The sequence below is a fragment of the Oncorhynchus kisutch genome, linkage group LG13, assembly GCF_002021735.2.
Source record: "Oncorhynchus kisutch isolate 150728-3 linkage group LG13, Okis_V2, whole genome shotgun sequence".
In the NCBI taxonomy this organism is placed as follows: Eukaryota; Metazoa; Chordata; class Actinopteri; order Salmoniformes; family Salmonidae; genus Oncorhynchus; species Oncorhynchus kisutch.
Window position 1 is genome coordinate 73341620 of NC_034186.2, and position 69457 is coordinate 73411076.

General features: G+C 44.6%; 6 protein-coding genes and 1 pseudogene across 16 annotated transcripts in view; 3 read left to right on the forward strand and 4 right to left on the reverse strand.

Annotated features, from left to right (window-relative positions):
• Positions 1–4490: 4490 nt before the first annotated feature.
• On the reverse strand, positions 4491–13274 carry LOC109868789 (serine/threonine-protein kinase SBK2). The gene is made up of 4 exons (XM_031787243.1): positions 12890–13274; positions 8682–8826; positions 6717–6919; positions 4491–5706 (listed from the first exon to the last, which is right to left on the reverse strand). The coding sequence occupies exons 1-4, from the start codon at positions 12893–12895 to the stop codon at positions 4906–4908; spliced, it is 1155 nt and encodes a 384-aa protein (XP_031643103.1). The 5' UTR covers positions 12896–13274; the 3' UTR covers positions 4491–4905.
• A 7870-nt stretch (positions 13275–21144) lies between these two features.
• LOC109868226 (epsin-1) lies at positions 21145–37808 on the forward strand. 5 transcript variants are annotated; one of them, XM_020457659.2, is made up of 13 exons: positions 21145–21613; positions 23256–23371; positions 27675–27777; positions 29802–29960; positions 31201–31329; positions 31685–31805; positions 32066–32226; positions 32500–32571; positions 33670–33753; positions 34374–34668; positions 35211–35369; positions 35592–35825; positions 35923–37808. In XM_020457659.2, the coding sequence occupies exons 3-13, from the start codon at positions 27709–27711 to the stop codon at positions 36378–36380; spliced, it is 1941 nt and encodes a 646-aa protein (XP_020313248.2). In that variant the 5' UTR covers positions 21145–21613; positions 23256–23371; positions 27675–27708; the 3' UTR covers positions 36381–37808. The 5 variants fall into 5 exon arrangements, with proteins under 5 accessions (XP_020313248.2, XP_020313252.2, XP_020313250.2 ...); XM_020457661.2 differs by having other exon boundaries at positions 21152–21221; XM_020457662.2 differs by lacking the exon at positions 21145–21613 and adding an exon at positions 21966–22116.
• foxj2 (forkhead box J2) lies at positions 37392–42279 on the reverse strand. Of its 6 annotated transcripts, none has more exons than XM_031787256.1 (9): positions 42007–42279; positions 41381–41783; positions 41196–41270; positions 40849–40944; positions 39858–40428; positions 39609–39749; positions 39357–39458; positions 39095–39220; positions 37392–38402 (listed from the first exon to the last, which is right to left on the reverse strand). In XM_031787256.1, exons 2-9 carry the CDS (start codon positions 41702–41704, stop codon positions 38299–38301), a joined length of 1539 nt encoding a protein of 512 aa, XP_031643116.1. In that variant the 5' UTR covers positions 41705–41783; positions 42007–42279; the 3' UTR covers positions 37392–38298. The 6 variants fall into 6 exon arrangements, with proteins under 6 accessions (XP_031643116.1, XP_031643111.1, XP_031643114.1 ...); XM_031787251.1 differs by having other exon boundaries at positions 38870–39220; positions 40534–40944; XM_031787254.1 differs by having other exon boundaries at positions 38870–39220; positions 41381–41786.
• Positions 42280–42959: 680 nt separating this feature from the next.
• Positions 42960–46283, reverse strand: LOC109868240 (isochorismatase domain-containing protein 2-like; annotated as a pseudogene).
• A 135-nt stretch (positions 46284–46418) lies between these two features.
• atg12 (ATG12 autophagy related 12 homolog (S. cerevisiae)) lies at positions 46419–49663 on the forward strand. 2 transcript variants are annotated; one of them, XM_031787267.1, is made up of 5 exons: positions 46419–46581; positions 47481–47617; positions 48378–48428; positions 48631–48693; positions 49455–49663. In XM_031787267.1, the coding sequence occupies exons 1-5, from the start codon at positions 46479–46481 to the stop codon at positions 49512–49514; spliced, it is 414 nt and encodes a 137-aa protein (XP_031643127.1). In that variant the 5' UTR covers positions 46419–46478; the 3' UTR covers positions 49515–49663. The 2 variants fall into 2 exon arrangements, with proteins under 2 accessions (XP_031643127.1, XP_020313272.1); XM_020457683.2 differs by lacking the exon at positions 48378–48428 and having other exon boundaries at positions 46423–46581.
• Positions 49664–51767: 2104 nt separating this feature from the next.
• On the forward strand, positions 51768–59044 carry si:ch211-149k23.9 (germ cell-specific gene 1-like protein). The gene is made up of 7 exons (XM_031838108.1): positions 51768–53264; positions 55226–55263; positions 55923–56133; positions 56218–56265; positions 57420–57572; positions 57983–58094; positions 58200–59044. Exons 1-7 carry the CDS (start codon positions 53069–53071, stop codon positions 58576–58578), a joined length of 1137 nt encoding a protein of 378 aa, XP_031693968.1. The 5' UTR covers positions 51768–53068; the 3' UTR covers positions 58579–59044.
• Positions 59045–64446: 5402 nt separating this feature from the next.
• Positions 64447–69457, reverse strand: part of LOC109868784 (recoverin-like) — a 10554-nt gene continuing 5543 nt past the window's right edge. The window contains exons 3-4 of the mRNA XM_031787266.1: positions 66827–66938; positions 64447–65295 (exon numbers count right to left, since the gene is read on the reverse strand). Of these exons, the coding sequence (XP_031643126.1) occupies positions 65207–65295; positions 66827–66938 (201 nt within the window). The 3' untranslated portion in view covers positions 64447–65206. The remainder of the gene's footprint in view (positions 65296–66826; positions 66939–69457) is intronic.

Consider the following 69457-nt stretch of genomic DNA (forward strand, 5'->3'; position numbering starts at 1 on the left):
TCCCGAATTATGCACAGTGGACACTGGGGTTGTCTCCAGACCCCCCATCAGTGACACAACTTCCACGCCACACCCAGGAACGTGCCTTGGAAAGGGTCAGAGCACACCCTCTGCTTTCCAGGCTCTGGAGAGAGCTCGGTCATAATCAATTCAGTGGTCATAATCAATTCAGTGTCAGACTTACGCCACGTTCAAAACAACTGGGAACTCTGAAAAATACTAGTTCAAATCATGACGTCAGTGATCTTCAGGTCGGAAAGTCGCAGCTCTAGAAAGAGGACCTAGTTCCTAAGGTGGAATTCCGAGTTGGATGACTATTCAAATAGATTTTCCCCAGTCGGAGCAGTGGTGTGCCTGGAGAAGTGGGTATACTCTAATAGTGAAACAAAAACATCTAAACGGCTGCCAGGCGAAGGAAAGGCGCCCTGTGTGAAACATTATATGAGAAACAGTGACATGCACTCTGAATGACCTAAAGTCAGTCAGGCCAACCCAAGCTGTACCGTGCAGAAGGCTATTAGTAGGTCTACTATTGAAACAGATGAACCGAGTCAGAAATTCACAGGTTTCAGAAGTCACACTTTTTTTTTCTCCCGAAAAATTGGATGTTCTAAGTCCATAACAGTGCTGAAACTATCCGCCGCCATTGTTGCAACCCCTATTACCAGCCTGTTCAACCTCTCTTTCATATCGTCTGAGATCCCCGAGGATTGGAAAGCTACCGCAGTCATCCCCCTCTTCAAAGGGGGAGACACCTTGGACCCAAACTGTTATAGACCTATATCCATCCTGCCCTGCCTATCTAAGGTCTTCGAAAGCCAAGTTAACAAACAGGTCACTGACCATCTCGAATCCCACCGTACCTTCTCCGCTGTGCAATCTGGTTTCCGAGCCGGTCACGGGTGCACCTCAGCCACACTCAAGGTACTAAACGATATCATAACCGCCATCGATAAAAGACAGTACTGTGCAGCCGTCTTCATCGACCTAGCCAAGGCTTTCGACTCTGTCAATCACCATATTCTTATCGGCAGACTCAGTAGCCTCGGTTTTTCAGATGACTGCCTTGCCTGGTTCACTAATTACTTCGCAGACAGAGTTCAGTGTGTCAAATCGGAGGGCATGCTGTCCGGTCCTCTGGCAGTCTCTATGGGGGTGCCACAGGGTTCAATTCTCGGGCCGACTCTTTTCTCTGTATATATCAATGATGTTGCTCTTGCTGCGGGCGATTCCCTGATCCACCTCTACGCAGACGACACCATTCTATATACTTTCGGCCCGTCATTGGACACTGTGCTATCTAACCTCCAAACGAGCTTCAATGCCATACAGCACTCCTTCCGTGGCCTCCAACTGCTCTTAAACGCTAGTAAAACCAAATGCATGCTTTTCAACCGATCGCTGCCTGCACCCGCATGCCCGACTAGCATCACCACCCTGGATGGTTCCGACCTTGAATATGTGGACATCTATAAGTACCTAGGTGTCTGGCTAGACTGCAAACTCTCCTTCCAGAGTCATATCAAACATCTTCAATCGAAAATCAAATCAAGAGTCGGCTTTCTATTCCGCAACAAAGCCTCCTTCACTCACGCCGCCAAGCTTACCCTAGTAAAACTGACTATCCTACCGATCCTCGACTTCGGCGATGTCATCTACAAAATGGCTTCCAACACTCTACTCAGCAAACTGGATGCAGTCTATCACAGTGCCATCCGTTTTGTCACTGACAAATAGCCCACCCATTTTCACCTACCTCATTCCCATACTGTTTTTATTTATTTACTTTTCTGCTCTTTTGCACACCAATATCTCTACCTGTACATGACCATCTGATCATTTATCACTCCAGTGTTAATCTTCAAAATTGTAATTATTCGCCTACCTCCTCATGCCTTTTGCACACATTGTATATAGACTGCCCCTTTTTTTCTACTGTGTTATTGACTTGTTAATTGTTTACTCCATGTGTAACTCTGTGTTGTCTGTTCACACTGCTATGCTTTATCTTGGCCAGGTCGCAGTTGCAAATGAGAACTTGTTCTCAACTAGCCTACCTGGTTAAATAAAGGTGTTCTCAACTAGCCTACCTGGTTAAATAAAGGTGTTCTCAACTAGCCTACCTGGTTAAATAAAGGTGTTCTCAACTAGCCTACCTGGTTAAATAAAGGTGTTCTCAACTAGCCTACCTGGTTAAATAAAGGTGTTCTCAACTAGCCTACCTGGTTAAATAAAGGTGTTCTCAACTAGCCTACCTGGTTAAATAAAGGTGAAATAAAAAATAAAATAAAAAACATATCAGGAGACCTCTTTTGAGGTCTGGGAAAAATCTCAGAAATGTTGATTTTTAGAGTAGTTACCCTTTAATTCAAGTGTCAGCCACCTAGCATTATTGTTTGTGGTGTTTCTGTAGCACATGAGATGGACATGAGATGTAAGACGTAGAGTCGCAAGCTAGCGCTCTTTGAAAGGAGGGAGTAGTGTAAGTGGCTTTATAAGCGCGGAAATCGACTCTGCCGCACGAGCATGCTTTTGGGCACAGTCGATAGCCCGAAGGTTATCGAAGGTCGAGGGTTCGAGACCTGCACCCTGCTGTTTCATTACAATACGATGTATACATCCACTGCACTACTTTCATTAGTATCAGTGGGGATCAGCGCCGCATTCAAAACTGGGAACTCTGGGGGGGAAAAACTCAAACTGGGAAATAATTTTGAACGGTCATCCAAGTCGGAATTTCAACTCGGGAACTCGGGCCTCTTTCTGGAGCTCCGACTTTCCGACCTGAAGATCACTGACGTCATTCCCAGTTGTTTTGAACTGGGAAATGTCAGGATGAAAACCTCACACCATCATAAGGAAGACACCCCTCAGAGCGCCACCCATAGGAACAGCAGAGAACCAGAAAGGTCCGTTAGACCATCAACTTGACCCCGCTCTTATACATCAAAATCAAATACATCACGTTATTCACATCCTACCACAGAGATGAGAAACTTTTTCCCCCGCTTTTTTATGGCAACTCAAAGGAGTCATGCCTCTCTCGATACCTCCTGCTGTACCAGTACCTCCTGTATACAGCCTCTCTCGCTACCTCCTGCTGTACCTGTACCTCCTGTATACAGCCTCTCTCGATACCTCCTGCTGTACCAGTACCTCCTGTATACAGCCTCTCTCGATACCTCCTGCTGTACCAGTACCTCCTGTATACAGCCTCTCTCGATACCTCCTGCTGTACCAGTACCTCCTGTATACAGCCTCTCTCGATACCTCCTGCTGTACCAGTACCTCCTGTATACAGCCTCTCTCGATACCTCCTGCTGTATCAGTACCTCCTGTATACAGCCTCTCTCGATACCTCCTGCTGTACCAGTACCTCCTGTATACAGCCTCTCTCGATACCTCCTGCTGTACCAGTACCTCCTGTATACAGCCTCTCTCGATACCTCCTGCTGTACCTGTACCTCCTGTATACAGCCTCTCTCGATACCTCCTGCTGTACCTGTACCTCCTGTATACAGCCTCTCTCGATACCTCCTGCTGTACCAGTACCTCCTGTATACAGCCTCTCTCGATACCTCCTGCTGTACCTGTACCTCCTGTATACAGCCTCTCTCGATACCTCCTGCTGTACCAGTACCTCCTGTATACAGCCTCTCTCGATACCTCCTGCTGTACCAGTACCTCCTGTATACAGCCTCTCTCGATACCTCCTGCTGTACCAGTACCTCCTGTATACAGCCTCTCTCGATACCTCCTGCTGTACCAGTACCTCCTGTATACAGCCTCTCTCGATACCTCCTGCTGTACCAGTACCTCCTGTATACAGCCTCTCTCGATACCTCCTGCTGTACCAGTACCTCCTGTATACAGCCTCTCTCGATACCTCCTGCTGTACCAGTACCTCCTGTATACAGCCTCTCTCGATACCTCCTGCTGTACCAGTACCTCCTGTATACAGCCTCTCTCGATACCTCCTGCTGTACCAGTACCTCCTGTATACAGCCTCTCTAATGCTGCTTTTTAATTATTTGTTATTTGTATTTTTTTCATTATCAATTTTTTTACTTAACACTTAATTTTCTTAAGGGCTTGTAAAGTAAGCATTTCACTGTAAGGTCTACACCTGTTGTATTAGACACATAAAATAGGATTTGATTTAACCGCCCCAACAGCTTAACATAGCCCTATACACACACCGCGGCGCATTCTGTCTATTGTGCTGACACAACGCAGCTGAGATATATATTTTTTTTGTGTCAACCTGTCACTCAGTCATTGTAATTATTTAGCTATTTTTATATAGTGACATAAAATTAAAACTGAGGGGGCTAAAGTTTGAACTGAGGGGACAGAGCACCCAGGTACACTTGTGGATAACCTAGTTTTGCTGATTTTTCACAAAATCCCTTGGTTTGTATATTGGAAATTTATTTTAAAAGAATACAAGAAAAAGTGTATTAGACAAACATAGAGAAGCAAGACATGTATATAAATACAAACTGGTTTATTCAGATATTTTTACAACTTAAAGTGTCATAGAGTGATCATTATAATACTGCCTGTGTGTTGAAGGAGAACGAATTCATGTATTCTCTTAAGAGGCTAGCTGCCCCTAAGCACACATGCACACTCACGATCATGTTCAAGCACGCACATACACAGGCAGGAATGGCACATGCACGCTCACACACACATATAATATTAAGTTGCATTACACTGTAGAGAACTATTACAAGGTCAAACATACAACAATATCAAAATACAGTTGTCTCAATTCTATCAATACAGAGTAAGAAATGTTCAGCAAAATATTCAGAATATCAACCTCTATAAAGCAAATATTGTCTTTGAAAATGTACAGTACATCTTAAAAATTCTCGAACCTGTCTAGTATGAAACATTTTATCTCTCCCCTCTTCCCTCCCTCTCCCTCCCTTCCTCCACCGTTCCTGCCTCTCTTATTTTCCTGGCCTCCTTCTCTACCTCTTCTGCTTTCCTCTTCTCCTCTCTCTCCGTCTCCATCAACCAGGGCCCACCCAGGTAGCTGAGGATCTCATCAGGGCCTCCTCGAAGCCTGGGCTGTGGGTTAAGCAGCTCCCTGAAAAGAGACATCACCAGTGGGCTGAAGCCTTCAAACTGTGGGGCCATAGGGTTCAACTTCTGATTCTTCTCCAGGCTCAGGATATTGTCCTTTTCACTTTTACCTTCGCACCAAATTTCTTCCTTTTCCCCTCTCAGCCCCTCGCTCCTTTCCTCCCTCTCCGTCTCGCGGTCGTACCACTCCTTGTACCTCCGGTAGGCGGGGTCATCGTGGGTTGTCTCTTCCCAGGGAAAGCATCCCGTCAGCAGGCAGTAGACCAGCACGCCCAGGGCCCAGCTGTCTATAGTGGTCTCCACTGTGATCCAAATGTTCTCCTCCTCCTCTCCATCCTCCTCTCTCTGCTCCCTCACTTTCTCAGACTCTTTGGCCTGCTCCACCTCAGGCGTGCAGAAGGGCGAGTCGTACCAGACGGCGCGGACGGTGCAGCCAGTGGGGCGGGCCAGGCCGAAGTCACCCAGTTTGACCCAGCGACAGGCACGGTCACACAGGAAGATGTTCTCTGGTTTGATGTCCCGGTGGACGAAGCCCATGGAGTGGAGGTATGAGACGGCACCACTCAGCTGAGACATCACACTCTGGACACACTCTTCATCTACACCCACCTGGAGACAGAGAGAGAAACAACAATATACTGTATATCATTGTTTCATAAATGGTATGGCCTGGATTCCTTTTGGGTCCTAGTTTAACGTAGGAGGCTGCTAGGTTTAGTTTAGTAGTTATGTCACACAAAAAGCTTTATGTTTGGGAACCACTGGAACCACTGTTCTATCATGTTGTCCTCGTCCCACCCATAGATGCTAAAAGGATCGGAGACAGCAAACACCTCGTAATTTTTCACATTTACAAGTTAGACATTTAGCAGACGCTCTTCTCCAGCGCAACTTACAATTAGTGCATTCATCTGAAGATATCTAGGTCAGACAACAACACATCACAATTCTATCAAGGAAATTATCCCTCAACAAAGCATTTACCAGCAAAGTCAGTGCTAGGGTGAAAAGAGGTGAGGGGGAGGGGGCACCGTGAGAGTTATTTAAGATACTCTTCAAAGAGGTAGGGTTTCAGACATTTACATTCATGACTATAGTATAAAAGTTGTTCCACCATTGGGATACCAGGACAGAGAAGAGCTTTGACAGGACCTGCCCTCCTGTAGGGGTGGGAGGCCCAAGAGACCAGAGGTGGCAGAACGAAGTGCTCAGGTTGGGATGTAGGGTTTGAACATAGCCTGAAGGTAAGGAGGTGCAGTTCCTCTTGCTGCTCTGTCGGCAAGCACCAGGGTCTTGAAGATGATGCAAGCTTATCATCCACTGTAGGTTAATGGCATAGACCGACACAAACAAAGAGTCACTAGAGGGGACGAGGTGGAGGCCACTGGAGAGATTCCATTGAAGTCTTTATCATGTACTCACTGACAGAGGAAGAGGGCAACTGGGACCAGGGCAATATGGAACAGTAGAGGTGGTGGCAGACAGAGGTCAGACCTCAGAGGAATTACAATACTGGGTCTGTGTTGTGCACTTAGCTTTAGTGCTTTGACATGGAAATGAAACACCTCTCATGTATGACTGACTCAGAGTTTGTAAACAGATGTATGATTCTAACTGACCTCTGACACGATGACACTGTAGAGGTCTCCGTAGAGACCAGCCTGCTGGGCGAAGACGTAGTAGCAGGGGGTGGAGAAGAAGATACCCAGGGCCCGGGTGAGAGAGGGATGAGTGCAATAAGAAAGGGAGAGGTTGTATTCACGCAGGAAAGAGAAGAGGGATGTGGACTGGCGAGGGAAGAACTTCAGAGCCATGGGAGTGCCTGATGGAGAGGAGGAGAGGCCCAAGAAATTATTTAGACATTAAAATCAAATCAAATACTGCACTAAAACATCAATAGATCAATTATAGAGTAAATCATGTTGTCATCACTGGGACCACATTGATAACATAAAAACATCCTGGCAGATTCCATATAGCCCCGGGGATGTCTAATTACATTACTTCCCTATTCCCTGGGGTTTAAATAGAGGAAATCCAATGACTGTTTATGAATGGATAAAACCATCGATCACGTGACAAAGTTATTTATTTACACAAAGATTCACCACGAAGATTGAAAATTTTCCATTCACAATCATGGGGATCCCATTTTTTGCTAACAATGCCTGCAGTAACGCAGTAGGCCTTGAACTTTCTGGGTTTTGGAGTAACTGATTAAAAAAAACTAACTAAGAAATGACATTGCCTGCAAGAATATTGTAATCAGATTACAGATATTTTGAAAAACTAGATGATTACTTCTTGGATTAATTTTCAATTCAGGAAGGATGCTTGCGAAAAAATACATTATGACACCTTTCTGTTTTGTCAATGACATTCAATTCAGCATTTAAAAAGGCATACGTTTAAGTTAGTGTTCCATCTAAGTGAGTCTGACCACAAGTCAGAGATCTCTATGATGACACACCAAATACGATTGATGGATAGTTCAGATTACTGAGTTTGGGTAATCCAAAAGTTACTGATTACAATTTTGGACAGGTAACTAGTAACTGTTACGTATGACATTTAGAAAGTAACCCATCCAACCCTGCGTGGCTTCAATGAGAAGGGGCAGTCATTCTCCCCTGAGGAAACCCCACAGCAACTCTATCCCCAAGAATGTAGTAAAGCACTTCATAGCAGCAACACTCATGCTAACAGTTAAGTTGACACTATTTAAAGACACCTCTACCCTCACGTTGGACATATAACCACTCACTGTTCACGTGTTTTATCCTCTGAACTGTAACCCCAGACCCCTTCAGACCCATATTTCACGAGAACAAAACAAATTTTATTAGTCACATGCGCTGAATACAACAGGTATAGAGACCTTATAGAGACCTTACAGTGAAATGATTACTTACAAGCCCCTAACCAACAGTGCAGTTTTTTAAAAATATGATAAGAATAAGAGATACAATTAACAAGTAATTAAAGAGCAGCAGTAAAAAATAACAATATATACAGGGGGGTGCCGGTACAGAGTCAATGTGGGGGGGCACCGGTTAGTTGAAGTAGAATGCAAATTGTATTTTATAGTCTGGGTGGCCAAATAGTCTGGGTGGCCATTTGATTAGATGTTCAGCAGTCTTATGGCTTGGGGGTAGAAGCTGTTTAGAAGCCGCTTGGACCTAGACTTGGTGCTCCGGTACCGCTTGCCGTGCGGTAGCAGAGAGATCAGTTTATGACTAGGGAGGCTGGAGTCTTTGACCATTTTTTGCCTTTATAACAAGCATTTATAGGTGTGTCGTGGACACTAACAAGTTTCACGTTTTATTGGCTGTCTGTACTGGATACACATGGTTTATACCGTCCAGCTAAATGCTTACTGCCAGGTTCATTCTCGACAATTCAACAACAATAAGAAATTATAAAAGATAAGAATACGAACATAAAGTAAATGGCTCAGTAGAATAGAATAAATGTTTCAGCATAAGTATAATATCGGAAGGCATCATTTATAACGCCTGCCCACCCCATAACTCTCCAGGACCAGGGTCAGCGACCACCACAGTGACCTCTGGTGCTTTACTGACCTCTCTTCTTGTGGACGGCCAGCATGACCTTGCCGTAGGATCCCTCTCCCAGCAGCTTGACCATCTGGAAGTGGTTGGAGGTCTCCAGAGTGGACATGGACTGGGCTGAGAGGAAACATAGCTCGTCCAGTTCCTGAGCTGCAGCCTGACAGAGAAAACAAGGAAACATGGTCAAATAGGGGGAACATTTTTCTAAGGAGTTGATGTTTCATTTCCAATATCTTGTTACTCTAGCAGGAATTGACTAGGTTTATAAGCTACCGCGCTGCATGGTGAATAACCAACCAACACTGAAAATGGTCAACGGGGAGTGGGAATAAACACTAAGCACTTTATGACATATGCAATATAAATACATTTTAATTTATCAATTGAATGATTGATTGATTGATCAACTTGCTGATACATGTATGCTTGGGTGGACATGGTTCAGTGTCACCATAAGATGTACTGTTACAGGATGTCAGGCGACCTCAGGGATTACCATCAAATGTACTGTTACAGGATGTCAGGCGACCTCAGGGATTACCATAAAATGTACTGTTACAGGATGTCAGGCGACCTCAGGGATTACCATAAAATGTACTGTTACAGGATGTCAGGCAACCTCAGGGATTACCATAAAATGTACTGTTACAGGATGTCAGGCGACCTCAGGGATTACTATAAAATGTACTGTTACAGGATGTCAGGCAACCTCAGGGATTACCATAACATGTACTGTTACAGGATGTCAGGTGACCTCAGGGATTACCATAAAATGTACTGTTACAGGATGTCAGGCGACCTCAGGGATTACCATAAAATGTGAGAGAATGATGAGATGAGAGATTGGATGAATGTCACATTGGAGCAGCCAGAACATGCTGTAGGTACATACCTACTGTCCCCTCAGTCCCCTGTGTCTATCATATCATCAGTATGACCCCATATATACATCTGCTGACCTCATTAAAACAGGATCCCACTCCGCCTAAAGTAACACGCCAGCAAATGAGTCAGGGATGTAAAGACTGTTTGTGTAACACAGTGGATGAAGCTATAATAACACCAAGATATATTTATATGTTTGTGTCACGTTCGTCGTAAGAATTATCAGACCAAGGTGCAGCGTGATCTGGTTTCCACATGTTTATTAACTGAAAATGCACAAAAACAATAAAGAATGAACGAAACGTGAAGACAATGGTGTGCTCACAGGCAACTACACATAAACAATATCCCACAAAACACAAATCGCTGCCTAAATATGATCCCCAATCAGAGACAACGATAAACAGCTGCCTCTGATTGGGAACCATACCAGGCCAACATAGAAACAAACAACCTAGATTACCCACCCTAGTCACACCTCGACCTAACCAAAATAGAGAATAAAAAGTCTCTCTATGGGCAGGGCGTGACAGCTCGACCTTGCACATATATTTGTTGCATAATAGAGGATCAAAATGTCAAATAGGGGGTGCTTACAAGTGTACAGTGTCAAATAGGGGGTGCTTACAAGTGTACAGGGTCAAATAGGGGGTGCTTACAAGTGTACAGGGTCAAATAGGGGGTGCTTACAAGTGTACAGGGTCAAATAGGGGGTGCTTACAAGTGTACAGGGTCAAATAGGGGGTGCTTACAAGTGTACAGGGTCAAATAGGGGGGTGCTTACAAGTGTACAGGGTCAAATAGGGGGTGCTTACAAGTGTACAGGGTCAAATAGGGGGTGCTTACAAGTGTACAGGGTCAAATAGGGGGTGCTTACAAGTGTACAGGGTCAAATAGGGGGTGCTTACAAGTGTACAGGGTGAAATGGGGGGTGCTTACAAGTGTACAGGGTGAAATGGGGGGTGCTTACAAGTGTACAGGGTGAAATGGGGGGTGCTTACAAGTGTACAGGGTGAAATGGGGGGTGCTTACAAGTGTACAGGGTGAAATAGGGGGTGCTTACAAGTGTACAGGGTCAAATGGGGGGTGCTTACAAGTGTACAGGGTGAAATGGGGGGTGCTTACAAGTGTACAGGGTGAAATGGGGGGTGCTTACAAGTGTACAGGGTGAAATAGGGGGTGCTTACAAGTGTACAGGGTGAAATGGGGGGTGCTTACAAGTGTACAGGGTGAAATGGGGGGTGCTTACAAGTGTACAGGGTGAAATGGGGGGTGCTTACAAGTGTACAGGGTGAAATAGGGGGTGCTTACAAGTGTACAGGGTGAAATGGGGGGTGCTTACAAGTGTACAGGGTGAAATGGAAATGTGTTATTTGCATATCTCACTCCCCCCCAGAGAGTGGGATTACAGCCAGGCATCAGCCGTTATTGACGGTGACCCTGGAGTAATTGTTTCGACAGATTTTCCACCTAGTCGGATCGGGGATTTGAACTAGCAACCTTTCGTTTACGGCCCACAGCTCTAACTTCTGTAATTACTTGAGTTGGGAGTAACATACTTTTGGATGTAACTGACAAAAGACTTGATTTGCATTCGCAAAGGTCAGGAGCTTGCATTACAGAGTGAAATAAAGACAATACGGTCTTAGGAACAAACGTAAAAAATGGCAGTTACATGTTTTAACTTTCAGCTGCAGAATCTTCCATCTGATGAAACGCTCAGTTAATCTATCGGCGAGTTGGCTTTGAGTAATTGGAGTTTTATTTTAGTGGACTATCTGAACTATCTGTGTCTTGTCACACAACAACGCCAAACATTTGATATGAAGCCAAGAATACGCCAGCAGGGTCCAACCAGTCTGAATATGCTGCTGCTGGGCACGCTGGAGAAAATATAAAATACATTTCTAACATAAATGACAAACTCTATTTCTTGAATTGCACTTTTGGTTAATGGCTTGTAAGTAAGCATTTCACGGTAAGGTCTGTACTGGTACCCCTGTATATAGTCTCGCTATTGTTATTTTACTGCTGCTCTTTAATTAATTACTTGTTACTTTTATTTCTTATTCTTATCCATATTTTTTTAAACTGCATTGTTGGTTAGGGGCTCGTAAGTAAGTATTTCACTGTAACGTCTACACCTGTTGTATTTGGCGCATGTGACAAATAACATTTGATTTGATAGGCTATATTGGGTCAAAGGTCATTATTTCCCTCAGCCCAATTTCATATGAAAGCACTGAAAATATGAACTCATTTGGATCACAATCAGGAATGGTATCATTTCCATGTCAATTCAGAGAATGAATTGAATGTTGACCAAATTATCTTCAATGAGGACTTTTCAATTGATTGATTGAATTCACTCTTAATTTAAATCAAATTGACCCCCGGCTAGCACTGATCACTATGTCCAATGACGTTTCCCAATTGACACCAATTGCGTAACTTGTTGCTGCAACAGGTGGAAGACAGTTGCCCCAGACTCACCCACCTGACATTCACTGTGTCCTTGTAACCTGAGGTGATTATGAATGAATCCCTTATTGGTCAATGAATCCCCCTGTCGATAAGAGCTAGCTGTAATTGAAATATTGGCCTCTATGACAGTATTATGAGCTGTCCGAAGACTAACGCTATTAACAGATTTAAAGACAAGTAAAACCAGTGAAGATATAAACACTGGAAGCTGAAAAGCCTCTCTACTATGTGCTCCTTTCTGGACCCGTGGCCGTGGCAACCACTGACACCCCCAACTGAACGCCCCCGTATGAAGACATAATATAACATAATATAGACAAACGTCTATATTACAATGTCACTTCACTATGCAGATACTAGTGTCAGAGTGATGTTACTGTATTTACAGACCCATAAACATTATACCATTGTCCATAGAATGTGACCCCCGAAACAAACTAAGTCCAATGCAACATCTGACAGCAGGCTAAATCAAATCAAATCAAAAGAAAATCAAAGTTTATTGGTTGCGTAAAGCGTTCAGCAGATGCTATAGTGGGTGCAGTGAAAGGCTTGACTTACTAGCTGCTAACGATGCAGTAAAAATGTCAAACAATACACAAATCATGAATCTACTTGTAAAAACAGTGGTTCTATGTTTATATGACTATAGTGCAATGTCATATCAGCCTCCTGTCGATGTAGTGGGGCGAGGAAGACATCCCATAGTTGTCTTTGTGTATTTATGACTATTTTGCGATGGAATTTCTCTGCAGTTGGTATAGTGGAAATTAAAATATATGACACCGCCACTTTTCATACAATTTGCATAAGGACAACAGTAGCTGAATTTTAAAGAAACGTCCACTTACTGTCATTGTAGAGTTCTCTCAAATGGGAACGTCTGTCTCTGTTCAGCTTGTCTGGGTCCTCGTCAGCATCTATATAGACTTCAACAACTTCCTGACCCTTTGTAGGTCTGCTGTTGTTCTGCTGCTGTTCTATTCCTAACTATTGTCTTTCACTGGTGATCTACTCTTTAGGAGATCTGTATCGGAGCACAAGTAGCTGTTATTGTTACTTTGTCTCTGCAGGTCCATGCGCTGGTAGTTTTTATAGCAGACACTGAGGTATATCTACCTTCCTATCCCTCAGGACCTTGGTACTTACCGTGTCTCTCTCCCTGAGAGACCACCACTTCACTCACTCTCTGTCTCCTCCCCTCTCTATATCCCCCTCCTCCCGCTCTCCTGCTCTCCCCTCCTACCTCCCTCCCTCTCTCTGTCCCTAACACACACTCTCTCACTCAATCTAAGTTCCCCCACTTGTTTTTCCAGCAAATATGCATGTACCACAGTTGTAAGGTATTCCAACCCTCTCCCTCTTCCCACTGTCCTTAGCCCCCTCCCTCTCAATGTCAGTGTTAATGTTGAAATGTGCCCATTCTGTCAGTCTGCCTGTCTACATTAGCCCTGTTACCCATTCATTGTGCTCTCTCTCTCTCTCTCTCTCTCTCTCTCTCTCTCTCATACACAACCACCCCTCCCCATACTCTGTTCTCCTCTCTGTCTTTCTCGCCCTCTAGCTCAGTCTTACTCCGTGAATTCCTTCCACAGTGTTTGGATTCCGTATCTAATCAACAGACGTGGTGGATTAGGACAGTCTGATTGAGCTAACAAGCTGTTTCCACCATCACTGTATCTGATGGAGTTTAGCTTCCAATGACTTCTCCTGCCAATCTGCATGTTGCATTAAATCCCTATTACTCAACATATATCTGCTCTCTGGTCTCTCCCTCACTCCTTCTCCCTCTCTCTCCTTCTCTCCTTCTTTATCTCACACACATACACTCTGGTCTCTCCCTCACTCCTTCTCCCTCTCTCTCCCCCTCTCTCCCTCTCTCCTTCTTTATCTCACACACATACACTCTGGTCTCTCCCTCACTCCTTCTCCCTCTCTCTCCCTCTCTCTCCCTCTCTCCTTCTTTATCTCACACACATACACTCTCGTCTCTCCCTCACGCTCACTCTCTCTCCTTCTCTCACACACATACACTCTCGTCTTTCCCTCACCCTCACTCTCTCTCCTTCTCTGTCTCACACACATGCACTCTCGTCTCTCCCTCACTCTCACTCTCTCTCCTTCTCTCACACACATACACTCTCGTCTTTCCCTCACCCTCACTCTCTCTCCTTCTCTGTCTCACACACATGCACTCTCTCTCTCCTTCTCTCACACATACACTCTCGTTTCTCCCTCACTCTCACTCTCTCTCCTTCTCTCTCACACACATGCACTCACTCTCTCTCCTTCTCTCTCACACACATGCACTCTCTCGTCGCTCCCTCACTCTTACTATCTCACACACGCATACACTCTCTCATCTATCCCTCACTCTCTCTCTCACACACATACTCTCTCGTCTCTCCCTCACTCTCTCTCTCCTTATCTCTCACACACATACACTCTCATCTCTCCCTCACTCTCACTCTCTTTCCTTCTCTATCTCTTACACATACACTTTCTCATCTCTCCCTCACTCTCACTCTCTCTCCTTCTCTGTCTCACACACATACACTCTCGTCTCTACCTCACTCTCACTCTCTCTCCTTCTCTATCTCACACACAAACACTCTCTCTCTTTCTGCCTCCTGCTCTCTCAAGCAGTGAAGTGAAATCAAGTGTTGTGCATAAACATACATTTTTAAAACCCATGTCCTCTGAACTCTTAGTCAGCTACAAAGTTTAGAAAAGCCTAATGCATTAGTCATCTATTTTTCATCATACAAAACATATATTTTTGTTATGCTCTCAAAGCTACATTTCTGGCTTTCCCCTTTCTCCCTACTTCTCTTCCTCTCCCCTCCACCTTTCTCGCTCTTTACCTCCCTCCCTCCCTCTAGCCCAAACTGTGTTATGGCCCATCATCTGTGAGTGACAAAGCTAACAGCTGAAACTTTACCTTACCAAACAGCTTAATACCACAGTGCCGTCAACATGTCAACTCCTTTTCCCTGCTTAGTGCCAATGAACTGGGACCTCTTCTACATCTCTCTCCCCCGACACCCTCCTTCTCTTTCTGTCTACTCAGATTTCCCCTGATACTACATGCTACTGTACTATTATTGCTGAGGGCTCTCGCTCTCTGTGTGTTGTGTAACTAAAACACAGGCTGTTATAGCAACCACCCATATACACTCACTCAGGTTACTACAGCTGCTGGGTGGCTGGGGGGGGGGGGGGGGTGGACTTGGACTTGGTCCGCTCTGTGGGCTCCCCATGCCCCTGCTGTGACAACCTGCCACCACTCCACCAGGAACATGTCTCATCACTACCTATCACTACCCAGCCTACTCTGCTTAAATTATTTTAATTTCACACACACACACACGCACGCACGCACGCACACACACACACACACGCACACCACATATACTGTACATACACATGCGTATACACTTGTACGCACACACGCTTATACACACACCAGCATGCAGAAACGTACGCTCGCATACACACACTCGCTCCTGCCATTCACAAAACATTGTTGCTGACAGAGACAGACAAACGACAGTGTACCTTTCTGCTCCTAAATGACTACAGATAGCACAGACAGTACAGATAGCCTTTTTTGCAGTTTTTTCTGATTGCTTTGGCACTATCTTTGAAACTATAGGCTATTTTTGCAAAACTCTACACACTAACCACAAAACCTTACACCAAACCAGCAAAACATTATACAACCCTTGCAAAGGCAAACAATTCTTGCAAAACTCTTCAAAAGCTTTAAAAAAATGTGTGTTTATGCGTAAATTCAGGACACACAAACCATCATTTGAATAAGCAGACGAAGAACCAACTAGGCACTGATAGTGTGAATGAAAAACACTTGTGGCTTTTGCTTTTTCTGTGTGCAGGGCATAGCAGTTTGCAATAAAGTTTTGTCATAGATGTAGTAAACACACATGCACACAGGTGTCCAAATTTGTAAAGTATGGCTGTGTATTGCGAACATAACACACTATCAAACCAAAGAGGAAAATAATTTTCATTTTTTTTATCAAAATGTTCGAACACTCCTCAAACAACAAAAACGCAGTAGAAGAAAACAAAAATATTTGTTGTAGAAAAAAAAGAACAGAACAAAATGAAGTTGCTGTCAAGTTCTGACCTTAGTTCTTTTATTATGTCTTTTTTTTATATGGTCAGGGCGTGAGTTGGGTGGGTTGTCTATGTTCCTTTTTCTATGTTGTGTTTTGCGTTTGGCCTGGTATGGTTCTCAATCAGAGGCAGGTGTCGTTAGTTGTTTCTGATTGAGAAACATACTTAGGTAGCCTTTTTTCACCTGTGTTTCGTGGGTGATTATTTTCTGTTCTGTGTTTTGTATTTCAGGACTGTTTCATTTTCGTTCTTGTTGTTTTTGTTTTGTGTTCATATAATAAATACAATATGGACACTTACCACGCTGCGCATTGGTCCTCCGATCCTTCTCACTACACCTCCTCAGAAGAGGAGGATGAGAATCGTTACAGTTGCATCTCACCTTCTTTGTGGGTCTGGCCATAAGACTTCATCCACATCACATGTGATGTTGTCTTGAGTTAGGCAGTGTGGAAAGTATGGCCTGGAGGGCTGTATCCAGGCCTGGCATGACCCCTGACCCATGTCTCCACAAGCCTCCTCTATTGCCTGTAGAAGGGGTATGCGTTGGTGGGGCTGGCGATCATATACCTTCCAACGTCATGCAGAGAAGAATTCTTCAATAGGAATCAAGAACGGAGAGTATGGGGGGAGATTGAGTGCGATGAAAAGTGGGTGACCTGTGAACCAATTGCAGATCACAGCAGCCCGTTGGAAACTAACATTGTCCCAGATGATAACGTACCTGGGCTGCTCTGGACCCGGGTTATTTGGGATTACTCTGTTGTGGTGGGTGTCCAGAAATGTGATAATGTGTGCGGTGTTGTATGGGCCTAGGATTGCATGATGGTGAAGGACTAATAGCCAAACACATTGTTATGTTGCCACCACGTTGTCCCGGGACGTTGATGATGGCACGGTGTCCGATGATATTTCCTTGTTTTTGCAAGGTTGAAACCTGCCTTGTCCACATATGTTAGGTCATTTTGCACTGCATCTACTTCTAGCTCCATGACTCTCTTAACTCTTAAAGACAAGACAAAACAATGTAGCACAGTACGAAAAGACAGGGATCAGTCAATATGATGTAGCACCATACACTTCCAGATCCAGTACCAATGTTAGGATAGTATAGCTTACCTTCACATATTCATATCTCAGTTGTTTTACACAGTCTGAGTTTCTTTAGAAAGGGACTTTGTACAGCTGCTTCATCTTAATTCTATTGTGTTTCAGTAGACGAGACAATGCAAAGAGACTCACTCTGTTGACATTTTGGAATATGGTGTTATCTGACATTATGTGGTCCTGCAGTTCTCTGAGTCAGATGCAGTTATTTCCAATGACCATATTTACAATGTGGGTCTCCTGCTCTGGGGTGAACAGTCGACCTCTTCCACCAGATACTGGTTTTCTTGCAGTTCTGTAAAAACATTTGAATGGTTTTAGTGATAGATCCTTCTCATTATGAAGGTACAGTACATATTACTGTACCAGTAAGACTACAGCCCTTACAGTTACTTACCGGTTCTCATTTTGAAATATCCGGGTGATACCTGCAACAGTATAGCGGCTCAGATTTGGTTGAACCCATTGCCCAGCCTCCCTCATGCTCATCCCATGGTTGACAACATGGTCAACCACAGTAGCTCTGATTTCATCAGTTATTGTGTTCCTGACTCCCCTTCCTCTTCCTCTTCCTTTTCCCCATCCTCTCCTTCTCTCCCATCCTACATCACATCTTCCTCCTCCTCGTCCTCCTCTAGTTCTCAGCCGTCTTGCTCTCTGTCCAATATTGACCTCCATTGTTGTCCAAACCAAATGTTTACTTGTGGCCTAATTATAATGCTCAAGCTCTGATTTGTAAGGGAACTCATTATCTAAGTGTTTTCACATGTGTCAATGTGGAAAGGCAATTATTAACAAAATAGTGTAGCAATGTAGAGACCAATATTTACAGTTTTGCTAGAAGTGTGTTGTTAAATTGCAAATTGAGTGTAAAGCAGTGAGTTGTGTTTACAGTTTTGCAAAAAGTGTGTTATAAAATTACAAACTGAGGGTAAAGCAGTTTGGCACACTTGGTAAGTACATTGCCTACAAGTGTTAATGGTTTCAGAGATAGTGCTTCAAGAATCATTGTTAGTGTTTAAGCATTCAGAAAAAACTGTAATACGTGTAATGACAGCATTGTGGTACCTGTATAACAGGTTCATCTGTCCCCTGTCCTTCTGCAATTCTTGCTAGTGGCAGAATAAGAACTACTTTATGTTTGCATTTAATCCATTTTGCATTAAAAGGAATGGTTAGCATTTGTTATATATTGTGTCCTACTTGTTTTAATTATCATAAGATCCATTAAGTAATGTAAAATTAAATCTCCCTAACACAGTCCAATCTTAGAGCATGACCCAAGGGCAATCTACCATCACTACCCCAACCCACCTTTCGAGAAACACTAATAAGGAACTTACATTGCAACTCTTACATAAATTATATTTATTTGAAACACCAAAGCATATTTGTGTGTTTTCCTATGTGCCTGTCTGATCAGTGCTGGACCCACACCCTCTCAAGTGTCCCCAGCAATCCTGACAGAGCATAAGGGGAGACACACAGAGACACAGAGAGAGACACACAGAGAGAGAGAGAGAGAGAGAGAGAGAGAGAGAGAGAGCGCCAGGGGAGTTTTGTTGTCTGTGACTCCGGTAGAATTTGTGGCAAAAATATAAACGCAAAAATATTAACGCCACATACTATTTCAAACATTTTACTGACTTACAATTCATATTTGGACATTTAGGCACTAATATATGGATATTAGGGGAATACAGATATGCATGTTTGTCACAGATACCTTAAAAAGGGTAGGGGTGTGGATCAGAAAACCAGTCAGTGTCTCATGCGTCATGACCCATCTTCTTCGCATAGAGTTGATCAGGCTGTTGATTGTGCCCTGTGGAATGTTGTCCGACTCCTCATCAATGGCTTTACGAAGTTGCTGGATATTGGCGGGAACTGGAACACGCTGTTGTACATGTCAAACCTGAGCATCCCAAACCTGCTCATTGGGTGACTTGTCTGGTGAGTATGCAGGCAATGAAAAAACTGAGACATTTTCTGCTTTGTTTCAGAACATTCAATTCTCTGGAAACAGCTCTGGTGGACATTCCTGCAGTCAGCATGCCAATTGCATACTCCCCCAAAACTTGACACGTCTGTGGCATTGTGTTGTGTGACGAAGGATATATGCTCACTAACAGGGATGTGAACAAAATTGTTCACAAAATGTGAGATAAATAAGCTTTTGGGTCTTTTATTTCAGCTCATGAAACATGGGACCAACACTTTACATGTTGCGTTTATATTTTGATTCAGTGTAGATAGTGGATAAAAGGAGAAGTTGTAACCCACATGTATAGCAGCTCTTATAATGGTCCTCTGATCTGTTGACCACCATGCATTATCATGGTTCAGCTGGGTTCTGACGCTATACTGTAAATCTCTGTAAAATAGCCTGGAGGTTACCTCTGTGTGGATGCTATATGCTACGGTAGTGTTATTGAGGGCAATTCACACAGCCACCCACAGCAGACATACACATGTCCCAGACACACAATGTCCCAGAATCGGAGGTGTCCTGTTGGGTTAGGGTTATAGGTTGAAGTTATGGGGTTAGGAACTGAGAAACGTGATCTCTGGACATTACTGTCTGACTGTACCAAGTGAATTTCTAAAAAGAGCTCTACAAATGTGAAGGAAAAATGTGAGTGATTGATGCCTGTGGATGTGACAGCGCTTGTGGGATTGTGCCTGTTGAAAGATGATTCTCTTTTATTGTGATCATAGTTTTCATAATGATATGCACATGAACAGGGTCTCATGCCTGAGGAGGACAGGATAGATGCTTCGTGTTGAAGGACTTTCGGCAGGGAGGGAGTCTCACTGCAGGGGAAAATGGAGAGGTGTTTATGATCACTATTCATACCAGCGGAAACCAGAGCAACAATAAGATTACATAACACGCTTCTGTGTGAATCTGAATGTGAAGAATGTGGATGAGAGGAATAGTTCCATTCACAACGAGGTGATTTATATGAGCTGATTTTATTTATAGCTCAATATTTGCTACTGGTTTTGCTTCTAAATTTAGGAAGTGGGCCTGCAGGAACGTCAACCAACACACAACACAAGCCTAACCCTCTTGAAATCAATGTCAGACAAATCTCAACGATTTATTGTCAACTGTCCCTTAGTAATATATATATATATTTGGTGATTTGTGTTGTGTTGGCCAGTATTTTATCCGGTCTTATTTGATAAATGCTTTGAAATATAAATATTGAAATATGCTTATATTATTAAAGTATATTCATATTTTCTATATTTTTTTTAAAAGTGCAAAACTCGCAAACAGTCACAATAATTATGTACAAACAAATAAACATACCTCGTGAAATAAAACATGAATAAACGCATACCAGTATAGCGCATAAAAATAGACACATAACACAAAACAATCTCACACAAAGACATGAGGGGGAACAGAGGAATAAATACATGTAGTGTGATTGGGGAATGAAAGGTGTGCAGGGAACAAGACAAAACAAATGGATAAAAGAAAAATGGAGCGGAGATGGCTAGAAAGCCGGTGATGTCGACTGCCGAACACCGCCCGAACAAGGAGAGATTGCAAAATAATCCATATCAATGGTCAGTTTGACACTATGTTACAGTATAAAGCTTATTTACACGTGTGATAAATAGTGCTGCATTCCCATCCAGACCATGAAATAGGTTAGAATTTAGATCAAATTGAAACTATTTTATGCATAATGTCATTATGCATAAAATAGTTTCAACGTTGGGCCAATTGCTGGGCCAATTGTCCGCTGCCCTATGGGACTCCAAATAATGGCCAGTTATCAGTTATGATAATGAATGTGTAGCCTCGCCCAGTTCATAAATATTAAATGGTGGGAGGTGCAAAGGGGTGCGGTCTTTCCTGTAGTCGGGAACGGAACCGGAAGTTCCGCCATCTCCTTGTACCATTCGAGCTACAACAGGGTCAGTATAGACTTAATTTGGATGTTAATTATGGTATATTGTCAACAGTTATTAAATATTATAAGTAATATTGACGCAGTAAACGTTCCATAACCATCGGTTTTATGTTAAGGATGGTGGTATCACTCGATCAGATCATAAATACCACTCCTATTCTGTTGCCACTTGAACTGCTAGCAACAGCGTTCAACGTTATCTCATCTGTTTTATGGCGTTGGCTACTTCAGCTACCTAGCTAGGTAAATAGCAATGATTCATTCAGTGTCGTGACAGGAATACCTATATTTAGTTAGTCGGGTTTCTCTTTCACGCTTTCCCCTTAACCCCCACCACAATTGTAAAACGTTCAAATTGATCGCTACTGAGAAAGCCAAGGAGAAGGGGAGTTAACGGTAAGTAAAGCTAACGTTTTCCAGCTGATAGCTGGGAGGGTGGTACCAGATAGCTAACGTTAGCCAGCCTATAGCTAGCTAACGAATTAGTTAGTGACCCCTTTTATCTGGTTTGGATGGCCTTCTATGTTTGCCAACCAAGTTCGTTACACTTCCCATGTTCTTTGACAGTAGTAGTGTCAAGTATTTCCTGTTGTAATGTTTGCATTAGTGTTGAATTGCTGTGTAGACTTGTGAGAAATGATAACTGGTTAGCATGATAACTGGGTATGGGTCTCTGGCTCAGGAGGGTGTGTGACTGTCTGATAGCAAGTGGGGACGAGCGTAGTGGCCACAGTGTCTCTGACATTGTCATGATCGTTACAGTCGACAACGTTACACCGCCCTATTTTTTTGTTCTGGCGTTCGCACAAATATGGGCTAGTAGCGCAATAACTTCGGCTTGCTAACGAACTTTAGTTCAACAGTTTGTTAGCTAGCTTGTATTAGACTCAGCCAACTAGGTAAGTTTCTCTGGCTTCAGCTAACTAGTTGCATGTGTATTGCATGTTGGGATTTCATTGCCAATAATGTATCTGCCATTGAATGCACATTGTATGTCTAGTGTCAGAGTGAAACTTATTCTGATACTTATTCCACTGTAAGATGTCCTGAATATTTAAATGGCGTTAGCTAAGGTCCTTATCAACAATTGAACTTGACGGTAAAATAACATAGCTAAATACAACACCCGGACGTCTCCTGTCCTGTAGCATGTAGCTATGTTATTGAACCGTCAAGTTCAACTGTTGATAAGGAGCTTTGCTAATGCAGTGCTCCACATTGTGATGTGTAGGGTTGAGGTCATTGCCATATAAATTGAGCACAGAATATGTCTGTTTCAAGAAAGATCACTTTTTTTCGGAGTATTTTTCAGTATTTTTCAGATCACTTCCTCAATTTACATAGAATTGGCCTGAACCCTGTTGAATTGTGAGAGATTTGGGCTAAGCTTGTCCCTTATCTACATTCGGTCATGGTAGATGCCTTGTATGAACTTTGGAACGTTGCTCCAGTAATCTCTAAACTGACTTCAGGAATGGTTCTCTCTCTGTGTTATGCAACCTATTAGTACTGTACAACCTGTCGTCTTCCACTCCTTATTAGTCTGCTCGGCCACACTGCTAGGGTCATTCAGCAGCACTGGAACAATTCTGTCAGAGAAGACAGTTAAATCATATAGGAATATGCTGTACCTACATATTAGATGAGTTTGTTAGTCACATACACAGGCTCGCATATGTAATTGCAGGGCACAGTGAAATTCTTAAGCTCCGAGCTCCAACAGTGCAGGTAAAAAACAGAAGTGAATGAAACCCACTAAGATTATTCATGCTACAGTATTGCTAAACAGTCCACAGAGTGCTAACAGTTCAATGATGTCAAAATAGTGACACTGTTCAAGCCTGCATGCCATGGCCATGCTCATCTGACAGCATTAACTGAGTCAGATAGTGAAAGTGAACCATTCTAAAACACTGCCTAATTCCAATTAAATATCCTAGCCTACGCTGTGTTTGGGGTGAGGAGAAGCTCAGGGTTTTCTCTTTGGGGCCCTCAATACGTACCGGTAAGATTAGTGTTGTCATCTTTCACTCCACAGATTGTTTTTATCACCCCAAATCTGCGGTTTTGGGACTCAATGTCTCTGTGAGGAGAGACGGACAGGCTGAGACAGAGCACTCTGTAAACGAGTGGAGCCGGAAAGAGAGAAACCAAGTGAGTGAACACTATTCAATTGTAACAGGTGTGTGTGTGTGTGTGTGTGTGTTGCCTTTCTATCTCTGTTGACATAAAGGAGCACTATGTCCACTAAATTTGATTGCTGGTTTCATTTCTCTTTCACGCAATGTTTGCCTATTCATCTCGATGTCTCTATCTCCATCTCGATGTCTCCATCTCGATGTCTCCATCTCGATGTCTCTATCTCCATCTCGATCTCGATGTGTCTCTCTCTCGATGTCTCTCTCTCTCTCGATGTCTCTCTCTCTCTCGATGTCTCTCTCTCTCTCTCGATGTCTCTCTCTCTCTCGATGTCTCTCTCTCTCTCGATGTCTCTCTCTCTCTCTCTCGATGTCTCTCTCTCTCGATGTCTCTCTCTCTCTCTCTCGATGTCTCTCTCTCTCTCTCTCGATGTGTCTCTCTCTCTCTCTCTCGATGTGTCTCTCTCTCTCTCTCTCTCTCGATGTGTCTCTCTCTCTCTCTCTCGATGTGTCTCTCTCTCTCTCTCTCGATGTGTCTCTCTCTCTCTCTCTCGATGTGTCTCTCTCTCTCTCTCTCGATGTGTCTCTCTCTCTCTCGATGTGTCTCTCTCTCGTCTCTCTCTCGATGTGTCTCTCTCTCGATGTGTCTCTCTCTCTCTCGATGTGTCTCTCTCTCTCTCGATGTCTCTCTCTCTCTCTCGATGTGTCTCTCTCTCCTCTCGATGTGTCTCTCTCTCTCGATGTCTCTCTCTCTCTCTCTCTCGATGTCTCTCTCTCTCTATGTGTCTCTCGATGTGTCTCTCTCTCTCTCGATGTCTCTCGATGTGTCTCTCTCTCTCTCGATGTGTCTCTCGATGTGTCTCTCTCTCTCTCTCTCGATCTCTCTCTCTCTCGATGTGTCTCTCTCTCTCTCTTTCTCTCGATGTGTCTCTCTCTCTCTCTCTCTCTCTCTCTCTCTCGATGTGTCTCTCTCTCTCGATGTGTCTCTCTCTCTCGATGTGTCTCTCTCTCTCTCTCTCGATGTGTCTCTCTCTCTCTCTCGATGTGTCTCTCTCTCTCTCTCTCGATGTGTCTCTCTCTCTCTCTCTCGATGTCTTCTCTCTCTCTCTCGATGTCTCTCTCTCTCTCTCTCTCTCTCTCGATGTGTCTCTCCTCTCTCTCTCTCTCTCTCTCTCTCTCTCTCGATGTGTCTCTCTCTCTCTCTCGATGTGTCTCTCTCTCTCTCTCGATGTGTCTCTCTCTCTCGATGTGTCTCTCTCTCTCTCTCTCTCGATGTGTCTCTCTCTCTCTCTCTCTCTCTCTCTCTCTCTCTCTCTCTCTCTCTCTCTCTCGATGTGTCTCTCTCTCTCTCTCTCTCTCTCTCTCTCTCTCTCTCTCGATGTGTCTCTCTCTCTCTCTCTCTCTCTCTCTCTCTCGATGTCTCTCTCTCTCTCTCTCTCTCGATGTCTCTCTCTCTCTCTCGATGTCTCTCTCTCTCTCTCGATGTCTCTCTCTCTCTCTCTCTCTCTCTCTCTCTCTCGATGTGTCTCTCTCTCTCTCTCTCGATGTGTCTCTCTCTCTCTCTCTCTCTCTCTCGATGTCTTCTCTCTCTCTCTCTCGATGTCTCTCTCTCTCTCTCTCTCGATGTCTCTCTCTCTCTCTCTCTCTCTCTCTCTCGATGTCTCTCTCTCTCTCTCTCTCGATGTCTCTCTCTCTCTCTCTCTCTCTCTCTCGATGTCTCTCTCTCTCTCTCTCTCTCTCTCTCTCGATGTCTCTCTCTCTCTCTCTCTCTCTCTCTCTCTCGATGTCTCTCTCTCTCTCTCTCTCTCGATGTCTCTCTCTCTCTCTCTCTCTCGATGTCTCTCTCTCTCTCTTGTGTCTCTCAAATTCAAGCTGCTTTATTGGTATGAAAAACATTGTGTCATATTGCCAAAGCAACAATGTATACATTATACATTGTAACAAAATTATAAATGATAGCAAATAATAATATAAAATGGTAGTAAATAATAATACAAAATTAAATACAAAAATAATAACAATAAAATGGTAACAGTCAATAGTAGAAATGTAATAAATATAAAATCAAATTATGGAAAATGAAACTATAACTAACTTATAACTAAATAACGGTCATCTTCTTCTTTATATCAGTACTACAACTACAATCATCATTACTACGACTACTACTACCATCACTAAACTGTTATCACTACCATTACCACCCATATTTGGAATGATAAACATTAATAATTATAGTAATAACAATAATAGTAATAATAAGTAAGTTACTGTTTACTATGCAGATGTTATTATTCAGTGTCCCTCAGGCTATGGCAGAAAAATACATATTTTGGCTTCTCTCTCTCTCTCTCTCGATGTCTCTCTCTCTCGATGTGGCTCTCTCTTGATGTCTCTCTTTCTCTCTCGATGTGGCTCTCTCGATGTGTCTCTCTCTCGATGTGGCTCTCTCTTGATGCCGCTCTCTCTCTCGATGTGGCTCTCTCTTGATGCCGCTCTCTCTCTCTCTCTCTCAATGTCTGTCTCTCGATGTCTCTCTCGATTAGAGGTCGACCGATCATGATTTTTCAACACCGATACCAATTTATTGGAGGACCAAAAAAGACAATACCGATTTAATCGGCCCGATTAAAAAAAATTACAAAATTTAAAAAGAAGAAAAAAAAATAATAATATATATATACATATCTTTAAAAAATAAACCGTATTTGTATTAATGACAATTACAACAATACTGAATTAACACTTATTTTAACTTAATATAATACATCAATAATATCTATTTAGCCTCAAGTAGATAATGAAACATGTTCAATTTGGTTTAAATAATGCAAAAACAAGTGTTGGAGAAGAACGTAAAAGTGCTATGTAAGAAAGCTAACGTTTCAGTTCCTTGCTCAGAACATGAGAACATATGAAAGCTGGTGGTTCCTTTTAACATGAGTCTTCAATATTCCCAGGTAAGAAGTTTTAGGTTGTAGTTATTATAGGACTATTTCCCTCTATACCATTTGTATTTCATTAACCTTTGACTATTGGATGTTCTTATAGGCACTTTAGTATTGCCAGTGTAACTTTATAGCTTCCGTCCCTCTCCTCGCTACTCCCTCGGCTCGAACCAGCAACACAAAAACAACGATGATACACAGCCACCATCGAAGCAGCGTTACCCATGCAGAGCAAGGGAAACAACCACCTCAAGGCTCGGAGCGAGTGAAGTTTGAAACACTATTAGCGCGCGCTAACTAGCCAGCCATTTCACTTTGGTCACACCAGCCTCATTTCGGGAGTTGATAGGTTTGAAGTCAAAAACAGCGCAATGCTTGACGCACGAAAGTGCTGTTTGAATGAATGTTTACGCGCCTGCTTCTGCCTACCACCGCTCAGTCAGATATTTAGATACTTGTATGCTCAGTCAGATTATATGCAACACAGGACACGCTAGATAATATCTAGTAATATCATCAACCATGTGTAGTTAACTAGTGATTATGATTGATTATTTTTTATAAGATAAGTTTAATGCTAGCTAGCAACTTACCTTGGCTTACTGCATTTGTGTAACAGGCAGTCTCCTTGTGGAGTGCAACGAGAGAGGGGCAGGTCGTTATTGCGTTGGACTAGTTAACTGTAAGGTTGCAAGATTGGATCCCTCAAGCTGACAAGGTGAAAATCTGTCTTTCTGCCCCTGAACGAGGCAGTTAACCCACCGTTCCTAGGCCGTCATTGAAAATAAGAATGTGTTCTTAACTGACTTGCCTAGTTAAATATCTCTCTCTCTCTCGCTCTCTTGATGTCTCTCTCTCTCTCTCTCGATGTCTCTCTCTCGATGTCTCTCTCTCTCTCTCGATGTCTCTCTCTCTCTCTTGATGTCTCTCTCTCTCTCTTGATGTCTCTCTCTCTCTCTCTTGAATGTCTCTCTTTCTCGATGTCTCTCTTGAATGTCTCTCTTGATGTCTCGCTCTCGATGTCTCGCTCTCGATGTCTCGCTCTCTTGATGTCTCGCTCTCTTGATGTCTCGCTCTCTCGATGTCTCGCTCTCTCGATGTCTCGCTCTCTCGATGTCTCGCTCTCTTGATGTCTCGCTCTCTTGATGTCTCTCGCTCTCTTGATGTCTCTCGCTCTCTTGATGTCTCTCTCTCTCTTGATGTCTCTTTCTCTGTTGCTGCTTTTCTTTTTGTCTACTTGTTTCTTCTCCTCAGAGTTTGGCTCCTCTCCTCTCTCTGTGTATTAACTCACTGTACACTTTGCCCTGGCTGCTATTTGTTTTGTGTTGTATTAACTGTTTTACAAGCCCTCTCTTTCTCTGTGTGGGGCAGATTTTCCGTGGAACCCGACAGCCAGACGGTTGCCATGTCGACCTCATCGCTACGGCGACAAGTAAAGAACATTGTCCACAACTTCTCAGAGGCCGAGATCAAGGTTCGCTCGTCCTCTTTCTTTTCTCTCTTCCTCTCCGACCACTTTTCCACCCACACCTCACACCTCTATTTTTTTATTCTTCTGTTACCCATTGTCCTCTTCCTCCCTTCCTCACCACTTCGTTCAAGACCATCTCACCTCAGTCTTCCCCGCCTCTGCTTCCTCCCTCTCCAACTCTTTCTTCCTCTCCTCCCTTACTTCTGTCTTAACTACTCTTAACTATTGGTACTTACCAAAGAATACATTCCACTGTGTACTCCCTGTATCTCCACCTCTCGCTATCTGGGTTAATGTAATCATGTTATCCATTCATCATGATGGTTCTGTCCAGCCTGTTTATCATCACATCATCTCCACACCCCAGAGAGTAGAAGAGATGATCAGTTAAGGTGACCTACGATCACGGCTGTGGACTTATCAGGGGGTTCATTTGATTAAAGTACTTTGCATAATTGTTTTGTCTGTTTTTACATGTTTAGTCGGGAGCTTTGTATCGTAATATATTGTTGGCTTGAGCTTGCCAAGGGAATGAATAGTCTGTCTTGATATAAACTACCAGTTGATTAATCAATTAATTGATCAATATATCACACCTTAGATTGTTCAATGTTGACTGCTTTTGGGGCGTCAGGTAGCCTAGTGGTTAGAGCCATGGGCCAGTAACTGAAAGTTTTCTCGATCGAATCCCTGAGCTGACAAGGTAAAAATCTGTCGTTCTGCCCCTGAACAAGGCAGTTAACCCACTGTTCCTAGGCCGTCATTGTAAATAAGATTTTGTTCTTAACTGACTTGTCTAGTTAAAGAAAGGTTAAAGAAAGAATCCTGATGTTTCTCTCCCCCCCTCTGTCTCTTCTCTCTCCCCCTCTGTCTCTTCTCTCTCCCCCCTCTGTCTCTTCTCTCTCCCCCTCTGTCTCTTCTCTCTCCCCCTCTGTCTCTCTCTCTCCCCCCTCTGTCTCTTCTCTCTCCCCCTCTGTCTCTTCTCTCTCCCCCTCTGTCTCTTCTCTCTCCCCCCTCTGTCTCTTCTCTCTCCCCCTCTGTCTCTTCTCTCTCCCCCCTCTGTCTCTTCTCTCTCCCCCTCTGTCTCTTCTCTCTCCCCCCTCTGGTCTCTTCTCTCTCCCCCCTCCTGCTCTTCCTCTCTCCCCCTCTGTCTCTTCTCTCTCTCCCCCCTCTGTCTCTTGTCTCTCTCCCCCCTCTGTCTCTTGTCTCTTCTCCCCCCTCTGTCTCTTGTCTCTCTCCCCCCTCTGTCTCTTGTCTCTCTCCCCCCTCTGTCCTCTTGTCTCTCTCCCCCCTCTGTCCCTTGTCCCTCTCCCCCCTCTGTCTCTTGTCCATCTCCCCCCCTCTGTCTCTTGTCCATCTCCCCCCTCTGTCTCTCTCCCCCCTCTGTCCATCTCCCCCCTCTGTCTCCTTGTCCATCTCCCCCCTCTGTCTCTCCCCCCTCTGTCTCTCTCCCCCCTCTGTCTCTCTCCCCCCTCTGTCTCTCTCCCCCCTCTTGTCTCTCTCCCCCCTCTGTCTCTCTCCCCCCCTCTGTCCTCTTGTCCAATCTCCCCCCTCTGTCTCTTGTCCATCTCCCCCCTCTGTCTCTTGTCCATCTCCCCCCTCTGTCTCTCTCCCCCCTCTGTCCATCTCCCCCCTCTGTCTCTTGTCCATCTCCCCCCTCTGTCTCTCTCCCCCCTCTGTCTCTCTCCCCCCTCTGTCTCTCTCCCCCCTCTGTCTCTCTCCCCCCTCTGTCTCTCTCCCCCCTCTGTCTCTCTCCCCCTCTGTCTCTCTCCCCCCTCTGTCTCTCTCCCCCCTCTGTCTCTCTCCCCCCTCTGTCTCTCTCCCCCCTCTGTCTCTTGTCTCTCTCTCCCCCTCTGTCTCTTGTCTCTCTCTCCCCCCCACGCCCCTGGTCTCCTCTGTCCCTGGCCGCCCCTGGTTTCCTCTGTCCCTGGCCTCCCCTTGTCTCCTCTGTCCCTGGCCTCCCCTGGTCTCCTCTGTCCCCCCCACGCCCCTGGTCTCCTCTGTCCCTGGCCTCCCCTTGTCTCCAGGTGCGGGAAGCGACGTCCAATGACCCATGGGGCCCCAGCAGCTCTCTGATGTCAGAGATTGCAGACCTGACCTACAACGTAGTGGCCTTCTCTGAGATCATGAGCATGGTGTGGAAACGACTCAACGACCACGGCAAGAACTGGAGACACGTCTACAAGGTTTGCGTGTGTGGGTGGTGAGCTAGAGGAAGTGAAAAGGAAAGTTGTGCGAATGTCTGTTCAATATTGACCATAACAACAGGTGACGTAGTCTGTCTGTCTGGTTTGTCTGCTCACACACTCACTCTCACTGTTGTATTTGTGCACATAGAAATAGGAATTAGAATACTGGATGGACATAACTAAACCAAGATAGACCACAGTCCGTTGTTTTCAAATGGGATCAAATGAGTCATAGTGGGCAGAACCAAGCACGATCTAGCAAGATACTATTGTCGCGTTCTAGCATTCATTTGGATATTTGCAATAACTCAATTTGCCTTTGCACTGTTTCTAAACAACACCATTTTTTTATACTTTGGCAAAGTTTAGTCCACTCTGTTCGTAACATATTTTAGTTTTGGGAAGAGAACTGTATTGAGAAAATTTGCAGAATATCGACAAATCCATCTTGTTCCATCTTCTCCCACTGCCGCCCACTGGGCTTCCTTTCACTACCATATTTGGTAGTGAGTAGAAATGCCAAACGGATGCTTCACATTTATACATCTGGTGAAATATCTGTCTCATTGTTCTAAGGCTTCATATGACAGTATAAAAGATCTTCCATTTTGGCCAGTGACTAGGTCAGCCAGTGATAAGATATTATGCACATTATGCTTGTTAGCTAGCCTGTCAGTTTCAGTGGAATTAATGAGTCCATGAATGTTTGAAATGAACAATGTCTACACTATTTCTGATCAATTTGATGTTATTTTAATGGACAAAAAAAATAGTTTTTCTTTAAAAAACAAGGACATTTTTAAGTGACACCCAAACTTATATAAATATATATATATATATGAGTTTAGCATACAGCAATCGGTGGTGGGAATCAAAGTAGTTTTTAACTGTAATGCAGTTGCTTGGTGATAATGACATGAACCTGTATGGGGGTTAGTGTCCATACAAGCTTTATACTCTGATTCTCAACATAGTGTGAAATGCACATAAACAATAGCCTAAATGTAGGCTAATTCTGCTGGGGGGGAAATGAGGAGATTCGGGATCTTCCTTCACTGCTCTTTCCTGTACTCGTTTCCATGGCAATTCCATTGTTTTGGTCGAGTTCGATTGACCTCTTTACCACATCTATGGCTGCCATTCTCGTCCCGTTCTGGAACTTTGAGGGTTTATGACATAGTATCTCCAGTAATTTAATAGGATCTCTGTGGTTTCTACTGTACTGTGTGTTCTCCAGGCTATGACTCTCATGGAGTACCTCATAAAGACGGGTTCAGAGCGCGTGGCTCAGCAGTGCAGAGAGAACATCTACGCTGTCCAGACTCTCAAGGACTTCCAGTTCATCGACAGAGACGGCAAGGACCAGGTACGACGCGCGCGCACGCACATGCACACACACTGTATACACACATTCCCAAACACACACTGGTACGGGATCACTACTCGCCTCTCATTCAAGGACTTTACAATGTTTTCACTGTGACCTCTTATACAAACACAGAGTGAAAGCCAACAGTAACATGTTTATGGGCTGGTAATGGCAATATAGCAGGTCACAGGGAAACACTGATGGAAATTGAACGACTGAAACAGGAATGTGGCACTTAGTTTGCAGGCAAATAACTGACATTTATCAACAATTCAGTGACACAGCTGCGTAGTTAGGAAGGTTGTGCACCGAGTTGTATGTACTCATGTGCATTCACCTGCATGTGTGTCAGGGGGTGAATGTGCGGGAGAAGGCCAAACAGCTGGTAACACTGCTGAAGGATGAGGAGAGACTACGAGAGGAGAGGATCCATGCCCTCAAGACCAAAGAGAAGATGGCACAGACCACCAGTGGTGAGAGACAACTACATTACCCAGCCTGCACCAGCCACCAGGGGATCTGAAACAGATTGAGGAGGAAAGCAAACCATAAACAGAAATGTAGTTTTAAGTTGTCTGCTGTGATGCAGAGCTGCCCTGATCCTGGAGAGATGCATGTGGTGTTTGCAGGCTTTTGTTCCTGCCCAGCTCTTAACTATGCCATGATGCGCAAGCAATACCAATTTCTTTCGCCTCCTTTCCCTGTTCTCCGTACCCCTCATCCTGTCCTCCAGCCTCTTCGGTCCCCTCAGCTCCAGGTCTGGGGGGTGGAGCGCTGTCTCAGGGCTCTCACTCTGGAGGGGCGGACCCAGAGCAAGCGTGGCCACAGAGCTCCGGTGAGGAGGACCTGCAGCTGCAGCTGGCCCTGGCCATGAGCAAGGAGGAGGCGGAACAGGTATACAGTACAGCCAGTCTGGAGCTGGTGGAGGGTAGGCAGAGCCCCCGCTGGCCAACCACACTGTTAACCTGCGGTCCAATGGCTTGATAAACGGGCTGATTTGTATAGAATATATGCACTTTACACCCTACAACCACTATACATAGAACACATGTATATGGTGACACTTAACTATAGACCATAACAGAAGTATCCGGGCATAGCAAGGTTAACCCAGGACAATGTGTGTTTCCATTCACTCACCTTTACCCTCTGACCCCTGACCCCCAGACTACTGTGGCCCCTCTGGAGGACGCAGAGCTCCGCTATGCACTCACACTCAGCAAGGAAGTACAAGAACAGGTCAGGGGGCAAAGGTCACCACCTGACCGACCGATCATCATCTACCTATCTATCTGTCTACCCAGCCGGCAGTCACTCCATCGAGTCTTAATCCCAATCAAAATGAATGATATTCATAGGAATGATCTGTTTCATTAATTCCAAACATACACATGTCAATGGGTTAATAATATAAGAAGGAAAGAAGTCGTTTTAAAAAGATCTCCCGTATGATCTAATCAGTGTAAAATGATGCATGGCAAAGACTTCATCATTTGAATGACTCAATTTAACCCTTTCTGAATGAGTGATTACTCCCTTTTTTTCTTCCATTGCAAATGACTCTGTTCTGAACGCATGCTTCAAACTACACACACAATGACATACTTAAACACACTCAATTAAAGGCATCTTCCAGTGCCCGCTCTCTGCAAGTTGGAGGGCAGTATTCAATCAACACCGGTATTCAGAAGTTTAGAGGCTAAGGCAAAACAACACTCTCCCTAAGCATTGTTAAAACTACAGGTTGTTTTTTTACCTAGTTTGTTCTTTTGTCTGACAAAGTTCTTAAGTATAGATACAACCTCAGTGTAATTCTAGGACCCCGACTTCGTTCTAGAATGTCAACTTCCTTGCAGAAGCACAAGAAGAGGACTGTTGTTTTGTCTGCCCATTAATATTTCTGGATACAGGCAGTGGTTGAATAGAGAGCCCTGGCAGACAGTCCACGTCCAGTATGGCTGGGACCCTGACCAGTTTCTTCAGAAGGTGAAAGAGGATACTGCCCATAGCGGCTGGTCTAGAATCAGTTTTTGATTTCCTCAAGGAAGGGGAATGTTTTCCAACTCCCTAAGGTGGGTTGAGGAGAGCTGATCTGAGAGCAGCCACTAAAGGCAGCATCTCTCCTGGAGCTTTGCATCACGGTCAGATAGTGCTTCCTGGGGGAGTGAAATTAAGTTGCTCCCTAGACACTGATCTAATGTCAGTTTAGCATATTCTCCCCAAATGGCTTTGGCTACAATTTGGAGGTAGTAAGCTGATCCTAGATCTGTGCCTATGGGCTGGCCTGCCCGAGCGCTTGTCGCAGGTGATGACATCACAGCTGTATGTGATTGGCAGGAGGAGAGGCTGCGCAGGGGGGACGACCTGAGACTGCAGATGGCCATCGAGGAGAGCAGGATGGAGAAGGCCAAGCCAGAGGAGGTGTGTTTGGTGACGTGTGTGTACGCCAGCCATAGGGGAGGGATGGATGGGGGCTACACACACTCTTTAGACAATACCACTCAGTTCCTCTTTCTCTCTCCTGGTGTTACCTGCTGTAGTTGTGTCTCTCACCTGTGCATTCTGTGATTGGAGAGAACTGAAAGCGAAGGTAGTGTAGACCGAAACCAGAAGGGTTTCTGAACCCTGAACTAACTGTAAGCTATGATATTTCCTAGAGGAGCCTTTTTTTGAATTAAAAGTTGTGCTTAAGAACTGAGAGTTTGCCAATTATCTGACTGACTGTTCAGCAAAATCAACAGACCGGTGCTGGTCCCCAGACCACAGGTTGAGAAACAAGAAACACCCCTCGCTCTCTTCCGTCCCGGTACTAGTTGATCTATCCCTTCTTTCATCCTCTGCTTTTATCAAGGCAACTGTGTGTGTTGCCTGTGTGTCAACATTTGTTTAGTGTGTATGTTAACTGACTGTGATTTTCAGTGTGTGTGTGTGTGTGTGTGTGTGTGTGAGAGAGACAGACTACACTAGCCTTGAGCTCATTGACTCTTGATGTCTGTTCAACATCAGTGTGTTGTTATAACCTGTGTATTATCCTCTCCCAGAGTGCGTTAATGGAGCTGAGTGCTGTGGACCCCTGGGGGGCTCCTGCTGCTGCCTCTGGGGGCTCTGCCGGCCCCTCACCCCCTCCCACAGTCCCCCTCCCAGCCCCCTCTGCCTCTGGCCCCTGGGGCCTGGCCCCTGCAGACCCTTGGGGTGCCTCATCGCCCGCCTCACCCCCCAGCGTAGACCCATGGGCTAGTGGAGGGACGGCCCCCCCAACGATAGCCCCCCCGCCAGACCCCTGGGGAGAGACCGCCTCCTCAAGAGTCAACTCCGTTGACCCCTGGGGACCCTCAGGTTAGTGACCTCTGACCTTTACTCCCCTGGCCCCGTCTACACCTGTTACCCTCATTCCGTCTCCTTGTCCCACACCCCTACCTCCACACTGGACATCAATACATTTGGTCTATTTTCCCAATACTCTTCAAATAGCCAGCATGTTTATATCATTTGGAATGTGACCCTCCATATCTCAGTCAGGGGTATCTCTGGTTTCAATAAAAGATCTCTGTCTGTTCTTACCTCCTTTCAAGTGAAAAGATTGTCTGTGTCCAGCTCTTCCATAGCAGTACAGATAAATGAGAGAAAGTGGGGAAAGGAAGCCATATTGGACTATTGGGATCCAGCTCAGCTCCTTGTTCCCAAAATATTGTATGGTGTTGGGTTGGGTTCCTGTTCAGTTCAAGAGATGAACAATCCTCATTGAAAATAAATGGCACTTTTGAAATCTTAGATGGGAATTCCAATTCATCTTTTGAATTGACTGACTTGAAATGGTATTGACCCCGACCCTGGTGTTGTATGTGAGCCAAACCCCTGCCTGTCTCCCTCCCCCATAGCTGTGACCCCCCCCAGTGTCGACCCCTGGGGTCCCTCTGTGCCCCTCTCCACCACCTCCTCTTTTGGGGGGCCAATAGACCCCTGGGCTGGGGACGGGGTTGACCCCATCATCACCTCTGACCCATGGAGCGACTCCGCCAAACACACTAATGGCACAGGTATATCCACACACACACTGACACATAATGGCAAGGACATGTGGATGAGATGCTCATTGAGCCCCCCCCCCCCCATTCACCCACAAACACAGTTGTCTTGCATTCCATCCTACCTTAGTAATACTGGTATAATGCTGTGGTGTCTAATCTGGTTAGTCACTATAAATACAGTACTCCATGTTCACCTTCACTCTCGCTCTCTCCTTCCCTTCCTCTCTGTAGGACACCCAGAACTGCGAGGTCAGTTAACTGGCGACAGTGCGGGTTCTCCGGTGCCCTTTGACCTCACATCTCTGTGCTCTTCACTTCCTGTCCGTAAGACCCCCGAGTCGTTCCTGGGACCCAACGCATCTCTGGTGGACCTGGACTCACTGGTGTCTTCTAAACCCAAACCTAAACAACCTCCTCCTCCATCAATCTCCTCCTCAACACACAACCCCTTCCTCCAGACCACAGGTACTGATAACACATGAACACATACACACACATTTTTAAGCACTTTGTGTTTATAATAAATGAAAGTATATTGATTGAAGTATTCTCTCCTCTCCAGCCTCGTCTTCAGCCCCTGGTATGGCAGTCACCCCGGGCAGCACAATCTCCAGCAGGGGGGTTTCCCCGACGCCACCCCCCACCTCCAACCCGTTTGGCGCGGCCGCCCCCATGTCCTCCATCTCCCCACAGTCCTCCACACTGGGCCTCAGCAGCCTCCGCACCAGCCCTGTACCACCCAACCCCATGGCATACCCTGGCATGGGCTTGGGGCCTATGGGTATGGGAGCACCAGGCCTGGGGATGGGCATGATGCAGAGCCCCATGGGAATGTCCCCCTACGGCGGGCTCTCGCCCATGGGTCCTCCTGGGTCCTCTCACTTCATGGGGCCCGGAGGGGCCCTGCCCCCACAGCTGAATTTTGGGGGGCCTACGGGGGCAGCTGGAGTGATGGGAGTCGGGGGAGCAGTGGGAGGGGCCGGAGTGACGGGCGCCAGCACCAATCCCTTTCTTCTTTGAGGGCATTTCGGAACTCCCCCTTCCTCTTCAACACCCAATCCAGGCCCTGCCCCACCCCCTGGCTTATCTACTGCCCCTCCCCCCAGAGCGATCCTCCTTCAACACAAACAATTTATGTTTCCAATAAGAAACGTGTGTACATCTCTATTTAAAGAAGAAAAAAGAACATCTGAATTTGTTATTTTCTTTCAGAAGCATTTACATGAATTTCAACAACAAAACTATTTTGGTTCATTTCAGTGGGATGTAGCGGGAGGGAAATAGACGTTTATTTATTTTTTATTTCGTTTTAATGCGTTTTGGTTTCTTTCAGTCCTTTCTGAAATAAAGGTGGGTGTTTGAGAGTTAGGCTTCATCAGTTATGTCACACTGATATAATATTGTATTATTGCACTGACAGGGATTGGGAGAGAGAGGGGACATGGCCACTAACAAACTGAAACACAAACAAATTCCTGTACCTGCCTCTTCCTCTTTGTCTGTAGAAGAGAAAGATAGGATGAACACTGACATGAGAGGAGGATGAAGGAGGACTTTATAAAACAAAACTCCTGAACAAGATTTGGACTGAAAAAACTGGCATTAACATTTCAGCCACAATATAGTCCAATCATTCAATAGCTGTTCTATTTTTTATTTAATGTTTAATATAATTTATTGATAATTTTTTCCGCTCCTGGGAATGAATAAACAAGGGGGGGGGGGGGGGGGGATTACGCAATTATGCCATAAAATCAAATGCTTATTTTTTCTTACTGATTGTCATGGAAATCAAGAAGGCAACTATTGAATTGGTTGAGGAGAGATGGAATGTGTTTTGTAAATGTGTTGTGTGGAAGAGTGTGTGTGTGTGTGTGTGTGAGAATGTGTGTGTGAGAATGTGTCTGTCTCCATTCATCCTGCGTCCTTGCTTATTTCAGCAAGATACAAATCTATTATTTTTGTTTTTTAAAATTGTCACTTGTATCAATGCTATGTAATGTTGGGATTTTAAATGAGGTATTATAAGGATCACATTTTTCTGCCAATTTTATTTCACAAATGTTTTGTATTAATCAGAAGCATTAGTCTTTCTCACTCTTTCATACGGGATGTCTCGTCTCCAGGTGTCTCGACATGACTGGACCCTCTCCTTTCTGACCCTCGCTCCTACGGGGGGAGAGCTGCAGATGCTTCTTTTAAAAAGACAATTCAATGAATGAACCAACTTAAACAACAGGGGACTTGATGACATGCTCCATGCTGTTTCTTTTCATTTAGTTTGATGAATTGATTGTTATTTTATATCAACTAAAATATCTCTTTTATTGGGAAAGGTCACATTTTGTGTGGTGTTAACTGTGAACATTCACATTTGAAAAGTAAAATGAAAAAAAAAAAAAGAAGAAATGTCAGAAATAAAACAAATCCACAAAGGGTATGTTTCCTTACGTTAAATCTGTCTGTCTGGTGTACTGTGTGTTTGGATGGAAAAACTGGGACAAGGATTCATTTTATAGTATGTTATTAACATATGAAGTCTTCTGTCAGTTGGAGGATATATGCATGTCCAGAAGCTTCTGTGAAGACTTCCAGATAGGGATACAATTGCAGAAAATAAGTAGGAACCAAAAACCTTTCAACCATTTCACTATAGCAATACATTATGGCTGAATGCAGTATCAATGACCATCCTCACTGGCAAGAGTAGCGTGTGTGGTGAGGCAGCTGAATATAGGGTGTAGTGTTTTGTATGGGAGGCCCCTCGGAGTAGGAGGAAGTTTCCCCTAGATACTGATCTATGTTCAGTTTTGCAAGTTTCCTCCCAGTGGTCCAGGTTTGTTTTGGGAAGTGTAAGCTGATCCTAGATCTGTGCCGGCAGGCAACACTGATCCAGTAGACTTCCTGAATGGAATCGTGGGGCAAACAGAATTCACTCTCAGGCGATCAGAGAGTCCCAGTCAAAGTCATCTTGGATCTCCTCGCTGTTGTTATGGAGATGTTTCATAGGGGGACGGGGTTTAGGTTGAAGTTGGATCCCAGCTGTGTGAGAGAGTGGAGAGAAGACAATATAAGCCTCCTTTGTTGATTAGGAAACTACTGCACAGACCTCAAACTATTACAAGGAGTGCAACTCAAGTCCCTTTCAAAGCAGTTTAATGTCCACTTCCCTATTAACACTTCCTGTTTCCTCATCTCCTTCACTATGTGACTGGGGTGGACTTTCTACCTTACCAACCCAACCCAGCTCTGTCCCTGTTACATTCGTGGTAATGAGGCCAAGGAAGGCAAGGAGAGGAAGCCATTTGATAACATCAGAGTGATGGTATATTTGACTAAATAATCCCAACATGTACCATTGAGCGAAGCAAAGCTTTACACTGGTAGAAAATATAACTTTTTGTAAAAAAAAGCCTTGCAATGAAAACGCTTGCCAAAACACCACTACTGTGTACTGGAAGATGTGGAGCTAAAATACTGTCAATAGTTTAGAAAAGTGGCTGTCTCACCATTGGCCTGAAGGGCTTCAGTTTGGGTCAGGTAGGGCCTCTGTACACCCTGAGTTTGGGGGTGGAGGGGCCTCCTGGGAGGTTGCCCACTGCTGGAAGGGGGGACCAGAGGGGGGTAGGCCAGGGGTGAGGGGTGGGTCAGGCTGGCCAGGGTGGGGGTGTTGTGAGTAAGGGGTGGGAGGAGCAGAGATTGAGGGGCACCGTGGGCCAATGGGGAGTTGTTACCGGAGGATGAGCCAATTAGGCCCTTCTGAGTGAAGAAACGGTTCAATGAATCACAGAGCGAAGTGAAGAGTGTCGGCTCCAGCGCCCAATCACAGAGCTCGGCCTGGCGCATGCTCTCCAGGAGGTCTGGAGGAGAGAGGGAGGAGGGGGAAAACAAATAGCGGGGAGAAAGAGGAATATTGTCAATGTGATAACTATTTTTGTCAATGTAGAAACAATGGGTATCATTGATCTATAATTATCATGTAGTTTGTTAAGTGACCTGGGTGGCTAGTGAGGTCAATGTTGGCCCAGTCCAGACTGCTGGCGACCCTAAAGCTCTCCTTCAGAGTGTCTGTAGTACTGAACCAGTCTGCTGGCACCACTACAGAGACAAACAGAGAGAGAGGTGGTATAGGTTGTCAAAGAGTTAGTTACTGTATCATATTCACACAGTGCAGTGACAAACCTACAGGCACAGTTGAATAGGTTTTTGAAGTACTAAGGTGTTCAGGTGTTGAGTTGTTATAATCACCATTGCTGTGAGACAGTCTGTCTGTCTCAGGAGGAGGCCCGGGCGCTACAGAGGGTACAAGGTGAGGGGAGAAAGGGGGGAGGGTTGGGGTGTGCAGTGGGGTACTGTCATTGGTCAACACAAATAATGGACCCACGTCCGCTACAGAGAGAGAGAGAGAGAGAGTTAAACATTCACATACACAGATTCTCTGACAGCACAGACAGATATGTATAAAAACACTCATTTATAAAGTGAGAGAGAACGTACATTGCGAGGCCACTCTCTCCCTGACGCTTCTGCAGAGGGACTGGAAGGAGGTGTAGAGGTCTGGCAGGTTCAGATCAGAGAAGGAGAAACGGAGAAGGGGATCACAGGAGTGTGACGAGGCGTAGGTGGGGGCAACAGAAAGAGATGGGACAGAAAGATAGGGAACAGAGAGAACGGGAACAGAGAGAGCGGGAACAGAAGAAGGGAGAGCTTGAGGGGAGACAGAAGAGTGAGAGGTAGAAATAGAGGGGAGAGAGTGAGGGACAGAAAGAGAGGAGGGAGAATGAGGAACGGAAAGAGAGGGGAGAGAGTGAGGGACAGAAAGAGAGGGGAGAGAATGAGGAACAGAAAGAGAGGGGAGAGAGTGAGGGACAGAAAGAGAGGGGAGAGAATGAGGGACAGAAAGAGTTTGGAGAGAATGTGGGACAGAAAGAGAGGGGAGAGAATGAGGAACAGAAAGAGAGAGGAGAGAATGAGGAACAGAAAGAGTAGCAGAGGCAGTAGATGGGGAGACAGTATCATGGGGGACAGGGAGAGAGGAGACAGGGGACTGCATATAGGGTGGCCGTTGCTGTGGAACCAAGGTGATAGACAACAACAGCTTATTATTTGGTTGTAAAACCCATGATCTTTATCAATCTACTGGATACATTTTTTGGGACTGAACTTACTCTACCTTGCATGGTGGGGGGGATAGTTGTTGACTGGGTTCCTGTGGCGATTCTAAAGACGTATAATGTTCTGTCTGTGGCGATGCTAAAGGCCTATAATGGTCTGTCTGTGGCGATGCTAAAGGCCTATAATGGTCTGTATGTGGAGATGCTAAAGGGCTATAATGGTCTGTCTGTGGAGATGCTAAAGACGTATAATGGTCTGTCTGTGGAGATGCTAAAGACCTATAATGGTCTGTCTGTGGCGATGCTAAAGACCTATAATGGTCTGTATGAGGTGAATGCTGTTTCTCTGCCTGCATCACTGAGACATTGGGGACCTGGATGGACCCCTCCTCCTCTTCAGCTGGATACGGACGCTTGGTTCCTCTCAGCGGATTGGGCTCTGAGGGGCCGTCCATCATCCAATAGGAACCCTGGAAACACAAGAGGTGGAGGGTTCTCACAATTTACAAGTATTACTTCAAAAGTACCAAAAAGTATGAAACTGTAATATATTCAGTATATTTTGAAATATCATACTTTTATCTATTTCTAGCCTATGTATCGTATTTCACAGAAAACAGTGGATCACCGAGTGCACTGGCCTCTAATGTCTTCACGTGGCAACATTGTGGCCGTTTGAAACATTCACTGGCCCTGTTTGAATGTTTTTAGAATGACTCACCTTCCCAGGGTCACTTTGGGGTCGAGGAACCTTCCGGAAGCATTTATTGAGGGACAGGTTATGGCGGATGGAGTTCTGGGAGGCAAAATAAGCATGAACATGTATTGCAGTAACACAATCATTTTGGATAATGGACTTTGGACAGTTTGCACATGGAGAGTTTGGAGTATTTCTGATTACTGCACCTTCCATCCCCTGGCAGATCTGCTGTAGTAGGGGAACATGTCACTGATCCACATGTAGATGTCATTCAAACTCAACTTCCTGCTGGGGGCGGCACCTATCGCCATGGCGATGAGGGTGGCATAGCTGTGAGGGGGCTTGGCTTTGGATCCAGAGGAAGGAAAGGGGACAGGGATGGATGGAGGAAAATCACTTCTCTCCCTCCCTCTCTCTTTCTTTCTCTCCCCCTCTTCTCCTCCTCTCTCTCTTCCTGATCGCAGTGAGCTGATTCCCAGCTGGGGGAGCCAGTCTATGCTGGTTAGACTGGAGTCCAAGTTAGAAGACATGCTAGCCCTCTGTCAGGGCTCTGAGGGTTGGAATAAAAGCCTGCACACACTGCAACCCTCCAGGAACAGAAGTGCCCACCTGCTGTAGAATATAACATGTATAAGAACAGTTCTATAGAACAACATTACAGTAATACTCACCACAGTAATGCAATACTGTCATCAGCACTGCCGTTTTAGATGGTGTTGTTTACATTTCACATGTTGTGTTTCAATGGAACTATAACACTCACAATAGAGACTGACTTCAAGTGTTTGTTCATAGTTTTCTGTTTAGTTAGGAGTAAGAGTGATTGACTTACCTCTCTCTCCTTGGTCAATGAAGGCCTCAAGGCCTCAAACACGTAATATTTGATGTTCTCATCAGTTGTGCAGTATTCTCAGTGTCAGGTTAGTGTTATTCCTCCCTCTTTCTTTATCTCTCGCTCTCATTCCCAATCGGTTGATAGTCATCGGCTCTTATCGTCTTTTCTCTTTTTGAAAGTTTGTGTGTGGAGAAAAAAAATGTATAGCAGACTGCTTCCATTTTCTCTCCCTCTCTTACTTCCCCTCCCTTTCAGTCTGCCCCTGAATGAGGTCATCCACTCCTCCCTCTCTGTGACATCACAGATTCTGTTCCTCCTCCTCTGAAGGGTTGTCTACACCCCTCGTCTGCTTGAGGAAGTTGCCACAGTTCTAGGATTAGATTACCACACCTTCATTCCGTGGGGTGTTAAGAGTGCAAATACAAAAATGACCTTATTTCAGTGTCTATAGGATCATTTATGAACTTTTACCTAGTCCTCTGTCTCATCTCTCCCCTGTGGACTGTAGAAGGTGGAGTGGAAGTGTCAGAGGAAAGCCCTAAATATGGTCAAAGACTCCAGCCCCCCAAGTCAGACTGTTCTCTCTGCTACCGTACGGCAAGCAGTACTGATGCACCATGGATTCAGTACTGGTACCCTGTGTATATAGCCAAGTTATTATTACTCATTATGTATTATTACCTTTTGTTATTATTGTTCTACTATTTCAACAACAAAAAATCTCTCTGCATTGTTGGGAAGGGCCCTTAAGAAAACATTTCACTATTAGTCTATACCTGTTATTTACCAAGCAAGTGACAAATAAAATGTGATTTGGAGTAGGAAAGATGTAAGCCTACCAGCATACACAGAGCAAAGCAAAACTCACAACAGTAATATGATGTCATCAAATGGCTCCTATATACGCTCCCTTCTCCATTTACCCCCCATTTCAAAGATGATCAACAATCAGCAGTCAGCATGGAAAACAGCAGCATGGGTTTATTTCCGTACTTGTGTTCACACAGTGTTTCAGATGATTTCACAGACAACAAGAAGGAGCTTGTCTTCTCTACAGAGAGCTGAAGAAGGCCAGCAGGGCTGTGTCAGGGGACGGCTGGACCAACAGCTTCTGGATCTATGGAAGGAAACACCATCACATGAACATTCCAGATTCAGCCACTGCTGGACACTATTTACAATACATAGGCTTATACAAGAGTAACGACTTGTGTAATAACCTATGTAATTACAATGTAACAGGCTGAGTGTAATCACAACACTAACAGATAAGACAATAGGCATTGTGTGTGTTCTGAAAGGTGGAGGTCACATGGTACAGTACCTCTCTAAAGTTGGGGTGTTGGGCATCTTGCACTAGCTGTAGTAGGACAGCCTCTGTGGTGGTCAGGAAGGCTCCACTCTGCCTCAACCGGGACAGGGCAAACAACCGGTCTGTCTGACTGGAGATGGAAATAGAGAAGGGAAAAGAATCTCTCAGCACCAGAAATGTTTAACCAGTAAAAATGTGAGCATCATATTATGTCATTGAAGAAAAACAGTATTGTCATATTGAAGAGAAATAGTAGGGAACACAGTAGTACCTTCTGGACGAGACGGCATCAGCCACGATATGGACCTCCATACCCTTCTCCAGCAGGTCAAAGGTTGTGCACTAATTAGTGGGAGAAGAACAGATAGATAAGCCCTATTTACAGTAAACTCAATTAATTATGAACTTGTTCCCAAGGGTCAGTCTGAACAAGGCTCCAGATTCAGGTAGGGTAGGGAAAACTGATCACAGATCTGAGCTTAGGGACCAATTCCAGTCATATCTGACCCTGTGGTCTCACCGCGATGCAGGCCTGTGTCCCTATCCCACAGAGGATGAATATCTTGGGATCTCCCAGGGCTTTGAGCTCCTTCTCCACTGGCTCTATCATCATGGTGAACTTGGTCTTGGCGTGGGCTGTCAGGTCCCAAGCCCCCAGCTCAGGCACCGTGGGACCCAGGCCTTTAGGGCTCTGTCACTATGGGGGGGATGCCCAGAACACGGGGTGCCTGGGGTGGGGGGGGTGAGACACCTTGAATTAGTATTGGCTGCTATGTGGGTGGCAACAGACTTTAACTTGTAATGAGCTGTTAATATGAGTGTGTGTGTGTGTGTGTGTGTGTGTGTGTGTGTGTGTGTGTGTGTGTGTGTGTGTGTGTGTGTGTGTGTGTGTGTGTGTGTGTGTGTGTGTGTGTGTGTGTGTGTGTGTGTGTGTGTGTGTGTGTGTGCGTGTTTTCGCCTGTAGCACTCTGGCTGCGTTGCTGACCATGTTGGGGAACTGGAAGATGTTGGGTCTGAACTTCTCCTGCATGTCACACAGTAAGAGTACTGAGCCCTTTGTTGACAGTCTGCCAATCCCTGCCACTGAGAGAGCAATATGTAGTGAGAAAATGGAGAGAATAGAAGAGTCTAGAAGAAGTACTACATCAAAAGGGTGCTCAATGGATCAGATTCAGAGGACTGTGACAGAAAACATTTGTGACAGCAAAATCATGTTCTCAACTCTCAACATTTATTTATTCAACTCAAGACACAGACGAGACAACAAGAGGATTCAATGCATGTAATTATTTCAATGTCATGCTGTATTTGTATGTATACAGTGGGCATGCTCATAGGGAATTCGTATGATGTCAACCTTGTACACATAACGTAAACTCACCCCATTCCGTACAAATGTGCGCAAAAGCAACATTCAAACGAGGCTACAAATTAAACTAATGGGACTGTAGCGACTGTGTTGACTTGACAAAATCGGCGGTGTGAACTAGGTTTCAATTCAAGCGTTGATCGACATGGTAATAGCTCTATAGTATTGGAGAAAAGTTTAAAAAAGGGACCCTCCGTTACATCTAGACGTGTCATGCCGCATAAAGCAACTATTTCTGTCTTACATCTCTCTCCACCAGGTGTCATCCTTTAAAAACAAGAACTGGACAGTGACGGGGTCTCTTTTTTTTACCCCCTTTTCTCCCCAATTGTTAGTAGTTACTATCTTGTATCATCGCTACAACTCCCGTACGGGCTTGGGAGAGACGAAGGTCGAAAGCCATGCGTCCTCCGAAACACAACCCAACCAAGCTGCACTTCTTAACACAGAGCGCATCCAACCTGGAAGCCAGCCGCACCAATGTGTGTCGGAGGAAACACCGTGCACCTGGTAACCTGGTTAGCGCGGCCAGCCCACCACAGGAGTCGCTGGAGCACAATGAGACAAGGATATCCCTACCGGCCAAACCCTCCCTAACCCGGACAACGCTAGGCCAATTGTGTGTCGCCCCATGGGCCTCATGGGCGTGAACCCGGAGTCTCTGGTGGCACAGCTAGCACAGCAGCACTGCGATGCAGTGCCCCAGAGCACTGCGCCACCCGGGAGGCCATACCTAGTCATTTTTTGCGTCTTCATTGAATGCGATCATCATTCTCAAAGCCGCTGTTTACACCGCCCTAAAAACCTGATTCAAATTTGACACAAACCTTCAAATAGGTATGTAATGACACATTATATAAACTCTTTATAGTGTTTTATTTACATAAGGTGATAAGTTGGACAGATCGGGTGAAAAAAAAAGCTATTTTTACACACAACATCTCTCCTTTTCACTATCACGCATTAGTTTCGCATCCCCACCCGCCATTTTTAAAAAGACCCTACGGGCTCATTGCCTGTTTGAATTATGCAGAAACGGGCAGCGTTTATGTCATATAATTGATTCTGTTGGAATGGGGAGAAATTGTGCTTTACAATGGTATTGACATTACAGTTGATCTGGAAGTATTATGTTTTGGGCGCTAAAATAAGGGCAATTGTACGGACCAAGGCGATGTACGAGTTTACGTTACGTTAGATATTGCAGATTTTGACTGTAATGTTTTCAATGAATGACAATTTTAAAGGAATGCATGTCCAGGAATGCCTATCAAAAGACAGTAAATAAGCATTAAATCGGTAAAGAAAAGGCAAAAGGATCAAACGTACTGTTGGTTGAACTTGAAGGTCCAACTTTCTACAGCTACCGGACAGTTGACACCCCCTCCTTATTAGCAAAATCTAGGAACATTTTAGATTTATGACAGAGTAAATGAGGTTACACATACAGTATACAGCCAACATTCAGCATATGAAATAAAATACCGAGACTGTCATAGAATTAGACATTGATTGCTAGATCAAGCTGTAAAATATATTGGCTAAACAAAGACAGCGATAATTGCATGCACAGCACACCTCAATAAGTCATGAATAGATGGAAAAACCACGAGATCAACTTTCTACTACGACCACTGTTCACAAATTACACTAAAACGCCCCAACATCAAATACACCAATCGAATGAGACGCATTGACATTGGTTTCGGCAAATAGCATGCAGCGTTTTCCCCATAACGAGTGCGCGTCAGAATCTAGTGCACACACTCATGATAAGGACTGTTGAGGATGTCTGACAACGCAGAGTCTCCTACAGAAACGCAAAAAGATGAGCCTTCAACCCCACAACAGCCTACGGAAGACTTGGGGACGGCAGACGAGAAGAAAAAAAGTAAATTATGAGCGACTGTTTGACTCACAGTTAAATTTACAGTAAGATATCGTGCTTTCTGTTTACAAGCAAACGTGACCCGGAAGAGGTCGATTGACCGTTGTCTCAGTCAATATAATTGAAACAATTTTGTAAACAGAAAATCGATGGTCAGGGATGTTCATACATTTTAAGTAGGGCGGGCGCTGGCTGAATGGTTCACGTTTAGCTTGCATTTCAAACTATGTTTACCTCATAATTTAACACATTATACAAAATGTTTTTTTTTTAGGGCTGAGACATTATTTTTTATTTCTTACTGCATCAAACATTGAACATGCCAAAATCAATGTTCAGATGTTATGGTCTGTGTCATGGCTATAATGATTTCACAGTCCAATATCTACCTATTTTTCCAGCTGACTATAACATAGCTGGAAACCTATGATAGTTTAGGTTGCAAAATTAGGTTATGTAGCTAATACATCGATCACTAGTCGCTTTAATAATGCCACTTTAATAATGTTTACATATCTTGCATCACTCATCTTAAATGTATATATTGTATTTTATACCATCTATTGCATCTTGCCTATGCCGCTCTGTCATTGCCCATCCATGTATTTATATGTATATATTCTTACTCCATTCTTTTACTTTACTTAGATTTGTGTCTATTAGGTCATTCTTGTGGAATTGTTAGATTACATGTTAGATATTGCTGCACTGTCAACTAGACGCACAAGCATTTCGCTACACTCGCAATAACATCTGCTAACCATGTGTATGTGACCAATAAAATTTGATTTGATAACACAGATCAGGGCATTAACTTTAATCTAGCAGTCTATTGTTATGCTATGCAAAATATACATGTATTCTGTCTCTCTCTCATTCTCCCTTCATCCTCCTCTCCCAAGTTGACGTGTTGTTGAAGGCAGTAGGAGACACCCCCATCATGAAGACAAAGAAATGGTCGGTAGAGAAAGGGAGGACCGTGCAATCACTCTCTCAATTCATCTCTCGATTCCTCAAGATGGAGGCCAATGAACAGCTGGTGAGTTATTGTGTGCGTGCTTCTCAATAGTTGTCTCTTGCCTCCTTCCCTTCAGCTAGAGGAAGTGGACAGGTGATACCGCTGGTATATGCACCAATGAGGCAAAGATATGTTTAGAACTAACCTAAGATGGTTCATCTGTGTCGTTTTACAGTGGGAGCAAGTAAAGCCTAGCACGATCCTATAGAGTATCACAGTATGAGTCATTATACACATAAAACCTAGCGGTCAAACAGGGAAATGGTTCCATTTGTTTTTCCACCATTCATTTTTCCCATAGGGGAGTTTAGAAACTCTTAAAATAAAGGCTGTGTTTTGTGTAGGCTTACTCTGGTGTGACGTTTTCATAACCGTGTAAACTTCTCTCAGACATGGTGACTTTTATCAATATATTCGCCTGTATTTACCCCCCAACAAATGAAATGCTAATTATCTGCTAATGTGGCTATTATAAAGAACTACAAATCCTGAATTGAGGCAAAAGTTAATCCAGAGATTCTTAACCATCTAATGTTAGCTAAATGTTAGTCTGATGCTAATTAGCATATTCAAATCTGAGGATAAATAGAGGTGAATATATTGATAAAAGTAACCTTGTCTGAGAGATATTGACATGGTTATTAAAGCGTCATGCCAGGGGAAGTCTACATGAAACGCAGCCCTTCATTTAAGTGTTTCTAAAAATCCCCTAAGAGAAATGAATGGTGGAAAAACGATTGGAACCAATTCCCTGTCTGACCGTTCTTAACGGATGCTTCAGCTTTCTAGCCCCTGTGACATGTCTGGACTACCCCTTCTGTCTGTGACTGAGGTATGAACTGGAGAAAGCATCCTGGCCCCTTGATATGCACCCACTGTGGCCTTTGATCTGGGACTATAGTGCGTCAGCTTGTTCAATGATTCTAAACACCCATTGCTCTCATCTCACACACACACACACACACACACAATTGGCTTTATTGGCAAGTGAAATAGATAATAAGCCATTTTTAAAAATCTCTCTCTCCACACAGTTCATTTACGTCAACCAGTCATTCTCTCCCTCGCCTGATCAGGAAGTAGGAGTCCTGTTTGAAGTGAGTACTTTTCATTTGAAATCATTTCTGGAGGCCTTGGGAAATGCAGTTTTTCTGTTATCTATTTGTCCTGTGGTAAGTTAGTTGACCACTGGAGGGAGGTCTAAGTGAGCAGTTCCCTGTGAGATGGAGCTGTTCTTATCTTCACAGTGACTACTGTTCCCTGGGGCCAGTACACTACTGTATGTGTTATGTCAATACAGGCCTGGATTATTCACCAAGGATGTATATAAACCCTGGATTGCTGATGCTATGTATTAGCCATTGAGAGGCTAGTAACACGGAAAATGTTTTTGTTTTATTTTTAGCTCATAATATAATTTTAAAAGTATGCATTAAGGTGTCTGTAATAGCATGCACATGACTGTGTGAGAAAATCTGTGAGGTAATTCTGAGAATTTGGTTACAAAATATCCTCTAACCCAAGGCTACCCCTTCAGTGTTTACAGATCAGAAGCAACTGTATAGATGTTTGGCAGAAGCTCCACTATTCTCATTGCAAGCCTGTATGACAGAGCCAGCATCACATATGACTTACTATCAAATTCTGTTCAGACCTGTTAACACTTGGGTAAAGGCTAAAGGTTTATCAGGCACAGTTCTCCTGATCTAAGGGTCAGGGTGGTAGTGTCCACTTGACCCCCTCTTGACCCATAGCCTTGACCGTCCCTATTAAATACCCGCTAAATACTTCAGCTGATGTTTTGTGCTCCCTTTCCTATTCTTCTAAAAGAGTAACTCTTACCCTCTGTGTTTTTCAGTGTTTTGGCAGCGATGGGAAGCTTGTTCTACATTACTGTAAATCTCAAGCCTGGGGTTAACAGTCTTTAGCCCTTTTCAGTTCAAATGCATACACACACAATATTGTTTATACTCCTTCCTTGCCTAAACCAATGTTGTCATTGCTAATTTCTTGTTTGTTTTGCTGTACATAACCCAATGTAAATAAATTGTGACTATATAAAGTAAACCCACTCTGTCCCCTGTGTTGTCTCCAGACAATTATAGACATTAATAGGAAAATGTCAGGATTTGGCTTTGCACAGGGGGCATAACCTGTCCAGCTAGGATACTTACACTAAATATAACCCCACACAGATTGAGACGAGTGCAACAATTCAAACACAAACACTGTAATGACATGACATGGGATGGTGCCAAGAGTGGGTGAAAGTTGAGTTGAGGTTAGTCAAGAAAGTATAGGGGGTACTAGGGAGGGAGGGAGACTGATATGGGAGAAAGTACAGTAACAGATGGACTTAGAGGGATTACATGGATTTGGGATGGGTCTGTGACACAAATTCCCAAGAAAGACAGAAAAAGGAGGAGTGTGGCGGGGGACTCACATTCGTCCTGGAGCATGAGAGAGAGGGGGAAAGAAGGATAAAGAGAGAGAGGAGCATCTGGCTGGAGAGGTAAGGGTCATACTGATCATTCTGACAAAGGGGCATTAGAGAGCGGAGTAGTGCAGAGTACTTGGGTTAAACCAGGGATGACAAAAATCTAAAATACCAAAAGATGTGTGCAAAGTTATTGCTTGGTCAACATGAATGTCTCAGCATATCGGAGAGGACCGAGGAAAAATACAAAAGAGGATAGGAAGGAAAGATTGTGATGGAGGAAAATAAAAGACTGCAGTAGAAAGATTGCATTGTAGTGATGGATGTTGTCTTGAAAAATAGACCTGTTTCTTCTGTAGTGAGGCAACGATGCAATTTAGATTTGGTGCCAAATTTCAGGCTAAGAATTAGTAGTTCTTAGAACTGAATAAGCTGTTAAGAGTTTGGCATGGAGAAAATAATGATGTACTTCCTCATGTGCTCTGTATAGTTGTTTATATATATTTTACTGTCCAGTCCTTCCTTTAAAAAATACAAAAATTGCAACTGAAATGACTGAAAGAGAATGTTGCTGCTGGTAACTGAGGATTATAGGGAAAATCACATTTTATTGGTCTCATACACATTTTTAGCAGATGTTATTGTGGGTGTAGCGAAATGCAGGTATAGTGAAATGGCACTGGGTTTTTAACGTACTGTAGGTCATTGTGTTTAGCATTTTTTATTGTTGATTCATTGCCCATTTGTTATGCCAATGGATTTCAGTTTATTGTTGATTCATTGCCCATTTGTTATGCCAATGGATTTCAGTTTATTGTTGATTCATTGCCCATTTGTTATGCCAATGGTTTTCAGTTTATTGTTGATTCATTGCCCATTTGTTATGCCAATGTATTTCAGTTTATTTATGATTCATTGCCCATTTGTTATGCCAATGTATTTCAGTTTATTGTTGATTCATTGCCCATTTGTTATGCCAATGGATTTCGGTTTATTGTTGATTGATTGCCCGTTTGTTATGCCAATGGATTTCAGTTTATTGTTGATTGATTGCCCGTTTGTTATGCCAATGGATTTCAGTTTATTGTTGATTGATTGCCCGTTTGTTATGCCAATGGCTTTCAGTTTATTGTTGATTGATTGCCCGTTTGTTATGCCAATGGCTTTCAGTTTATTGTTGATTCATTGCCCATTTGTTATGCCAATGGTTTTCAGTTTATTGTTGATTCATTGCCCATTTGTTATGCCAATGGATTTCAGTTTATTGCTGATTGATTGCCCGTTTGTTATGCCAATGGCTTTCAGTTTATTGTTGATTGATTGCCCGTTTGTTATGCCAATGGATTTCAGTTTATTGTTGATTCATTGCCCATTTGTTATGCCAATGGATTTCAGTTTATTGTTGATTCATTGCCCGTTTGTTATGCCAATGGATTTCAGTTTATTGTTGATTCATTGCCCATTTGTTATGCCAATGAATTTCAGTTTATTGACTGCTGCAGAATGTGTTGGGTATTAAACTTGAATATAATGGCCTATGTAAACAATACCTGCAAATCTGAAACGTTTTTCACCAGACATAGCTGCAGGAAGTAGTTTGGGGGTGCGGGTGTTTGCCTGCGTTACAGGCGTCTATATCAGTCCACTAATACAGAACTAGTAAAACTAGTACTATTTTATTCAACTTTTTTTTTATTCTGATTTTTCACGGGGTCCTGCAGCACACTCAGCACCCATACTTCCCACTGAGACTGACTTGAAGATTCTAGTGATATTACAGTGATCGGCAGTCATACTAACTGGTTCATCTGTCCTGTGTTAACATTGCAGGGATCGCAAACAGTGTGAGAGAGAGACCAGGAGAGAGAGCCAGAGTGGGTTTCACACTCTAACACACCTAACACAAACAGATTAGAGCAGATTAACATGGATTACCAGAAAAATGATTTAGATCAGAGGTTTAACTAATGATTTCATTAAAAAAAAGTAATCTGTACATTTTATTCCTTCCATCTTTTTCCTCCTCTACTTTAAGTCGTGAGGAGGATGCCGTGAGAGGTAGAGGCAGGCCAGAACCTCTTAATCAGGAAGTAGAAAGTTAATAACGGGGTGCAGGTCACAGAACGGTATGGATTACTAATACCTCCAGAACCATATGCAAACACACAGTGAACTCTTGGACTTGTACAACCTCACAGTAATGCTCAGTCACCCTGAGCATTACTGTGAGTAAGATATACTGTATCTGCCCTAAGATGTGATCATACGGAAAACACTTGTACGCCAAAGCAGAATGTATTCCAATAATCTCTCCATTTGATGATACGTTTTATGGCTGGATCTGATAGTATCTGTATCAACTCTGTATGATCAAAACTCACTGTAGGACTAGAGTGAAAAGTTAGGCGACAGAGATCTAGATAGCGTATACGATAGCTCTCTAAGGTTTATGATGAAAGGCGGCTAGGGACTAGGGATCTATTGACTCCCATTACTGTTGAATGGTTAGAGTGAAGAGCCCTAAGAATCTATAACAGCATAAACCTTCAGTCCTGGTTGGACAGACATGTCCTCCTACCATCCCTTTCTTTTCTCCTGGTGTGACCCCTCTCCTCTGTTCATTTGTCCCTTCTGTCCATCTCTTTTACCTTGACAGAATCTTATCCGACTCTCTTTCCCCTTCTCCCTCTATTCTTGCTTTCCCTTTGTCCCCATTTTCTAATCTTTTCTCTACATTGTTTTTATCTTCTCTTGTTTTTTTACTCTGTTCTTTCTTTTGAAACTCTCTCACTGATTTCAATCTATCACCAGAACTGTCATCATTTTCTTCATCATCCTCTACATCACCAACAACAACTTCATCCTCACATACTGCTTTTGATACTTATATCCCATCTTCCTCCGTTTGTCCATCTGTCTTTCTTCATCCTCTTCTTCTCCTTCCCCTGCCCTGAGTCTCTACACACTTCCTCTCCTCCCGCCCTATCCCTCCTTTTTGACCTTCTCTTACCCTCTCCCCTCCTCCCGGTGTGGCCATGTTGGAGAACATGTCTCGTCGGTCCCGCTCCCTGCTGTCCCTGACCCTGACCACTCTGGCTCTGGCCCTGTCCATCCTGGCTCTCTGCACCTCCTACTGGTGTGAAGGGACTCACAAGGTGGTCAAGCCTCTCTGCCTGTCTCCAGTCAAGATGAGGAACTGTGGGCAGAACAACAGTGAACCCTACACCACAGGTATGCCACCTACGTAACTGTCACCTGTGTAATTGTGATGTCATTTCCTGTGGCACTCTCAACACACCCAGTGTCACCCTAACTTATTGACCCACCCCTCACTGTGATCATATGTATATCCTGTTACTGTCATCACTAGTCAGCCCTACGGATCCTACCAGCCCTAAGCTATTATCTAAACATTTGGATGTACAAGGGAGTCTAAACTGCATTAATTTGGTTCAAGTACCCATCTAAGTGTTAGACAAGTAGAAGGACAGTGTTTCACATAAGAATTACACAACTGTAACACCATGGTGACATCTGCCAGCCATTTATAACATGCTGTCTTCTGACTGTGTGTGTGTGTGAGAGAGAGAAAGTGTCTTCTGTATGTGTGCATGCTTGTGTGTGTGTGTGTGTCTGGTGTTATTCTGCCTTGCTCTTCATGCCCACTTGGGTTGAAACCCCATCACAACCCTCATCCAAGTGCTCACAAATGGCCAAACACCCAAAAGATGCCCGTCTGATTTTTTTTTACTCCAAATCAACTGTTTTCAATGAAGTCAGTTGATCATCCCAGCAGTACGTTCTGGCCACTTATGTGGCCTCTTCCCCTATTCTCCAAAGGTTTATGATACTGTACATATTTCATCTAACCTTTCAAACCTGGCTCCACATCCCTCATTGAAAACAACTTTTCTCTGAGCTGTAATCTGCTGGGTGTGAGGAATGCAGATGAATCCTGGGGTTTTGTTCTGTCCTCTCTGCTCCCTGGTCTGTATAATCCAGTGAGATTGAGATTAACACTTTATAACTCCATACATTAATCCAGTTAGAGAGTTGTAGTGGTCAGTACGTACTGTAGCACCGCTAACCACAGCAGGAGGCTCACCTGATACACACGCTAACCACAGCAGGAGGCTCACCTGATACCCACGCTAACCACAGCAGAAGGCTCACCTGATACCCACGCTAACCACAGCAGGAGGCTCACCTGATACACACGTTAACCACAGCAGGAGGCTCACCTGATACCCACGCTAACCACAGCAGGAGGCTCACCTGATACACACGCTAACCACAGCAGGAGGCTCACCTGATACCCACGCTAACCACAGCAGGAGGCTCACCTGATACACACGCTAACCACAGCAGGAGGCTCACCTGACACACACTTAGTAACACAGGTGGTCGATCCTGTCTGAGTTATATTATAAATACCTTAGTGTTGTAGACACTGGGAAATAGATTTGGGAGTAAATCCATTTAGAGGGATTACATCCCATGTGAGTTTTACTACAGAGATAGGAGCGACAAGCTGACCCAGTGTCATTCACAAGAAATGGGATGCGATTTTAATCAATCCCTACTGGGCATTAACGTCAATTCAACGTCTATTTCATTTCATTGAAATAACGTGGAAACAATGTTGATTCAACCAGTGTGTGCCCAGTGGGTCACTTAGAAAGGATAAGAGAAAGAAGGGTTTTACTCAGAATGTTCAGGTATGTGTTGTGTGGAACAAATATGGCACAGGAAGTTAAGAGAGGTGAACAGAAAGATACAGTCCCACTGTCATCAGATGGATACCAAGATAATATTCTAGTGTCCCCCAGAGAGCCCAACTCAGAACCCATACAACAGAACCCTGTCCCCCCAGAGGAAGTATAATATTCTACTGTCCCCCAGAGAGCCCAACTCAGAACCCATACAACAGAACCCTGTCCCCCCAGAGGAAGTATAATATTCTACTGTCCCCCAGAGAGCCCAACTCAGAACCCATACAACAGAACCCTGTCCCCCCAGAGGAAGTATAATATTCTACTGTCCCCCAGAGAGCCCAACTCAGAACCCATACAACAGAACCCTGTCCCCCCAGAGGAAATATAATATTCTACTCTCCCCAGAGAGCCCAACTCAGAACCCATACAACAGAACCCTGTCCCCCCAGAGGAAATATAATATTCTACTCTCCCCAGAGAGCCCAACTCAGAACCCATACAACAGAACCCTGCCCCCCCAGAGGAAATATAATATTCTACTGTCCCCCAGAGAGCCCAACTCAGAACCCATACAACAGAACCCTGTCCCCCCAGAGGAAGTATAATATTCTACTGTCCCCCAGAGAGCCCAACTCAGAACCCATACAACAGAACCCTGTCCCCCCAGAGGAAGTATAATATTCTACTGTCCCCCAGAGAGCCCAACTCAGAACCCATACAACAGAACCCTGTCCCCCCAGAGGAAATATAATATTCTACTGTCCCCCAGAGAGCCCAACTCAGAACCCATACAACAGAACTCTGTCTCCTCAGAGGAAATATAATATTCTACTCTCCCCAGAGAGCCCAACTCAGAACCCATACAACAGAACCCTGTCCCCCCAGAGGAAATATAATATTCTACTCTCCCCAGAGAGCCCAACTCAGAACCCATACAACAGAACCCTGTCTCCCCAGAGGAAATATAATATTCTACTCTCCCCAGAGAGCCCAACTCAGAACCCTTACAACAGAACCCTGCCCCCCCAGAGGAAATATAATATTCTATCTCTCCAGAGAGCCCAACTCAGATCCCCAACAAAATAACACTGTCCCCCCCAGAGGAAATATAATATTCTACTCTCTCCAGAGAGCCCAACTCAGAACCCATACAACAGAACCCTGTCCCCCCCAGAGGAAATATAATATTCTACTCTCCCCAGAGAGCCCTACTCAGAACCCATACAACAGAACCCTGTCTCCCCAGAGGAGAGATGAACTGGCTAAGATCCGCCAGAGACAGTTGGACAATGCTGTCCACTACATCTGGGAGACAGGAGAGGACAAGTACACCTTCAGATACTTCCACACGGGCTTCTGGGAGAGCTGTGAGAAACACGTTGATGGTGAGAAAGGCTACAAGCACACTTTACTTTTCTCTCTCACAAAAAGTTGCAAACCGCTAATATTGTTCTAAATCTTTCCTCCAGGTGAGAAGTGTCGCAGCTTTATTGAGCTGACTCCTGGCGAAACACAAGGTGTGTTCTCTCTCTCTCTCTCTCTCTCTCTCTCTCTCTCTCTCTCTCTCTCTCTGTCTCTCTCTGTCTGTCTGCCTGTGGTGTCTAGTTTTGCATTATGTTATTTTGAGGGCCTCCCATTGATACAGTGTGTGTGTGTTTGGTTTTATTATCCTTGTGGGGACCAGAAGTGGGGAAGTTCGAACATGTGGGGACAAGGAAAAATACTATTTTAGGCTCAGGGGTTAGGTTTAGGGTTACAATTAGGGTTAGGGGGTTGAGGTTAGGGTTAGGGCTTAGGAATAATAGGATTTTGAATGGGAATAAATTCAAATCAAATCAAATCAAATTTATTTTATATAGCCCTTCGTACGTCAGCTGATATCTCAAAGTGCTGTACAGAAACCCAGCCTAAAACCCCAAACAGCAAGCAATGCAGGTGTAGAAGCACGGTGGCTAGGAAAAACTCCCTAGAAAGGCCAAAACCTAGGAAGAAACCTAGAGAGGAACCAGGCTATGTGGGGTGGCCAGTCCTCTTCTGGCTGTGCCGGGTGGAGATTATAACAGAACATGGCCAAGATGTTCAAATGTTCATAAATGACCAGCATGGTCGTATAATAATGAGGCAGAACAGTTGAAACTGGAGCAGCAGCACGGTCAGATGGACTGGGGACAGCTAGGAGTCATCGTGTCAGGTAGTCCTGGGGCATGGTCCTAGGGCTCAGGTCCTCCGAGAGAGAGAAAAAAAGAGAGAATTAGAGAGAGCATATTTGGGGTGGCCAGTCCTCTTCTGGCTGTGCCGGGTGGAGATTATAACAGAACATGGCCAAGATGTTCAAATGTTCATAAATTACCAGCATGTTCGAATAATAATAAGGCAGAACAGTTGAAACTGGAGCAGCAGCACGGCCAGGTGGACTGGGGACAGCAAGGAGTCATCATGTCAGGTAGTCCTGGGGCATGGTCCTAGGGCTCAGGTCCTCTGAGAGAGAGAAAGAAAGAGAGAAGGAGAGAATTAGAGAACGCACACTTAGATTCACACAGGACACCGAATAGGACAGGAGAAGTACTCCAGATATAACAAACTGACCCTAGCCCCCCGACACATAAACTACTACTTGCTTGGTCCCAACAAGGATAGTAAAACAGATGTGTGTGTGTCTGTGTGTCTCCAGGTGTGTTATGGCTATCGGTGATATCTGAGTTCACTTACATCGGTCTATTGGGAATGGGCTTTCTGTTGATGTGGTTGGAGTTGTTGTGTTCCCATAAGGAGATACACGCTCTCAAAATCAACGCCTATGCTGCCATCTGCACCGTACTGTCAGGTAATGCCTCTACTCCTTCACTCCCTCCCTCATCTCCCTCACCTCCCTCCCTCACCTCCCTCACCTCCCGCCCTCCCCTCCCCTCCCCTCCCCTCCCCTCCCCTCCCCTCCCCTCCCCTCCCCTCCCCTCCCCTCCCCTCCCCTCCCCTCCCCTCCCTCCCTCCCTCACTCCCTCCCTCACCTCCCCCCTCCCTCCCTCCCTCACCTCCCCCCCTCCCTCCCTCCCTCACCTCCCTCCCTCACCTCCCTCCCTCCCCTGTCTTTACTGTATGAAGCACTTCTCTTGTTCATATCCTTCCATCTCCAGACTTCACCTCTTTATCTCGGTCTGCCTCCCATCCTCTAGCCGAGATGTTCAGTTAAAGAATCAATGAAACAGTAAATCAATGCTTTTCTCTCTCCCCTTCCAGGTCTGATGGGGATGGTGGCCCACATGATGTACACCACAGTGTTCCAGATGACTGTCATCGTTGGCCCTAAAGACTGGAGGCCTCAGACCTGGGACTACGGCTGGTCATTCGCGTGGGTATTCATTCACACTCTTAGTAGTGAATAGTAGGGACACTTCTTTCATAGCCCTCTCTCTCTCTAATGACTCCTCCCTCTCTCTCTGTGGTCTCTCCTCAGCCTGGCGTGGATCTCCTTCAGCTGTTGTATGGGAGCTGCAGTCTTCACCCTCAACTCTTACACCAAGACCATCATCGAGCTGCGCCACAAACAGAGGCTCCGATTGGAGGAGACCCGCGCCGCCAGCCACGCCCCTCCATACGATGAGGTGGTCCCCGGGGGCGGGATCTACTCTGTCAGCGGCCTATTGCAGTGCCCAGACGGGATGATTGACGTGGCGTGGGCGCCTGACGGGACTGTGATGGGGGTGGGGAATGGGGATGTCCCAACTCTTGTGTTGCTAGGAGGATGTGGGCCAGAGGGCTGTGAGGACTGTGAAAGAGAGATGGATGAGATGGAGGAGGCCATGGAGAGGGAAAGAGCTGATTCGCCCTGTTAATAAGTGATGGGTGGGGCTAAAGAGAACAGAGGAGGACTATGGGTAATGTAGTCACTTTACAGGTACAGTATATGCACCTTGAGCTCTCAAGATGGAAAGACTGAGACAGAGAAAGACTGAGACAGAGAAAGACTGAGACAGAACTTGATGGACATGGGACACAGGAACTGTGTTGGCTGTAAGAGCTACAGTATCCCCTCTTTGACATTGAACAGAGATCACCTTGACATACATGGTTCGGGCTAACACTCCTCACATTGTCATTCATTAATACAATAGTGCCTAATGGTAAGGGATTGTTATACAGTATTGTTACACAGTATACAGTATGTATGTAAATGTATCCATGTTAGAAATAGTTTTACCTAAAGAATCCAATACTTTCTGAACTTTGTAAAACATGCTTTTCACTTCGTCTGAATGGGTCCCGTTCTGAATCTGTAAAATAAACAATCATCTCTGTGTCTATCTGAAGTGGAACTGATGTTATTCATGCAGTCTCAGCCCTCCTTACCCCTCCTCTCCTATAGGAGACATCTGTCTGTGGTATCTCTACTGTAGATCTCTCTGTATTTCTTATCTCTCTGTGGTAGCTCTACTGTAGATATCTCTGTATTTCTCCATCTCTCTGTGGCAACCTCTACTGCAGATATCTCTATTTCTTTATCTCTCTGTGTTACCTCTACTGTAGATATCTCTGTATTTCTCTATCTGTCTGTGGTACCTCTACTGTAGATCTCTCTGTATTTCTCTATCTCTCGATGGGTAGCTATGCTGTAGATCTCTCTGTATTTCTCTATCTGTCTGTGGTATCTCTACTGTAGACATCTCTGTATTTCTCTGTCTGTGGTACCTCTACTGTAGATCTCTCTGTATGTATCTGTCTGTGGTACCTCTACTGCAGATATCTCTGTATTTCTCTATCTGTCTGTGGTAGCTCTACTGTAGATATCTCTGTATTTCTCCATCTCTCTGTGGCAACCTCTACTGTAGATCTCTCTGTATTTCTCTATCTCTCGATGGGTAGCTATGCTGTAGATCTCTCTGCATTTCTCTATCTGTCTGTGGTATCTCTACTGTAGATCTCTCTGTATGTCTCTATCTCTCGATGGGTAGCTATGCTGTAGATCTCTCTGTATTTCTCTATATGTCTGCGGTATCTCTACTGTCGATATCTCTGTATTTCTCTATCTGTCTCTGGTAGCTCTACTGTAGATCTCTCTGTATTTCTCTGTCTGTGGTACCTCTACTGTAGATCTCTCTGTATTTCTCTATCTCTCTATGGGTAGCTACGCTATAGATCTCTCTGTATTTCTCTATCTGTCTGTGGTAGCTCTACTGTAGATATCTCTGTATTTATCTCTCTGTGGTACCTCTACTGTAGATTTCTCTGTATTTCTCTATCCCTCGATGGGTAGCTATGCTGCAGATCTCTCTGTATTTCTCTATCTGTCTGTGGTACCTCTACTGTAGATCTCTCTGTATTTATCTGTCCGTGGTACCTCTACTGCAGATATCTCTGTATTTCTCTATCTGTCTGTGGTAGCTCTACTGTAGATATCTCTGTATTTCTCTGTCTGTCTGTGCTACCTCTACTGTAGATATCGCTGTATTTCTCTATCTGTCTGTGCTACCTCTACTGTAGATTTCTCTGTATTTCTCTATCTGTGGTAACTTTACTGTAGACCTCTCTGTATTTCTCTGTCTGTGGTACCTCTACTGTAGATATCTCTGTATTTCTCTATCTGTCTGTGGTACCTCTACTGTAGATATCTCAGAGAAATACAGAGATATCTACAGTAGAGGTACCACAGAGAAATACTGTCACGCCTTGGTCTTAGTATTTTGTGTTTTCTTTAAATATTTGTTCAGGCCAGGGTGTGACATGGGTTTGTGTGTTGTGTTTCGTATTGGGGTTTGTAGTATTTGGGATCGCGGCTGATTAGGGGTGTTGTATAGGCTTGGCTGCCTGAGGCGGTTCTCAATCAGCAGTCAGGTGCTTCTCGTTGCCTCTGATTGGGAACCGTATTTAGGTAGCCTGAGTTCGCTTTGTCTTTCGTGGGTGATTGTTCCTGTCTCTGTGTTGTGTCACCAGATAGGCTGTAATTAGGTTTCACGTTCCGTTTGTTGTTTTTGTATTTATTAGTTATTTCATGTATCGTCACTTTATTTCATTAAAGATCATGAGTAACCACCACGCTGCATTTCGGTCCTCTCTTTCAACAAACGAAGAACGCCGTTACAGAATCACCCACCACATACGGACCGAGCGGCGTGGTTACAGGCAGCGACCGCAGGAAAAGCGAAAGGAGGACGTTATGGACAGCAATGGCATGGAGTATACGACGTGGGAAGAAATCGACAGGTGGGCGGCCGACCCAGAGAGAGTACAGGAGCCCGCATGGGATTCGCTGGAGCAGTGCGAAGAAGGCTATAGGCGAATGGAGTTGGAGAAACAGACACGGCGGCGCAGAGCGAAACCCGAGAGTCACCCCAAAAAATGTATTGGGGGGGGGCTCAGAGGGAGAGTGGCTGAGTCAGGAGATGGACCTGAGACAACTCTCCTTGTTTATCGTGAGGAGCCAAGGAGGAGACCAGAACCAGAGCCGGTGTTAGAGGTGAGCGAAGCAGAGTCTGTGAAGGAGTTAATGGGGAAAGTGGAGTGGAGAGTAATGAGGGAGTTGCTAGCTTGGTGCTATAGATACCATATTCGTCCGACGGATCGTGTCGGGGATTTGATGGCACCTGAGTTAGCGCTCCATACTCGTCCTGAGGTGCGTGTTAGTCGGCTGGTGAAGTTGGTGCCAGCCTCACGCACCAGGCCTCCTGTGTACATCCCTAGCCTTGCACATCCTGTGCCACCTCCACACTCCAGTCCTCCGGTAGCAGCTCCCCGCACCAGGCTTCCTGTGCGTGTCCTCGCTCCAGTATCACCAGTGCCCGCACCACGCATCAGGCCTACAGAGCCTTCCTTCCCTCCTGCGCTGTCGGAGTCTCCCGCCTGTTCAGCACAGCCAGAGCCTTCCTTCCCTCCTGCGCTGTCGGAGTCTCCCGCCTGTTTAGCGCAGCCAGAGCCTTCCTCCTCTCCTGCGCTGCCGGAGCCTCCTGCCTGTTTGAAGCAGCCTGAGCTGCCAGTCTGCAGGGTGCTGTCAGTCTGCAGGGTGCTGTCAGTCTGCAAGGAGCTGCCAGTCTGCAGGGAGCTGCCAGTCTGCAAAGAGCTGCCAGTCTGCAGGGTGCTGTCAGCCTGCATGGAGCAGTCAGAGCTGTCAGTCTGCATGAAGCAGTCAGAGCGGTCAGTCTGCATGAAGCAGCCAGAGATGTCAGTCTGCAAGGAGCTGTCAGTCTGCAAGGAGCTGTCAGTCTGCAAGGAGCTGTCAGTCTGTAAGGAGCTGCCAGTCTGCAGGGTGCTGTCAGTCTGCAAGGAGCTGCCAGTCTGCAAGGAGCTGTCAGTCTGCAGGGAGCTGTCATTCTGCAAGGAGCTGTCAGTCTGCAAGGAGCTGTCAGTCTGCAAGGAGCTGTCAGTCTGCAAGGAGCTGCCAGTCTGCAAGGAGCTGCCAGTCTGCAAGGAGCTGTCAGTCTGCAAGGAGCTGTCAGCCTGTATGGAGCAGTCAGAGCTGTCAGCCTGCATGAAGCAGCCAGAGCTGTCAGTCTGCAAGGAGCTGCCAGTCTGCAAGGAGCTGCCAGTCTGCAAGGAGCTGCCAGTCTGCAAGGAGCTGTCAGTCTGCATGGAGCAGTCAGCCTGCATGGAGCAGTCGGAGCTGCCAGTCTGCAAGGAGCTGCCAGTCTGCAAGGAGCTGCCAGTCTGCAAGGAGCTGTCAGTCTGCAAGGAGCTGTCAGCCTGCATGGAGCAGTCAGAGCTGTCAGTCTGCAGGGAGCTGTCAGTCTGCAGGGAGCTGTCAGTCTGCAAGGAGCTGCCAGTCTGCAGGGTGCTGTCAGCCTGCATGGAGCAGTCAGAGCTGTCAGTCTGCATGAAGCAGCCAGAGCTGCCAGTCTGCAAGGAGCTGTCAGCCTGCATGGAGCAGTCAGAGCTGTCAGTCTGCATAGAGCAGCTAGATCCGCCAGTCAGCCATGATCTTCTAGATCTGCCAGTCAACCAGATTCTTCCAGATCAGCCTGTCAACCAGAATCTTCCAGATCTGCTAGTCAACCAGAATCTTCCAGATCTGCTAGTCAACCAGAATCTTCCAGATCTGCTAGTCAACCAGAATCTTCCAGATCTGCTAGTCAACCTGAATCTTCCAGATCCGCCAGCCAGCCAGGATCTACCGGAGCCTACTACCTACCTGAGCTTCATCTCAGTTCTGGGCTTCCTCTCAGTACTGGGCTTCCTCTCAGTACTGGGCTTCCCCTCAGTTCCGGGCTGCCCCTCAGTTCCGGGCTGCCCCTCAGTCCCGAGCTGCCCCTCAGTCCCGAGCTGCCTCAGTCCCGAGCTGCCCCTCAGTCCCGAGCTGTCCCTCAGTCCCGAGATGCCCCTCAGTCACGAGCTGCTCCTCAGTTCTGTCTACAGTAGACGGAGATATCTACAGCAGAGGTACCACAGACAGATAGAGATATACAATCTGTCTGTGATACCTTTTACTGTAGATATCTCTGTATTTCTCTGTGGTACCTCTACTGTAGATATCTCTGTATTTCTCTATCTCTCTGTAGTAGCTCTACTGTAGACCTCGCTGTATTTCTCTATCTGTCTGTGGTACCTCTACTGTAGATATCTCTGTATTTCTCTGTGGTACCTCTACTGTAGATATCTCTGTATTTCTCTATCTCTCTGTAGTAGCTCTACTGTAGATCTCGCTGTATTTCTCTATCAGTGTAGATGAACGGGCAGAGACAAGTTAAAGAATAATATTTATGCCTTGAGACAATTGAGACATGGATTGTGTAAGTGTGCCATTCAGAGGGTGAACAGGCAAGACAAAAGATTTAAGTGCCTTTGAACGGGGGATGGTAGTAGGTGCCAGGTGCGCCGGTTTATATCAAGAACTGCTGGGGTTGGTCCACCACCCAAGGACAGCCAGCCAGCCAACTTGACACAACTGTGGGAAGCATTCGAGTCAACATCAGCCAGGATCAATGTGGAGCACTTTCGACACCTTGTCGACTCAATATTAGGGGCTGGCCACCACTATGTGTGTAAGACTCTGTAAATGAGCCATCAGTTCAATCAATTCACAAGCATAAGAGGACACAAAGCAGATTAAATTTTTTACGTTACCTTTATTTAACCAGGTAGGCCAGTGGTAAATAAGAACTTGTTCACAACTGCCACCTGGCCAAGATAAAGCAAAGCAGTTCGACACAAACAACAACACAGAGTTACACATAAACAAACATACATTCAATCACACAATAATTCCCTGCAGCTAGACAGAGACAAATAAGAGAGAGATGGAACGAGAGATAGAGACGGAAAGATTACAGAGAATTTGCTTCTCTCTGCTTTCCGATGTTGGACAGCAGATTATGACAGTAATCCCGAGTTGGACAGAGAGAAGAAGGGAACGACTGAGGAGGGAAGGGAGGAGTAAGGAGGGAGGAGGATGTGGGGGACAAGAAACGGCCTTGGAAATAAATATAGGAACACGGACACAACTGTGCACGCACAGGCACGCATAACACATTATAATACACACACATATTTTCATGTCGTCAGAAAATCCATCTGTAAATATGATCAAAAACGTAAGACCCTTGTCCTTTGTTTGTGAATCACATATTTGAATACATGAAGTCACTGTTTGGACAATAGGAACCATATAGAAACCTTACTATTCTTACAGAAAACAGACTATTTTTAGGTCACGGACTAATTTGTGGGACATCAAGGACACACACACACACACACAAAATGATTTGCAATACACAGAATTTATGAGAAAAGCTTTAATCCACCATATGCAGCGTATAACTCTTTGATTAAAACAATAAGCTAATTGCAGGATAAAATCTAAAAGCCACCATCACAACCATGCAAATTCCTAATGGAGAAAAAGGTTTGTTATTCTACAGATTTTCAATCTTTTCTTTTCCCAAATACCTGTGTCTGAACTGTTATCATTTATCACATTTACACACTTCAAATTTCCTTCTACAGCAACACCATTTAGAGCTTCTTAGAATAATGAAATGTATAGAATGAACAATGGTTACCAAATGCTCAAGTCCATGAGTATTCAGGACACTGCAAAACACTAGACCACCATTACTTTTTCACAATCATCTCACAGTACCAAAAAGCTATTGTAATTTAAATCTGATAAGAAAACAGCATTTAGCAGGGATGTTGTATCAATATACAACCAAATAAATATACTTGTGCCTCAATTTTTCTGTCGTGTTAATATTGCAACAAACACTAATTACAATAGTGGCCATCTACCTTCATATTTATCACACCTACCTTCATAAAACAGCCTCAACCCAATAGACATACATGCACAGACAGACATGTATACTATAACCAACATAAACCCCTACTTTCTCAGAAGGTACAGTGAAGACAATTAAGACACCGCCATACAAGAGTATTTACACAGAAGAGAAAGACAGAACACTAGAATACAATGACAAAGAGGAGGAGAGGAAGAAATAGTGTGTGAAGGAGAAAGAGGGAAAGAAGAAGGGATGACTAGTCAGCGATGGGTTCGTAGTGGATGAGACGCATGGCGTTTTCGTTCTCGGTCACCCCCTTGATGAACTCTCCCTCTGCCAACCGGTCTGAGAGAGAGAGAGCGACAGAGAGAAATTGTAAAATGATTAGTGTTTGACTCCATACTGTATGTGTACTGCATATACCATCTGTCAGTAGTTCTTCAACATTACATACTGTATGTGTACTGTATATACCATCTGTCAGTAGTTCTTCAACAGTACATACTGTATGTGTACTGTATATACCATCTGTCAGTAGTTCAACAGTACATACTGTATGTGTACTGTATATACCATCTGTCAGTAGTTCTTCAACAGTACATACTGTATGTGTACTGTATATACCACCTGTCAGTAGTTCTTCAACATTACATACTGTATGTGTACTGTATATACCATCTGTCAGTAGTTCTTCAACATTACATACTGTATGTGTACTGTATATACCATCTGTCAGTAGTTATTCAACAGTACATACTGTATGTGTACTGTATATACCATCTGTCAGTAGTTCTTCAACAGTACATACTGTATGTGTACTGCATATACCATCTGTCAGTAGTTCTTCAACATTACATACTGTATGTGTACTGTATATACCATCTGTCAGTAGTTCTTCAACATTACATACTGTATGTGTACTGCATATACCATCTGTCAGTAGTTCTTCAACATTACATACTGTATGTGTACTGCATATACCATCTGTCAGTAGTTCTTCAACATTACATACTGTATGTGTACTGTATATACCATCTGTCAGTAGTTCTTCAACATTACATACTGTATGTGTACTGCATATACCATCTGTCAGTAGTTCTTCAACATTACATACTGTATGTGTACTGCATATACCATCTGTCAGTAGTTCTTCAACATTACATACTCTATGTGTACTGTATATAGCATCTGTCAGTAGTTCTTCAACATTACATACTGTATGTGTACTGTATATACCATCTGTCAGTAGTTCTTCAACAGTACATACTGTATGTGTACTGCATATACCATCTGTCAGTAGTTCTTCAACAGTACATACTGTATGTGTACTGCATATACCATCTGTCAGTAGTTCTTCAACATTACATACTGTATGTGTACTGCATATACCATCTGTCAGTAGTTCTTCAACATTACATACTGTATGTGTACTGTATATACCATCTGTCAGTAGTTCTTCAACATTACATACTGTATGTGTACTGTATATACCATCTGTCAGTAGTTCTTCAACATTACATACTGTGTGTCTTTGCATTTGGTTCAATGAGATGAAAAATGTTCTGTGGAAAAAGCCATGTTTTGGTAGGGAGTGAATCCCCAGGTGGCTACTGTGTGTGCATACCCTTAAACTAAAGGGCAACTCTCCTGTAAGAAATCACATGATGAACAATGTAATCTATGTAAGCTGGACGGACGTCCGACAGCTGCTGAGCAAAGAACATAATGACATAAAACCTTTCCTCTCATTACCACAACAACGCAAGTCACAACAACCTACTGTGTGTGTATGTGTTTGTGCGTGCGTTTGTGCGTGTGTTTGTGCGTGAATGTGTTTGGGTGTGCGTGCATGCATGTCTGTGTGTTTGTCTCTTACCGTTGTCTGGTTTCTCAAAGTATCCCCACAGTTTGTTGGCTCTCTTCTCTGGTGTATTCTCGTCGGCCGGTAACTTGGGCAGATCTTCCTTGGGGATTAGTTTAAAGATGGCCTGAGAGTGAGTGAGTGAGTGAGTGAGTGAGTGAGAGTGAGAGAGAGAGAGAGAGAGAGAGAGAGAGAGGAAATAGGGGGTAGGGGGAGAGAGAGAGAAGAAAGGGGGGGTAGGGGTTGAGAGAGAGAGAGAGAGAGAGGTGGTAGGGGAACAGATCAAGTAAGACTGCATAGACTTATTTTACATGATGTATATACAGTACTAATCAAATGTTTGGACACATCTGCTCATTCCAGGGTTTTTCTTTATTTGTACTATTTTCTACATTGTAGAATAATAGTGAAGACATCACAACTATGAAATAACACATACGGAATTATGTAGAAATCAAAAAAGTGTTTATTAAACAAATCAAGATATATTTTATATTTTATATTCTTCAAAGTATCCACCCTTCGCCTTGATGACAGCTTTGCACACTCTTGGCATATGTGTCCCAACTTTTGACGGGTACTGTATATACAAGTTCAGAATACTGTATATGACATATGATCTGCTGACAACCGTTTACATGTAGTTACAGTATCATTTAGTTGGTGCCTGCAGCCTCCCATCATAGCCTTAACATTGGTTGGTGCCTTGCAATGCCCAATACATGTTTTTTACAGCTCGTCTGAAGGGAACCCATCTGACCACTAGAGGAACCCATTTGACCACTAGAGTAACCCATCTGACCACTAGAGGAACCCATTTGACCACTAGAGGAACCCATCTGACCACTAGAGGAACCCATTTGACCACTAGAGTAACCCTTCTGACCACTAGAGGCACCCATTTAACCACTAGAGGAACCCATCTGACCACTAGAGGAACCCATCTGACCACTAGAGGAACCCATTTGACCACTATAGGAACCCATCTGACCACTAGAGTAACCCATCTGACCACTAGAGGAACCCATTTGACCACTAGATGAACCCATCTGACCACTAGAAGAACCCATCTGACCACTAGAGTTACCCATCTGACCACTAGAGGAACCCATTTGACCACTAGAGGAACCCATCTGACCACTAGAGGAACCCATCTGACCACTAGAGGAACCCATCTGACCACTAGAGGAACCCATCTGACCACTAGAGGAACCCATTTGACCACTAGAGTAACCCATTTGACCACTAGAGGAACCCATCTGACCACTAGAGGAACCCATTTGACCACTAGAGGAAGCCATTTGACCATTCCTGTGTGTCATTGTTTACCAGTTAGCTTGTCTTGTCTTTTCTAATATTCACTTTCACTTACATTATCTTTGGAACTACATCAATTTGGCCACATTATTTAAAGATTTGACCTACTTTAATTGAATGGATGTTTAGAAAACCTCCTGGGACACATCATATTCAGCTCCCTGAGTCAGATATGTGTTCTGCCCTACCAAGCACAAGAGCAGTAACTGCTTATAGAATGAAACTGAGAAAAATGACTTCAAAGTTTAAAAAATTGTCCAGCCAAGTGAATTGTAGGCAGATAATTGGAGTTTTGGTTATGTGTTGTCTTACTGTGAGGTTATTTTTTAATCATATTGACCCTGACATCTGACATGACCTTTGGCCCTAGACAGGGTTCAGCCTTCTTGCTTGGTACACCCACTGGAATAGTTTTCCACGACAATTGATTTTTTACACAAACTTGTGTTCATAGATTTACACTACACTACACTACACGACTATTTCAGCGACACCCGTTGCTGACAGGTATATAAAATCGAGCCAGAGCCATGCAATCTCTATATACAAACATTGGCAGTAGATTGGCCCAACTGAAGAGCTCAATAACTTTCACCGTGGCACCGTCATAGGATGCCACCTTTCCAACAAGTCAGTTCATAAAATGTCTAGCCTATAGAGCTGCCCCGGTCAACTGTAAGTGGTGTTATTGTGAGGTGGAAACGTCTAGGAGCAACAAGGGTTCAGCCACAAAGTGGTAGGCCACACAAGCTCACAGAACGGGACCGGCTAGTGCTGAAGCACATCGTGCGTAATAATGGTCTGCCCTCAGTTGCAACACTCACTACCGAGTTCAAAACTGCATCTGGAAGCAACGTTTGTCGGAAGCTTCATGAAATGGGTTTCCATGGTCGTGGAGCCGCACACAAGCCTAAGATCACCATGCGCAATGCCAAGCATCAGCTGGAGTGGTGTAAAGTTCGCCGCCATTGGACTCTGGAGAGGTGGAAACGCGTTCTCTGGAGTGATGAACCACGCTTCACCATCTGGCAGTCTGATGGAAGAATCTGTGTTTAGTGGATGCTAGGAGAACATTACCTGCTCGAATGCATAGTGCCAACTGTAAAGTTTGGTGGATGAGGACTAATGGTCTGGGGCTGTTTCATGGTTTGGGCTAGGCCCCTTAGAATTAAGATTTCCCTTCACTGGAACTATCTTAATTCTACAGCATACAATGACATTCTATATGATTCTGTGCTTTGTGGCAACAGTTTGGGGAAGGCCGTTTCCTGTTTCAGCACAACAATGCCCCCGTGCACAAAGCGAGGTCCATCCAGAAATGTCAAGATC

What these genes read in the sequence shown, in the direction of transcription:
- LOC109868789 (XM_031787243.1), bottom strand. An exon ending in GGCCGTCCACAAGAAGAGAG is followed by an intron (nt 6,920 to 8,681) that starts GTCAGTAAAGCA and finishes CCTCTCCATCAG; the next exon opens with GCACTCCCATGGCTCTGAAG. An exon ending in ACAGTGTCATCGTGTCAGAG is followed by an intron (nt 5,707 to 6,716) that starts GTCAGTTAGAAT and finishes CTCTGTCTCCAG; the next exon opens with GTGGGTGTAGATGAAGAGTG.
- LOC109868226 (XM_020457659.2), top strand. Translation starts at nt 27,709, where the DNA reads ATGTCGACCTCATCGCTACGGCGACAAGTAAAGAACATTGTCCACAAC. An exon ending in TCTCAGAGGCCGAGATCAAG is followed by an intron (nt 27,778 to 29,801) that starts GTTCGCTCGTCC and finishes CCTTGTCTCCAG; the next exon opens with GTGCGGGAAGCGACGTCCAA. An exon ending in TGACCCCTGGGGACCCTCAG is followed by an intron (nt 34,669 to 35,210) that starts GTTAGTGACCTC and finishes CCTCCCCCATAG; the next exon opens with CTGTGACCCCCCCCAGTGTC.
- foxj2 (XM_031787251.1), bottom strand. Translation starts at nt 41,704, where the DNA reads ATGTCTTCTAACTTGGACTCCAGTCTAACCAGCATAGACTGGCTCCCC. An exon ending in GATCTGCCAGGGGATGGAAG is followed by an intron (nt 41,271 to 41,380) that starts GTGCAGTAATCA and finishes TTTGCCTCCCAG; the next exon opens with AACTCCATCCGCCATAACCT. An exon ending in CAGACTGTCTCACAGCAATG is followed by an intron (nt 39,459 to 39,608) that starts GTGATTATAACA and finishes TTGTCTCTGTAG; the next exon opens with TGGTGCCAGCAGACTGGTTC.
- atg12 (XM_031787267.1), top strand. Translation starts at nt 46,479, where the DNA reads ATGTCTGACAACGCAGAGTCTCCTACAGAAACGCAAAAAGATGAGCCT. An exon ending in GGCAGACGAGAAGAAAAAAA is followed by an intron (nt 46,582 to 47,480) that starts GTAAATTATGAG and finishes TCCTCTCCCAAG; the next exon opens with TTGACGTGTTGTTGAAGGCA. An exon ending in AAGTAGGAGTCCTGTTTGAA is followed by an intron (nt 48,694 to 49,454) that starts GTGAGTACTTTT and finishes TGTGTTTTTCAG; the next exon opens with TGTTTTGGCAGCGATGGGAA.
- si:ch211-149k23.9 (XM_031838108.1), top strand. Translation starts at nt 53,069, where the DNA reads ATGTTGGAGAACATGTCTCGTCGGTCCCGCTCCCTGCTGTCCCTGACC. An exon ending in CATACAACAGAACCCTGCCC is followed by an intron (nt 55,264 to 55,922) that starts CCCCAGAGGAAA and finishes TGTCCCCCCCAG; the next exon opens with AGGAAATATAATATTCTACT. An exon ending in GACTACGGCTGGTCATTCGC is followed by an intron (nt 58,095 to 58,199) that starts GTGGGTATTCAT and finishes GTCTCTCCTCAG; the next exon opens with CCTGGCGTGGATCTCCTTCA.